Source organism: Bombus fervidus, chromosome 4 (genome assembly GCF_041682495.2).
Source record: "Bombus fervidus isolate BK054 chromosome 4, iyBomFerv1, whole genome shotgun sequence".
NCBI lineage: Eukaryota > Metazoa > Arthropoda > Insecta > Hymenoptera > Apidae > Bombus > Bombus fervidus.
Genome location: NC_091520.1, coordinates 19134826 through 19194901, shown reverse-complemented (window position 1 = coordinate 19194901; position 60076 = coordinate 19134826). Strand labels below are relative to the sequence as shown.

At 40.2% G+C, this 60076-nt stretch overlaps 2 protein-coding genes and 1 long non-coding RNA gene across 7 annotated transcripts; 2 read left to right on the top strand and 1 right to left on the bottom strand.

The window, feature by feature from the left end:
- The first annotated feature begins 264 nt into the window (after nt 1-264).
- Dyl (transmembrane protein dusky-like) lies at nt 265-42417 on the top strand. Of its 5 annotated transcripts, none has more exons than XM_072002778.1 (6): nt 265-396; nt 23058-23139; nt 38078-38859; nt 39073-39390; nt 39541-39862; nt 40516-42417. In XM_072002778.1, the coding sequence occupies exons 2-6, from the start codon at nt 23071-23073 to the stop codon at nt 40921-40923; spliced, it is 1899 nt and encodes a 632-aa protein (XP_071858879.1). In that variant the 5' UTR covers nt 265-396; nt 23058-23070; the 3' UTR covers nt 40924-42417. The 5 variants fall into 5 exon arrangements, with proteins under 5 accessions (XP_071858879.1, XP_071858877.1, XP_071858874.1 ...); XM_072002776.1 differs by lacking the exon at nt 265-396 and adding an exon at nt 5705-5900; XM_072002773.1 differs by lacking the exon at nt 265-396 and adding an exon at nt 7700-7934.
- LOC139986406 (uncharacterized) lies at nt 20707-21220 on the top strand. Its single transcript, XR_011799637.1, has 2 exons — nt 20707-20923; nt 20995-21220. It is a non-coding gene; the product is annotated as an uncharacterized lncRNA (long non-coding RNA).
- A 1231-nt stretch (nt 42418-43648) lies between the features above and the next one.
- On the bottom strand, nt 43649-56736 carry LOC139986601 (uncharacterized). The gene is made up of 15 exons (XM_072002041.1): nt 55508-56736; nt 54775-54961; nt 54371-54519; nt 52865-52942; nt 51783-52785; nt 51338-51529; nt 49873-50008; nt 48456-48601; nt 46607-46733; nt 46409-46520; nt 45458-45519; nt 45239-45379; nt 44841-44969; nt 44319-44402; nt 43649-44228 (listed from the first exon to the last, which is right to left on the bottom strand). The coding sequence occupies exons 1-15, from the start codon at nt 55682-55684 to the stop codon at nt 44051-44053; spliced, it is 2901 nt and encodes a 966-aa protein (XP_071858142.1). The 5' UTR covers nt 55685-56736; the 3' UTR covers nt 43649-44050.
- Nucleotides 56737-60076: the final 3340 nt, after the last annotated feature.

Here is a 60076-nt window from a genome sequence, read left to right as displayed (position 1 = left end):
ATCGTAGGAACGGACGATCGCGATAGCGTGTTACATTCGATAAAATACTTTGTTCGTATTTGAATGGTTAGAAACGTTTACTTGGAATTATCCCGAGAAAATTCGTTTCACCAACAAACAAGATAATACGTTATTCGAACGATCGTTTTTCAAATATATTATTGGAATAACGTCGACGTAAGATGCGAAACTCGATGCTCGATGGGTTAATCATATAGGTAGTTGACTGTTATACGTAAACGGGTAAGCATATCGGTATAGTTGGAGGAATATCAGCGAGATGGAAAACAGCCTGGAACGTTCGCCGTTCGAAGAACGAAGAGGCGCGAAAGAAGGACGAGAAGACTGAAATAGACGACGGTGATGCAAAGGAGAAATGGCATAGGGAGAGTGAGAGTAACTTGTCCCATTGAATCGATATTAATCTCCCTCCGTATTAGGTAGCGGAACTAACGGCATCGGTATGCAAGACAGTGTGGCCAACAAAAGTGAAAAACGAGAGTAAGCGAATCCCGGTTGCCGCTGTCGTCGTCGGGAACAATTTCAAAATTGCAGCAGCGCGAGAAAGCAAGTAGCCGGAGGTCCGCCGGTGACTCATTGTCACGGGATTCGTTAACTCGCCAGGTGGGAGGCTGGTTGGAACAGAAAATTCACGCGTAGGTGGTGAAAGTGAGTGGTTCGGTGACTTAACGAGACCGTTCTCGCCCGATGCCCGATGACCGATGCGTTGGTCGCTAGAACGCGGAGAATACGAGCGATTTTTGAAACGACGTTATGTATATACGTAAGAACGTCCGCTATCTTTTACAACGAATATTTATTAGATTCGGACGCGTTATCTTTCGATTAATTTTATTACCCAGTTAGAGAACGAATTATCGCGCGAGTTAAAAGTTTTGCAAGTTACGAGTCGTACTTTCGTGGAATCAAGCGCGAGTTCTATATCCGCGTACGATCGAACGATACGATTTTTACATCTCCGCTTAGTTCACTTCGTGTTCGAACTTTAACTTTTCGATCGAAATTCATATTGTATTCATTTGTATTTTGCAACTTGATACTCCGTGTATCGTACAACTTGTGACTTGTTCGATAAATTTATGTCACAATAATCGAGTTACAAGTACGCGCTGTACGATCTATTTCGTCAGCTGCGTGGCAATTTTATCGAGCGAACTTGAGCGCGTTCGACGCAATTGCGAAAGAAAGCATTCTTATTCCCGTAGAAAGTGCATTCTTCTTCTTCCTCTTCTTCTTCTTCTTCTTCGACAGACCGCCGGTGATCAACTAAACGGCGGAGCTATTTTTTTTTCTTCGTCGCGCAATGACGGTGACGAACGATCCTGCTCTCGCCCGGAGAAATCTTCGATCTATCATTCGCCTCCTTTTCTTTGATTTCCTATTCTTCGATGTTTGCGACTCTCGTATTGGGAAAGGTCGATTCTTGGTGCTTTTACGAGTTACAGTCGTAACGTATAGCGTTATGACGAGACGTAAAGTGAAACGCTTCGATCCTTATCTTTCTTCCGATGATACACGCTGTTACTACTACAACGGTGATGAAGAATATAGTTTCATGGTCGAAAGTGTAACGACTTTCAATTTTACGTGGTAATTGGCGAGCAAGTTACAATAGGCGAGAATTTATGAAATATTATACTAATAAGTAGCGATGGGCTTAAAGTATTGTACGTCGCAAGTATTCGCGCGTCATTTCCAGCTGGGTTCGGCGATAAGTTTCTTTACTTTTCGCTAGTACGTAATACGCTTGTATTTCGAAGAATATTATAATTTACACGAGGGAAAATTAAGGAAGACGGATGTGTGTATATATAGAGATAGATAGATAGATAATAGATTAATTCTTTTATTTGTAATTTACTTTTTTTTTTTTTAGAAGAAAAAACAGTACTTCAACGGTAGAAATAATGGAAATTTAATCTTATCAAAGGATCGATAAAAAATCGCCGCTTCTCTTAGGTATCGTTCATAGATAGTTGGAAGAGAAAATAGGTTAAAATAAATGTAGGAATTCCAGCTATCGTGTATAATTCTGTATAATTTTCCTGCGATAAACGTTTAACGAAACACTCGCAAGAAGTTTGATTCGTTCGAACGTCTAAGTAGTTGGAAATCGTAGGATGATGTACGATGAATTTTAATACAACATGGTTGGAAAGAGCGGAACTCGTTAAATCGAAAGATACGAATCTTTTAAAAATATATAACTGGTAAACGTAAGAAGTTTAGCGACAAACTAATGGCATAACGTTACGACGATCGATACGTTTGAAACTTTGGAGAAAGTTTCAAAGATGTAGTACGTGTAAAATTACGTTAAAAGGAAATTGGTATTTTTTATATAAAGGTATTAATTACCCGTTTCAACTTTTAATAAATGATACGAACGTCTATTTAATTTCTGTTTCTTTAATCGCGTCCGTAAAGATATAAATTTGCGTAAAACCGGCAATTTATTGGCTTCAAAGTATTGGAACTCTACGAAGCGAAGCTCGAACGTTGAATTTGATTCGGACTTATAATTGCCTGTCGAAGTTGGTCCCATCGCTACTAATTAGCGGTATAAGTTCTATATCGAGACCGAAAACAATCGAAATACCAGACAATGGAAGAAAGCGTTTCGGCAAGCGTGATAAAAAATTTATTAGCTATCGAGGCATGTGTGATGACGCGTGTGATTTGTTTAGCAATCGGCTAATTGTTCCAGCTTCTTTCCTCTCTGTTTCCTATACGACGACGCACGTTTGTGCGCGTTACGCGTGAATTACGAATATCGTTACACAAAGGTAACAGATTTCGCGGCCTCTCGTTCGTAGAACGAACGAAACGGGTTCTCTGATCCATCGCGTGCGATACTTTAGCTAGATTTCCACGTCGCTTTATCGGCCCGCGATTCGCGCACGACGAACTGTTAAATATCGCGTTCAACGCTTTATTTTATATCTTTCCATGGTATGTTTGAAATCCGTTTCGGTCGAAACGACTACTTGATCCTTTGCGACAAGTACGAAGAGCAGAGATAATGATCAATTTGTATTCTTTAAATACACTTTCGTGACTCTACGATAACGTCGACCGTGTTTTCTTTCTCCATATCGTTTAATGCGAATGCGAAATACGTTGTTTCAAATATTTTCTATAAATCTACGATCTTTGGTAGTTTTCACGTGATCAGAAACGTTAAACACGAGATTGGTAGCTTCGACATAAAACTCGCGATATTTGGCACGTCGGACGACGAATTTGTTCTGTTGTTACTTTCTCGATCGTTCTCAAATTGCACGATGTTGTGCGTGTGTGCGCGTGTGCGTGTGTGCGTGTGTAGAAGATGATCGCGAACGCAGAAAACGTCAAACTACTTTCTACCGTTCGCGATGCCCGGATACCGTTAAACGCCAATACTAATATAACGAAAATCGAGGGGCCCCTTTCGAAAGTTCTTTCAGTCGAAAACGAATATCGGTAAACAAAGTTAAGACACGCCATTCGAAATATATTTGTTTACTTTGCCAACTTGTTACATCGTTTGTTACGAGCGTGCAGATCGCGAATGTTTCGTTTCAATAGAGAGATATCAACAAATGGAATAGGTAAGACGAGAAATAAATATTTTTACATAATTAAGTTTAATGTTCAAATAAAATTTCTGACGAAATATTTGTTTATTAGAATTAATTGTAAGTTAATACCACCGATTCGTTTAACGCGTATTTATCTTTCTCGTGCGATAAATAACCGAGTAAAAGCCTTTCGTAACGCACCAGTCGCACAAATACGTTCAACAATCTGTGCCGATACTGTCGTCGGCTCGTGCTAATTGCAAATTTATTTCCAAATGCGCGAATCCTTTCTTCGTTCGGAGTAAGAAACTTTAATTTTTGTCGTCGTCGTACGTTTAATCGGAGGGAAAGTTTCAGGATCGACGTCACGACGACAAAATTAAAACCAGTCGAAGCGATAAAGATAAACAAAGGTGTCGACAGCATACTTGTTAGTCCAATTCCGACAAGAAATTAGTTCGTCGGTCATCGAACGAATTTCCATCTTTCACGTTCCTAGCCGTGACCGTTAATTTCCATAGCAGAACTTTATCGTGACAATTTTACCATTTACGATCCTGTAAATTAATTGGACTGGCAAAAGCAAGCGAGTGGCTGAGTATTTTTAAAGCCACAACGTATAAATTTTTTGAGGACGCGTACGAAGATTCTTCCTCCCTTGAAATAGTCACAATTCGAGTTCACTAACCGTACATCAAAGCTTTGTGTTTCGATAATTTATGCGTACATTTGCAACATTTCCTCGTAATTTGTACGTCAGTTTGCGGACCAATCGTCCATTTATTGGCACGCTAAACGTGTTAAAAGCGCAGCTTCTTCAGGCATTCTTCGAGGAATACGGCGCCGCTGGCGCTGATACGTCCAGGTTAAAACCGTTCTTTCAACGATTAGCATATAGGCACACTGACACACTAAGGTCGTGTATCTACGTGCTTTCCTTTTTTCTTTTTCCTTTTTCTTTTTTTCTTTTTTTTTTTCTTACGATACTTTTGGTACCAGACAAAGTCCGAAGTAAAGAATTTTGGAGCACGCAGCGCGAGCAGTTTGGCAGAGTGGAATGACAAACAGGTAACCGATCGTGAGCGAGCGGTTGGATTTGCCATAAAACTACACTGGCTCGTAAAAATATTCGAACGTTTGGCATAGGAAACCTCTTAAGAGGAATCATTGTATTTGCAGCGTCTTAAAATTCTATCGCACTTTAAATTAAAAGTATCCACGTTGTTTATCATCTACCTCGAATATACGATTATTATCAGCCTGAACGTTTTCCGCGAACGAGTTGACCATCTTTTGCGTTATTATGCTACAGTTGGGCATAGCATCTCGTGTTTGCGTTTCCATCTACTAATCAACTATTTTACGAGCAATTTGTTACAATCGTTATAATTTGTAACAGACGATATTTACGATACAGTTATATTTTTTTTCTTTACTTTCGAATTTACGTAGTTGACCAGCATGGGTGCCGAGCAATTTACACGCTACTCTATAGTTTATATATATATATATACACTAAAGAATATGTACACATATTATATCATGTATATCCGTTAACAGGTAATAATAATAACCTTAACGCTCATAGTCGGTATTTCTGAATAATATAAATTTCTATTGAAATTACAGGGACACGTTGGTAGAATTCGGTCACTGAAGGTGCTTAAGTTTGAAGTATGCTCTTAAGAACGTACACCGGAGAAGTATCTACAGTGGTAATGGAATATTATGGAGATGATTTAAACGGGTAAGAGAGCAAGTTCGAGAAAGGTTCGTCAATTGCGACGAACGGGTACGACTTTCACTCCATTTGAACGAGCACTGCGCGCCATGCTGTATTATTTATTAAGGCAAAAAGTTTTGCGCTTAATGATATTTTTCGCAGATGTAAATGAATTTGTAACGTACTCGATGTTTAACGGGACGGAGAGTTTGCTTGCGTTATTAATCCGTAATTGAGAATGCAAATTAATTTCCCACTTTGATCACAGGTGAGAACACGTTATATACGCGAAATGGGTATTTGAGGAACAAGGATAACAGGAAATTATAATAGAAAACTTTGTCAACAGAATTTATTACGATTGCGTCGAACTATATAAATGCAGCGATAAACGTAGCGATGTACGGAAAGTATTCTGTAGCCTCGCCTCGTCGCTTTCATTCACCAAACGGTGCGTTACTTACGATATACGTTACGAAGAGACTAAAAATTCCGGAACGGATAACGAAATTCAGACGGCGAAAGACAAAAGGGACGCGTTCGCCACCTCGATAAATCTACCCTACGTCTCGTATAGTGGTCCCGTCGGTGCAACGGTAAGTCTTAAAAGGATTCGATCGTCGTTGTCCAATAAAGATTTATTAGCGAATTATGAATTTATTCTCTCTCTTTCTCTCTTTTCCCCGACACTTTTATATCGCTCTTTCAACAATTTTTTATCCTTTCTTCTTATCGGTTTTTTTCACCGGACTTTAGTTATCGTCGCGTGCGCTTCGAGCATCAAGAATCAAGAACGAAGAGTCGATGGAACAGACGAGTGTTTCATTTTCTTTTGTTGCTCGTTTTAATAAAGAATTAAATAAATGTAATCGTTTGGACGCGGTAACGAAGACGACGTACGCGACGAGGTCGTCAGGATGAACGAGAAGAAGGAAAAGCGATTCGGTGACCCAAAATTGACAAAGATATCGGCACGGTGCGGTAGTTTGATCGAGGCGCACGCCCACGAACCATTGTCTTCGTAATGGGGGGACGCGACGTTCGATCGTGCACGATCGAACCAGCGATCAGAGTAATCGAGCACATCCAGGTGTGCCCCCGTTGCGCGTCGTCTTACATCGCGACCAACTCTTTCCTCTACGTGAGCGTTCCGAGGATCGTGGATTCCCAGTCGAGATCACGAGGACGCGCAATTAACTAGTTGATAAACCACGCGCGCATTTTTTCCTTTGCGAGCGTGCATCGTAATTAGCGGACGGTCGGTCAGCCTCGGTCACTATGCGCCGGGAGAAAGTTGGCTCAAGGTGAACCGTAAGAATGAAATAACGCGGCGCTCGTGGCGTTTCTGGTAGCGGGCTGACCGCTCTATTCTTTCTTCTCTTTTTATCGTTTTTCCAGAGCGGGCGAATCCTCGACGGGAAGAGGGTGACCGACGTTTAATTGGATAAAAATCGTGAAAATTGTCGCGGGTGGGCCGCGACCGATCGGGCCGTTACAATTAGCTAAATTACGATTCGAACGTAACCGAGTTTACGATACGCTCGATTATCGAGAGAACGCTTTACACCAACGTGCCGAGTCTAAAATAGTAACTTGACCGTGAAAGTGAGCGTGGCAAACTATCCTTATTCAAAAACTGTTTGACCGGTTGCGACCGAAGGCACTATCGATGGTAGCAGATTCTATATTGGAAGAAAGATACGGCGTATCAACGGTATAAGATGGTAGCTGATCTGAAAGATGTCTGTTCGTCCGTACGTTAATTAGTCGCAGTAACTGATTACGCGCAGCACTATCTTGAAATTATTTCGAACGAACGCCTTACGTAATTAAACATCGGTAACAGTTCTACCGGATAATTGCGTCTTATATTTGATAAAATTGTCGTTTTCTAAGTCTATGACCGTTTTTCAACGCGATTTTCTCGACGTCCGTGTTATTGATTACAACGTTGGCGTACTACTTTTCACGACGTTTCCTTAAAGCGATACACGACTCCCTATGTAGGTTAATCCGTTTTTGCATAACATTATCGTCAACTTCTTAAATTCTCGTTAGATCGTCATTGATTTCTAACTATTAGCAATTACTCGCGATAGCCTGTACATAATCTAGGTAAAAGGATCCGCGAATTCGTGGCTGCGACGAATAGCACGGCGCGATGAAATTATTATAAAGGCTGATTACGGTAAATTGTCGTAGAGTATAATGTTTCGTAAAAACGTTGTATAATCATTTAATTCGTAATTACCAGAGAAATTTCGAGCGATTGTAAAAATACAAAGAGAAATAAAAATTAACGGACATATTAAAATAACGATTTTTAACAGGAAAAATGGAACGATAGTTCGAGCTTAGCCGTGAGTTTGAATTGGTGGCCGCAGCAACTTACAAACGCGAATCAACCTATGGATCGGAAATGATTTCGGCGATAGGTACCCTGAGATTTTTAGGGTGCGGTGAGGACAAGCTCCTCCTCTCTCGATGTGGTTTCGGCAGTGGAAAGTATGCCAGAATTAAATCTTGCGTTCGACTTAATACGAAATGAACGATCGACGGTGCCGTTTGGAAATCGACTGCGAATCGACGCTCGGAACGCTGCTCGAATTCCTACAATTCGGTGGTTCGAAGTGAGAAATCGGTCAAACGCACGGTTGGATTCGATCGGATTCGATCGGATTCGATCGGATTCGATCGGATTGTTTCACGTACGAGGCACGCGTTGTCTTGGAATTTTCAAGTTCTCCCTCGAAATACCCGGTATACCGAATCGTTTCTAAACGCTCTGTTCATCAGGATATACGCTCTTAACCGAACGAATCGGATATCGAAGGCGAATTTCTCTTCTTCAATATGGATGGCCTTTATTCTCGCCCGTGACCGTTCCTTGTTCGAGAGAAATTTTCTGCTCACAAACTTTGCGAGGAAAGTAAAAGAAAATCCGAAACCGATGCTTTCTAAGAAAGTAGATGTACGTACGTTTGTCGCAAGCTGCTTCGCAACAGCCCGAGTTCGAATTTCGTCTCCTCGTCTTTCGGCGATCCGGCGCGATTACAGCCAACCCGGCGTTACTTACTAGACGCGTCGAGTTTCGTGTCACGCAAATTTCTACAAGCGCGGAAATACACGGTTTACCATAAAAACGTTTCGAGGATATATATCGTTGCAGAAAATATTTTGAAAGTAACGATACGAACTATTACGATTACGCGATAAAATTGAAGTTTGAATTTATACGAGTCGTAAGCGAACGTAATTGCAACGGAGATTTAACAAGTTTTTGTACATGATGTAATTCGCGCACAGTCCGTTTTCCCGCGCGTTTTTCCTTCCTCGTTCGAGCCAAACGACGAGAATGCGCTTAAATACAGATAATAAGGTAGATAAAATGACTCACTCGTGTCTGAAATAGCGTTATTTGGCGCTAGTTGTCCCGCATTATTTCCTTCGATATTTTTTTTTTTTACTTGGCTGCGTGATTTCTTGTTTCGACGTTGTTTATTCGTGGAAATAAACGCAAGATCGTAATATCGCGTCGGAATTAAAATATTACCGATAGCGTTTTTTTTTTTTTCTATTGAAAAGTTAATCTATATTTTCAGTACCATCGAGCAAGTTTAAACTCGCATAGTGGTAAAAATATTCCGATCGATCGTTCCGATCAGTTCCGGAAAAACGAAAGAAAGCGAAAGAAAGCGAAATAAACGAAATAAACGAATTACGGATTGTCTGTTGGCAATTGTCGAAACTCGTTTCGCACGAAGCGCGAACCATCGAGACCGTGTTTTAAACGCGGCAAGAGTTTCGACTTTTTCCTTTTCATCGACAGGTTGAATGCGTCAAAAAATCGACCTGTCGATTCTGCGCGCTGCTATATCCCTCGTACAATGTCATAGCTTGCCGTTGACCCGCTTGAAATCGAGTCATTGTTTTCTCTCTGCACCACGTCGGTATCTTTTCCGTCGGGGTTGCGTACGCGTACAGTGGCTCGCGAAACGACGACTTCCAGAAACTTTTCAAGATCCTTGGCGATCGTAGTATAACGAATAGTCGACTGTTTAAATATTTGGACGATCCTTTCGAAGTATATGTACCTTGTACATGCTTCCGTATAAATTTGCGAATTTGTCTCAAACTTTAGCGATACAACGAGACTTTAAAAGTTCGAACCAAAGAACTTTATTCTACGTTTTTCGCTTATCTTTTCACACAGAACCGTGCTGCTGCCAGCTGTACCACGATAGCTGGGCTGCTCTTGTATTCGTTAGCACCGTAACGAAACTCGTCTATCGCGATTACATCGGCAAAGTCTGAAACGGACGCGTGTTGATCGCGACGCACCTTCGCGCCGATATAACGACAGATTAAATTTAATAATTAAATAATTTATTTAACAGGTTTCTGACGGCAAGTCAAAGAACGTATTGCCAAAGAATAGAGACTTTGTCCGAAGGATTCGGCCACGGAATGGGGAACGGTAAACGGAATCGACAAGACGGACAGGGGCGTACGGATAAAGTTTTCGCTTTTTCTGGTTACGCGTAGCCCAGTTACGGTTATAAATAATTAGACAAAAATATCGATTAATTTCTTTTTGGAAAATTGTAAAAACTGTTCTCGCAAGAGAATTCTACATCTTGCAAGTTCGTCCGTGTTACGCTGCTCGATAACTCGTTCTGTCCCGATCTCAATCGTTTGTATCACGCGTTAACTTTTCAAATTCTATTTGATCGCGTCACGATTGTATTCGTTCTATTTGCAATTTTCTAATCAAATTACGTTCCGTCGAAAATGGGCAAATATCCGCGCGTACTTTCGAGCAGTAGCGTGGATGCGCGGACGACGAGGCAAGATCCGCGTGAAAGCCGAACGCGAGACTCTCGTGAATGGCTGGTGACGTCAACGCTCGTGGAAAAATTGCGCAATTTCACCGTTCCAGCCGGCGCGAAATTCGTTCGCTCGGCTTTCTTGCGGAATCGGAACCGCGACGGAGGCGGGACCCGGAGGAAGAAAAAACGCCGCGCCGGAGAGTCCGGGGAAATTAACGGGGTCGGTATTCGGAATGCGCGTTAATTAGGATCTAATTTGCGCTCGCGATCCACAAATTGTTGTAATTTCCCCGGAGAAGACGCGCCTACTTACGCGGGAATAATATCTCGAAATTTATCGTTTGCTTTCCGATACGCTTCCGCTATTGTTGCCGTCGTAACTTTCGGCGTTATTTGCCGGTTAAACGTTTTTCGAATACCTTTCGAATACGCGCTGCGTTATCGTACAAAAGTATCTCGGACATTCGCTCGTTCTTCGCAGAATCTCGCTTATCTTGATTACGAAATTACGGATCGAAGTATCTGCATCGAGTTTGTTCTTTACGACGGATATACGCGCGTACGTTCGACCCGTAAGATGATATATCCGCTAACGCTATTAACGGATCGCAACAATTGTCGTTGACAATATCGATATCCTCGCTATGAAACACTCGGCAGGTTCGTCTCTTACGGAACCGATCTTCGAAGTATCGTATCTAGGTCGATCATAATCCGGATTTCGATTTGGAGTAGGTCTGTACGCATGAAACGCGTTAGAATATTAAATGTCGATTTAGGAACGACGCGCATGATGATGTCTCTTACGTAAATGGGTTATACGAATGTTTCCGCGTAGCTCCGCTTCTGTTATAAACGCGTGTTAGCACTTTCCCCTCTAACGACGTCTGCTTATATCCTTCGACGTTCGGCGTGATTCTTTAATACACGTTACATTTATTCGTTTTATCAGATTTAAACAAAATTTACAATTTACAACTCGTTCTCCGTTAGGTTATAATATCTGTGTTTTTTCCAAAGAGGATGCAGCTTTCTTTCGCCAAAAAGAAATCAAAGGTTTACTTTCTCACGTTATTTTACTAAACTAAGGTTTACTTTGCTAGAAAGTAGTAAGCTCTGGAAGATAAATTTTACGGTACGAGCGATATTATATAGCCGAACGAAAGTGCAAAATATCTACGGTGCACGATACGATAACGGTTACCTTGTAAGTGGAAAGAACTTATTAGAAATTAATATAAACGATTTGTTTGCTACGTAGATAGCTTTCCTGTAATATCAACGTACCATCTCTCGCGATCATTTACACGTTTACTCGTTTTCATTATCATCGAAACTCGAATTAGCGAGCGAAAGTCGATACGCGTCTTTGGATTTCTTGCACGATCTTGGATGATCCACGAGAGTATGCAAAACTACGTATACGTCTATAGGTTTGTAGTATCTCGTCTAAAATCAGACAGCGACCGTGAATGTTGTTGGTTGGGAACTTTCGCTGCTATCTTGACCGTGCTCCACTTCCGGTATTCGAGCGGAGAAGGGAAGAGAGACGGAGAACGGCCTCCTATCGTTTAAGACAGATACGTATCATGGAAAACTACTTTCTACGATTGGCGATAAAAATATATAAAAACACGTGTGTCGCCTTTGACGATATTTCATTGACGTTCGTCTATCGTAATAACGCAGTTTGTTCCGATTTTGTATTCGTCGCGTACGATCATATATATGACACGATATATGATACGATAATTCGATAATTCGATCGTACGCGACGAAGAAAGATTTAAACCGGAGTAAGAATTTTTACGTATCTTAAGATGCTGTTGCGGTAAAACGTAACGAGGAATACGTGTAAATTCCGTGTATAATAAAAAGTAGGTCGAACCGCGTGAAACTTAGATAACCAATTTTATAGGTATCAAGAGAGAGAGAGAGAGAGAGAGAGAGAGAGAGAGAGAGAGAGAGAGAGAAGGGTAAAACGTAGGACAACGATTTCTTCTAAATTTCATCCAAGGGAAAAACTATATTTGAGAATTCGTGGAAAACTTTCGCTGATATCCGGTAGCTGGTGTGGACTTCCGGTATTCGCGGTAGGCAGAGCGAGACCGCGCGTCATTCTCCGTCGAATGTCGTGTGATTCAACCTCGCTCCGTTTACGTCTCATTGTAGCTCTCTCGGCCGATGATTAAGAAAAAAGAAAGTCGAGCCTACATTCTATAGACGGCGGACAAAGTATTGTCCAGGAGGTTGAAAGCATAAAAAACTATCGCTGGACTTAACGCTGCGAAGAATGGTTTGTGTTTCACGTGGCCGTAGGCAAACGAAATTTTCCAACTATCCACCCTTGCCACTTTTTCCCAGCTTTCCTCCTCAAGAATATAGATAAGAGTATAGAGGAAGGAATTGAAATTTTTGCCGCAGGTGACGGTCCCGGCAGAGCTGGCGAGGGTTTTTGGTGAAAGCCGACGACCCCGAGAGGGGAGAGTATATAGACTGCGTTTCGTTTCTGGTGAGCTCACAACCAACTTACTCGGCAAACTCGTCGGTGTGTTTTGCCCGTCACGTTTGTTAATCGACCTCTCTCCGCTGCCTTTCGTTCATTCGCCCTTCCATTTCGCGAGGATCTCGTAGTCGGGTGCCGTCGCCACCGAACGAGACGAAACCAACGAGAAAATCGACGAGCTGCGACGAGAGAAACGCTCGAGTGCCAAGTGTGTGTGCCAATAGGATTATAATCAGCCGAAACTGCAGCAGGAAAAAGGTTTGTGACAACGTTGTGATCAGTGTTAACCCGATGGACCGATTGATACACTCGTATACACGGTGGTGCGTAATCCGTGATCTTTTAGTTTCCGTTTAGTTTCCGTTTAGTTTCCGTTTAGTTTCCGACCATCTTCGAAGGTGACATCTCGAACGTCTTTTTTCGCACTACACGCGTCAACGATCACCGTTGGAAATCTTTCCAATCGTTTGTGTTTTTCTGTTTTCTATCATTTGGTGACTCGCGCTTTTGCGTTTCATTCGTTTCCACGCCGGTGAAAAAGACGATCCTCTTCGATAGTTTTCGATTCTGTTCCGTCGTTTCGTTGGACGAACGCTCTTCGTTTTCCAAATAATTACCTCGATTACCTCTGTTTTTTAATCCTTAATCGATGCTTAATTTTTATCCGTTACGATAAAACACGCAGTTCTATTCGCGCGAGCGATCGCGCAGTAATAGTTTCTCTCGTATCGTTCGATCGTTTTCTATGAAAATAGCAGGCTCTTTTCTTTTTGCCAACGTTCATCGAACAAAGCTGATCCCTTCTCCTCGTTTCTCGCTTCTTGTCCCCACTCTGTTGGTCTTGCGAACACACGTTGAAAAGGCAAAAGGGTATGTGGGGTAGCGAGTCAGTGTGTCAGCGTTCTCACGTCTCTCTTCGAGGCGTCCTTCCTTCTCCGGGTCTATGTGGAGAATAAGGCCGCGTGTAGGCAGAGAAAGATCTTCGTGCTGGATAACGAAGAGAGAAACGAAGCTGACGCTGGACGATCGCTGGAAAAGGATGGATTCTTCATTCTGAATCTCAGCAGCGCCGTTCAACGTTCGTACTCGATCTAACTGCATAGGAGACGAGATTCGCGATAAATGCCAATGATTTAGAGACGTAATTGAGTCCAGTGGTCGACTTTTCAGCGAAGATGAAAACGTTGCTACGCGACTAAACGTTCGTTTCTATTCGTATCGATTACGCGGAAAACATTGGCCGACAAATTTAATATCGCGACAAATAAAATCTGATTACTTTTTAGTAAAATCAAATTTCCTGAATCGCGGTATTCGCGTACGTATGATTTATAGTCGCGAAACAGAGTTAAAACGTATTAAACAGTTTTAAGCAACGTACAGATCCTTTTACTTGGTTCTCCGATGTTCTTTGTTTTATCGATGTCTCTACGGAAGTTACGATTTCTTGCAAAGCCTGTGTAAACTTTTACGTTATATTCCTTAATTTCATTTGTAAATTTTTCCGTGAAAATCAGTTGGAAGATAGTTGCCGCGAACCAAGGGAATGCCCGCCACCTGTCGTTCAAGTTCGATGCTGTGTAGTCATTTCGCGGCGGTTCGAACGTCGCCGGATAATTTCGTGGGATCAGCAGAAATACCATCGAAAGCCTTTTGTTTCGTCCCTTTAACAAGCGAGACGAATATTCGTGAAAGTTCCTGGGCAACCGGCCGTGTTCACGCGAGATCAATTTTCCGCGGCGCGATGTTGCCTTAATTTCCCGCTTTCTGCCTCGCCCTAGCAGCAAACTACTCCTCGGAGAAAGAAACATCGGAAAACGAGAGAAAAAAAAAAAGCACATACGCGTTTAAAATGTATCTCTTTGGAATCTTTCTCCAGTGTTTCTCCGTTTCAACCTGTTAATCAGATCGTACGATATGTTTATCTCATCCCTCTCTTTTCTCTACCGAAACGACTACCTATCCTTTTACCCTTATTTTCATAAATTAAGAAAACTAAGAATTTTCTCGACGACTGTTCTATTCGCGCATTATATCGATAAAAAGATGTTTCAGTCTGGTAATTTAGAGGTAATTTGGAGGAAAAGGATTTGTTATCCGTCTTTCTCTGATTCGAAACGTTTGATCCAAATTTTTCGCGGCCGTTAATTATAAAATGAACGTTATATAGATAGAACGTTACTACCTACCTACTTGGAAACGCGGTGAATTTCTTTCTCTCTTTAATCGTTTCGATATAGAAGATAGAGATATACTTTGATCGGTTTAACGCGCTGTTTTCACGTGCCTTTTAGCTGTACGCTTTTCCACTTGATATCGACTTTTTCAACGTCGCAATTACATTTGCTCGCTATTCTGCTTATTATTTCCAACGAAGTAAAAAAGCCGTTGAAAAATTCATTTCTAGAGACTACAGAGATGTTTCTTGATTGTTGCTTCGACGATCGAACATAATTTACTTTCATTGATCGTTGGTTCTTGGCGAAAATAGTCGGTTGTCGGAGGATTCGATACGCTCGACTATAAAGTTCAATCTCGGAAGATCTGGACATTTGGCTCATCGGTTGAAACATTTTGACCAATCGCTCGGCGTAAACTTGAATCGAGTCCACTTTCCGGTTTCCTCGAAAATACCATACGTTGTACGATTAACTTTCCATCGATAAGTGGAACGGTGTAACCATTAGCATACTCGGACCATCTTTTTTTACCTTCGCATCCTTTCCTCCATGTCACTTTCACAACGGACGACAGAATTTCGCGCAACACCGTCCTACCATGGTGTGCGTTCCGCGCCGCGTCGTCTGGCATTCGTACGGGGTTTCGTTCGGTGCGTGTGTCACTACAGTGCATCGTAGCTATAACGGTACCTCGTTACGTCATGTGCTCGCACCTGTCACGCCTCGATCGAACAAAGGGTTGCACCACCGGTCTCGCCGCCGTCGCTAATAATAATAAGCAAGCGAGAAAAAAACACGGGCCGAGGAGGAAGCCGCGTTGCTATTCGATATCTGATTTCCGTGACGAGGAAACCGGGACTTCTGCCTTCTCGTTTCCTTCGTGTCAGCGACGTATTCGGAGCAATGCGACGCGCGATGCCCAGGGCGACGCTCCGTCTTCGGACCTTGATCGCTTTAGATTCGCATTGTCGCCTTTATCGATCGCCGTATTTTTCGTTTCATACGTTTCGCAATTTGTACGCGCAATTTTCGCATATCCACGACCGTCTCGTCGCTTTACGAATCTTTATCGAATCGCGACTTTTATGTTAAATCGCGCGCGTTGCGAGTGCGATTAGCCTGAGCGTTATGTTATCATATATATATATATATATAGGTCGATTGCATCTGGCGACGTAGAAACCTTGACGCGACGCTCGACGAATTTCTGATTTACCAACGGTCGCAAGAAAACATTTGCGTAATTCGTAAAGGAAGGAACTACCTTGCTATAGAATTGCCTATACAGAAACATTTTTGTACGAGCGACGCGTTAGAATGCCGATATAGCTCGCTGTCGTAATTCTGATCTCCAAGATCCGCTATCGTTCGACTCGATCGATGATTTTCTATCTACGATCGAATCTTTAGCCGCGTTATCGTCCTCGAGGAAATAATTCGCGATTAACTGGCAGAAACGGAACGGATTCTTCGGTGTTTTTGAAATGTAGGTCGGTTTGCGACGGCCGTTGATGGAAAGAAAAAACGGTACGTTAAGATTTAACGACCAACGATGATAAATTCACGAAGATATCTCTGGGATCTGTTCGCAAGATGCAAGGCGAATCGGTGCACTGACGAAAACGACGAAACGCGTAACGCGGTTTCTCCGACCAACGATTACTCTTGGCCGCGTACTTTGATCCGACTGCACGCGCCTTTTAATACGTTGTCTGTCAATCTGCAACGATTTCAAGGACCAACTGTTTATTCGGATCGTTGATAATGGTTCGCGAGCTCGATCCCATTCGGTGTCATTTTCTCCGGTGTCTACGCGTCGTATTTAGGACGTGAGACACAAACGACACATTCTCGACACGCGTGCGTTCTCTCTCTTCCCCCCACCCCCCTGCCCCTCTTCGTTTCTCCGGATAAAAGATGCGCGAATCACCGGCACACGGTAATCGGAGAAAAGCTACTTGCAAAAAATCTATTCTCGTTGCGGAAGAGAAGTCGATTCATTGTATTCGAAAGGACGATTTCCCCGATTTTTTTGCTGCTAACAGACTCTCGAATAGTTCACACGTTTGTTCAAACAAAACGGCTAACCTTTTTAACCGGATCTTGCAAAAATTGCCGGAAGTTCGTGAAATTCTTATCACGTTCGTTAGTCTCTTTGTTGTAGAAATTGTTGGAAGCGATTATACAGTTTTGCCAACTTGCTTGATTTCGTTATTCGTTTGTTCTTTACGATGCGATTCCGCGAGAATCCGTGAGAATCCGCGTGACGATGATTATCCATCTTTTGCTGAAAAAAAGCGATTAATTCTGAAAACATATGTCCTCGTACGAAGAAAACTCGCTACTTTTAACAAAACGTTTGCTCGTTTAATCGATAAATTCGTAATCGATAATTTTCATTATGTCAGACAGTTTTTCGAACGGTAGCTTGTTCGACATAGTTCTTAAACGATACGAATAATGTTCGGAAGAGACACATCGCGCTCTTGTCGAAACACGAAAGAATGGAATCAAATGGATCACGATAGTCGCTGATCAAATTTTCTAATTACGAAGCTTCTGCTTAAGTCTCGAAGCTGTTACAAGTTGTAATTAAATTCTAATCGTTTCACGACTTATAACGAAATCTTATAATCGAGTGTTTGTCCTATCTTAGGTTGTCAAGTGGTTTGCTAGATCGAAACTTTAATCGGAATCTTCCTACTCGAAAGAAGATGGTTATCTTGCTCGAAATCAGGCATACGTTTAACGGCCGTGACTTTCGTAAATTTAGAGCGGCTCGTTAAAATAATATAACCGTACGCGTAGTAGATACGTCGGGCAAAGTATAGCAGAGATGGTAAACAGAGAGCAGAGATGCTAAGACGAAATGGGTCAAGATTTCGGTACGTGTCTACGTATGTAAATTTAAAATACGCGCAGAGACAGTCCCGCTGCAAGCAGGTGGCCCTGTCTCCGTCACTAACCAGCTAAAGATTTCGGTATCCGGAACGAAATTCTAGGATACCGCCTGCCTAAATTCACGATTTTCGATCAGCTACACCGGCGCCAAGCCGAAAGATTAATTTTTGGGGCCGCTTTCTCCTATTAGTTCACCTTTCTACCGGATCCCGATTCCAGTTTGCATCTGTGTTTGTCTCTCGCGTCTTCGCATAGTTCTCGTTCTTATACCGACATCGATATCGCATATGGAAAGATATCGATGCCGAGTTACGTAATACGAGAATATTTGTACGTTTGCTATAAAGAACTTTAAAAATTCTATCGCATATATATTATATAAAATGCTTTTGAAATTTCATTACCAGTAACGAAACGAAACGAAACGAAACGAAACAGTTAGAGAGGCGGGAAGACGAAATTCTTGACAAAGATACGATCGCGATATCCGATCGAAATAGTGGTCCATGAACTTTATAAAAAGATCCAAGTTTGTGTTTCATACGATTCGAATCGTTGTAACAATTTTGTTACGAATAGGAGGGATACTTTTGCGCGTATAAAGAGAAGCCGTGATTAAAAAGAGCAAAGGAATGCAATCTGACCGAGTAAAATGGAGGAACGTAGGTAAAAATAGAAGCAGAATATCGCGGTATTTGTTTGCATTCTGATACTTTTCTATCCGTAAGTTACTTCCATTTTTCTCATCCGAGGCACGACTAAACAATGTCGCCGACTTATATACTCTTCGAAGACGAATTACGAGCTCATCGAACGTTTCTACAGACAAAATATATGAAATATCAAAATACGTACAATATCAAGGTAAACCGAGGATTTGTCGTGTTACAAAAGCGTCGTATGGTAAAAGGTTATATATCGGCTACGTTGAAATAATCCCTATGAATCTTTTTATAAAAGAAATAATAAACGAATTATACGTACAACGTTCGATGAAAAACTAATAGATATACTTTCTATTCAATTTTGGGATAACGGCGTTACTATCGTGATTGGCTTTTTGATCAATTTTTATGTTCCATTTGAATGCAAATACGTGGAATCGATTTCTTGCAGCGAAATTCGATATCCAATTTTTATAACGGCGTTATCGAATGGTATACGCATCGCATTGTACGTTCGACGGTATTTAAGATATTTTCGTTGAACGTTTATCGTACTTTCGATACATAGTTAAATTTAATCAAAACGAAGAGAATTTATTTTATAAGAAGAGCTTAACAACGTTCTTTGGCAACGAAACTTTTCTGTTACTCGTCTGATACCGTAAGTGGATACCGTCAATTTTATTAAAGCCACCTTCGATGCGATTTATTATTAAAGTATGGCGGTTGCGTTGCATTCACTCGCACTTTCACGTATTATCTATCGTTCAGCGTTATCCCTACGCACAACCACTGCCATAAGCCACTTCCGGATGGTTCGGATTAGTAGCATGCGGGTGAGAAATGTGGGTCAGACCGCTGCTTGCTTTTCTAGTCTGGTTCTTATCGGTCGCGGTGTTACGCAAATTCAGGTTTACGAGGCGATTTCGAGAAGCGAAAAGGAAAGTGTGCCGAGCTTAACTTAAGGGCGATGTTTCGTTGTATCTTTTCGAGGGCTTGCACGTTGACCGTTCGTCTCGCAAAAGTCGGATCGATTCGTCTCGCGTTCCGTGTGCGCTGCCGAGTAACGTACCGCGTTACAAACACAGCCAGTTTATCGACTTGGCGATCTCTCGTATCCGCGAAAGTGGAGCGTTTTATAATATGCACGGCTCCGTGTTACCATCTCCTGTCACGTTGTAGTTAATAGATACACGATAATTATGCAAATTGCCCGCTTCTTGTTGTACGATACTATGACGAATCGAAATGTACCGAAAACTTTGATATGTTTTAGAAACTTATTTACACCTTCGCGTTTAACCGTATTTGGAGCGATACCTTTCGTTTAACAACTATTCGGCGTAAGGAATATTCGTAAATTTTCTTCTTTTTCTTTTTTTTTCCTCAGTAAATTTATCCGACTTAGAATCGACCATACCAGACACATTCATGCTCGATTTCTATGCCTGACGCGCGACGTTTCTAATTCTCGAATTATTAAATACAGAGAGTGTTTCGTTTCGAGTTGCAAACGAAGGTAATCGTAGATAAAAATCTCAATGACGGTAAACGAACGTGAAAAGTTGTCCGAAAGACGCAATGTTCAATGACAAAATCCAATCGTTATAACATTTTTACACTTTGTCGTTATCGCTAATAATTGGATAAGCGCGTGACGTGGAAACGAAAAAATTGAAAGAAGCTAGTATCACTAAACTGTAATAGATGATCGTCGATATCAAAGTTCCAGCAAGGTTAGTTTTAACTCGAAATATTTTTAACCGACTGGATGCTTTTATTTATCGTTCCAAAGATTTATGTCGGCGATTTATCATTCCCTTATTTTATAAATTTTATAAATTTTATTCATGATCGTATAATAAGTTTAAATGAAAAAGTAGCGTCAATTTTGTATAATAAATCACGACTTTGTACATATAGAGATCGTTCGTGATAAAAACGTTAAAACTCGACGTCTTCGTTTTTCATCGAAACTTGTGTCGCACGTTTATATATTTCGGTAGATAGAGAAAAAAATCGTAGAACGTTGAGACTTTGTCTCGTAGAAGGGTAATGCGGTCACCGATTCGGATCTTTCTTTCGCTAGCGATTTATCGAAATCGCACCTGATCGAACGTCCTTGTTTCGATGGTTGAGACATTTTTGTCGTAATTGATCCGTGCCACGATTCGAGTCACGATCGGCGTACGTTTCACCTATGTGACAGATAACCGAAATATTTTTCAGAGATTTTTCTGTCTCGGCGAGTGAACTTTTTTTGTTCACCGGCGAACCGACACCGCGATATCGTCGCGGATAGTGGCTCGTCTGTATCGTTCTATTACGTGTTCTCTGGTAAACGAGTTTCTTCGTAAAATAGCGCTTCGCGAGCGATGTTGCGTTACAAGATTCCAGGCACAATACGTTCGGCGAATGTTAAATTCGTTGAATCGAAACTTAAATAACAGGCGATAGCTCGACGGATGTAATCGAAGCGTATAATATTGGCTAGAAAATGAATCTTTAGAAAGCTCGATGGATAGATGGTAAAAAATGGTAAGCACGAGGAAAATACGTTTATCGATTAACGTTCGATATAATACGTATCGAGAGAAGAGTATTTATAGGACGATCTGACGGATATGGTCGATCGACGACGGAAATAAGTCAAATACGTACTTTCGATACTTTACGGTGTGTATGCGTAGCGAGTAATCCGAGGCACGTTCCACGAAAGGAAGGTGTTTCTATAATTCCGCGAATTTAAGGTTTTCCTCTTGAAGTGAAAATCTATAAGAGGAGAAAGAAGAAGAAAAAGGAAAAGGAAAAGAAAAAGAAAAAGAAAAAAAGAAAAGTTCGCTCTTCCCGTTTCGTCGATTCACTTCGTCGAGCGTGGCGCTTTATTTACGATATCTAGCAGCGGGGTAACTCGAGGCAAAGAGAGCTCGTTAAAAGCGTCGAAACGTTGCCTCCGTTCGGAGAAGAACAACGACCACCGAAATAAACGCGGCTCTCTCCTCCCCATTGCCCGTTTAATGACTCTCGCGCCTCGCTCCGGGAATCTTTCACCTGTGCCCGAGCAACGTTGCACGCTCGAGCCGAAGAGATAAAGGAGAAGGCGGTGGTGGAGAAGGTGGGAAGACGAGAAGAGAGATGGCGAACAAAAGAGGGAAAGAGAAATTGTATATAGGGGGAAATAGAGAGAAAGACGGAGGAGCGACGGTGAAAGAAAGAAAGAGAGAAGGACGCGAAAAGAGGAAAAAGAAGGAATGGAAACGGTGGCAGAGAGCGGCGTTTTGCGGTAGGGTAGGGGAGTAGCAGCGAGCGAGGACGGTGGGCCTGTTTGGGACTTTGCTTACGTAGAAGGCGGAAGAAGCCGGAGGAGGGGTGAGTGTACAGCGCGGACGATCGAGATCGTGAGTAGGTCACTGGGACGTGGCTCGTGGCGGAGACGAGCGTGGCTCGCACCTTCAGTCAGTCCCCGTCGGCCAAGGTAACCACCTCTGGGACCGTGCAGTCGCGTCGGACACAGCCACAAGTTCCTTTTTTCTTTAAACGGGAAAAGGAGGCACGCTCGCGTACTCGGCCCCGATGACGAACGATCGACGAGCGTGAATCATCACTCGGGGTTATCGCTTCGTGTGTACCCCTTGGAAGGCGTGCTCCAACCTGGGGGGTTGATAAAGGGATCACGCGGTACCGCGCCAGCTACTTTCCAAAGGACATCGGTGGATCTCGAACGCGATAGACCATAGACCAGTGTTTCTCTGCGAAGAAACGAAGGATTCGAGAGAGAGAGAGAGAGAGAGGTGCTTCGATCGATTTTTTTCTCTTTCGATTCGTTCTTGTCCTGGCTATTCACCGAGCGAATCGTTTTTCTTCTTGTCCACGGGGGAAAGAACGCGGATATCTGTCCGGTATTTTTCTCTCGTCTTTTCCTCGCGCTCTTCGCCACCCGTCCTACTCTTCCACTCGAAGTTTTTGGTACTTTTTGATCGCACGGACTCGCGATCCTCGTTCCCTTTGATCTCGCCTCCCATTCGAAGTACAAGTTTTCTTGTTTTCTCGCGTTCCGTCTTTGAACTCTTTCCCTTGTCTCCGCGCTACCCATGGAATTTAATTTTTCTCCTATTTTTTCTCCCTCTTCTTTCTCTCCTCCCCCCCCCTCCCCCCTTTAAACTTCATTTCCTCGCCAATTCCGACAGAGATAAAGCAGACTTTAAATCTCGCGGAATTGAATTTCCCGACGATGCAGGGCTGCGACTTTTTCTTTGACCGCGTCATCCCGAACGAGCTTTTAATTAAGAAGCTCGGCTTTCGTAGAGTGCGGTTTAGATGCTCGTTGCGCAACGTCCTTTGTTTAAACTGCGGACAGTAAACGTGCTACTTGTGCACCCGACTGACGATAAATGCCACGAATCTCTTTTATCCGGTATATTTCCGATCCTCTCGCATTCCACTTACACGAACACGGGGTGGCAACAATGTCGTTCGTTAGAAAGAAACAACGAATAATCCAGATGCTCCGAATCGTCATAGAGTGGATCGACGTAAGCGTGTACGAATTGAAATATCGCGTGATCTACGTAAGATCCGAGCGTTCGATCGATCCAACATCGACGATCGATCGGAATCAGCTGTTCAACCGTGGACTCGTTTATATCAGCCTTTGTTTTGCTTTTTATTGCAGAGAGGACACTCGCATGATGGAGAGGACGTGGCGGAGTATACGGAAATCGACTTTAATCTTGTTGCTGCCTTTGCTTTTAGCCGTGAGTACGATTTACGATTTATTCGATTTATTCGTTTTTATTTATTAAGAACGCGTTCGGAGGCTTCTGTACGCGTACCTGTACGCGCAAGTGAAATAAAGGAAATAAGTAAACAGAATTTGGCGACGTGGCCCGTGTCTTTCTCGCTACGATAGCTTAAATTGTCGTCTTTCGCTCTCGTCTTTTAACGAACGTCGTTTAATCAAATCATACTCCGAGGCGACAACCGTCCTCGACATTATCATCATCGATTTCGTGTCTTAACGATCGACTGCTCGTTCGTAAGCGCAGGTTACATCGTTACACGAACGATCGATTCGTGCGTTATTACGATCGGTATTGCTACTTGCCAACCTTTAATTTACCGTCGAACGAACGAGATCGGCATCGCGGTTAACGACTGTTCCCCTCGTTTAGAACGGACGCGACGTCGCGGTGTCGCAACGACGATGCCGAGCGTCGGTCACGCTGCGCGATTCCGCTGTACATGCTCTTTAATCGTGCAATGCGCACGGGCGTACGATTCCGCTTAGATATCGCAACGGTGACGCTGTGCGATTTATTCGTAGTCGATCCCGCTTCGACATCGTCGCTAAACGCGCGATATCGCGCGTCATTTTCCAAATCGCAAAACGATCCTTTTCAAGCGTCGACGTCGTGTCGGAAAGAAGCGCGATGAATTCTCTCGAAATTTAGGATGTATCGCGCGATACATAGCACGCGATTGCGCGTTTCCTTCGTCGAACTCGCGGTTAACCCTCCGACCGACAGCTATTTCATATTTCTCCGTACAGAGTCGCGAAAAAAATGTATATCTCGTACAGGTTTGTCGTAAGGTAAACGGTCTCGGTGATCTACTCGTAAAGATCGCGCTATAATAACTTGGCTGAAACGCGATTTCGGTTTCGCCGCGAGTGCAGGATTAAAGATTCAGATCGGGCCGTTAACGATTTCCATCACGGTTAAAAAACGCGTTAAAAAACGCGTTAAAAAACGCGCAATGTCCTTCGGATAGAACGAAAAAAAAAAGCGATCGTGTTTGATCGATGCCTAAACGCTCGCTGGTTGGACCGCTATTCGCGGGACGCGCATGCTGGCCGAGAAACAACGCGACGTTGACGCTTAAGGGGAATCAAGGTTGCCGCGGGCTCTTCTCGCGCTATGTATCGTCGTCGTTCGGTGCTGATCGTTTCGAGGTAAAAGCCTGAATGGAAGCGGTTACCACTTTGAACAGTCTGGAACGGTTGAGTACGAGCGTGCCACGCGCGACTTAAATATCTTGACGCTGAAACTGCCCCCATCTTTCATCTTTACTATACATCTTAATATGTACGTAGTGGAATTAGGGTTAAAGCGATATAACGGAAATAAATAAATATACGCGATTATAACTGCGGATATTTACGTAAATTCATATTTGTATGGAATCTAGGCGGACAATGAAATCGTCTTTCCCATAAATGCATAAAAATCGGTCTGTACTTTTATCTTTTAAAGTAAATATCAAATACGTTTGTACGGTTTTAATAATTGCGAAGACAAAAGATCAGATACTAGTTATATTTACTGGCTTGGCGGTTCTACAGCTTATACGGGCTAAACTCGATCCAACTGGAATTGATTTTGATCGACGGGTGATACGAAACGGGCTTATTGAAAATATTCTTTACAGAATCTTCGATATCGAGAGAACGAAAGGTCGTACGAAATATTAATTATTTCAAATTAATCGATATTTTCTTCGACAACGATTGTCAACGATTCTTCGATTAAACGATTCTTAACATTTATTTGGCAAGCGTTCTAGGACTTTTGCGTAAGTAAATGAAGTTTTAGGCGCGTAATAACGCGCGGCATTTGCCGCGATCGAACGGTGTCTCGCGTGTTGAGCTATTTACAGGAATTACAGGTGCGCGATTTTAAACAAATGGAACCGAAGCGATAAATTCGTTTGAAACGCTTTCTGTCCGGTTAGGCCAAACTCATTGAATTCAAAAGTCAATCTGGTTAGCCGTGTCGTATGTATGGAGATTTGGAGGAAAGTTGGACGAGTTTTATCGGTTTTATCGTTTAATCCGAACGCCAATCGATATTTCACGGTTGCGCCTATCTTTTTAGTTGTTGCGTGAAAAACCGCGAAGGGTGGAATAAAAGGGTACGCGTGGTCTACACATCGTGTTTGCATATTGCGCTACTCTAAGCGGATTATAACCTACGAATGTTGGCTCTGCGCGTAGATACGTGTCATTTTTCCACGTTCCTATAATTATGTTCGGATAAATGCGATCAATTTGTCCAAGTGTATGTAATACTTTGCCGAATAAACATTTAAATTTGCGTTAATCGGACAAAATGTATTCGTCGGTCGATGCGAATGAACGAGAGCTTCCAACCATGATGTCGAATCTCATCGATACAAATGTTTTTAACGAAAACGGATAAAAGATATTCCGAGTAAGCAATTAGCGAGACTTATCGTCATTAATTTCGTTCCATTCGTTCGATGGATATTTCATTTCGCTTTGTTATTTGCTTGTTAAAAATGTAGCCGCTGGCAGGACGAGTAGTAGGATTAAAGGGAAGCTTTTGTTAGGAATAAATTGCATTCTACGTAATTAATAAATTTATTTTTGTAACAGTTGCAAATTGATTTGATACTAGTTTGCGCGGTAACGTTTAACGGAAGCATAACATTATATGAAACCGGTGTCGCGTTGGTTACGTTTGTTTCGTTCTATTTTAATATAAAGTTTCCGACTCGAAGCTACGATTTTTATCGGTCGTTTCTGTCTGTCGTTAAGCGCCATGCGACATATCGTAGGAGGAGAGTCGAACGAATAATAAACGACTATCGCGTGTAAAGTAACATAAATAATTGGCGGAACGGAAGATCAAAAAGCAGCTCGATATATCACGATCGAGTAAGTTGATAAGCACTTTGAAAGCGCCAAGCTCGAAACGTTTATTACAGAAAACGTTACTCGATCGACGATGGAATCGTACAGACCTTTTAATACGAATCGCAACAGTACGTAAAAAAAAGTATTACGAAACTGGTAAAAATATAAGAAAAAGATTTATCTTTGCACGGATTACAAATGTAAACTTCCGATGTGAAATACTCGGTACGCGGTAAACGAGACTTCTGTGCGAATTCTAGGCCTTTGGTTATTTCCATAAAAAAATACGAATTTGCATAAAGACGCGACGATCTAGTCGCAGGTAACGATAGTAAAGCATTGCGTTCGTTGAAGAGAAATAAAATTCAAATAAAATGACAACGAGGCTATCTCTGTTAGCTCGTCTCGCGTAATTTTCACAAATTGATCCGATGAAATTTTACGAGCAAATGTTAAAAGTTCCGAAGATTATGTAATTCGAAAGAAGAACGAGCGACGCTCGGAAACGCGAGAGGAAGGAAGGAACGAATGAAAACGGCTAGGTGCAGCGGTTAGCTGTTTGCAGGTACGTACACGACGTACCTGCGGACACCACTACGGTGTAGTCAATGTTAACTATACGGTCGAGCAGCCGAAGCGAAGATAGTAGGTCGTCGCGCCGGACGCGATGCCCTCTTTCGACTATACTCTCTAGACGATGCTCCTTCTTCCTCGCTCGCTCTTCGCCGTGTTCCCTCGATCTCTGTTTTACCTCCCCCCTTTGCCCCTTTCCCTCTTTCCCTCTTTTCCTCTTTCCCTCTTTCCCTCTTTCCCTCTTTCCCTCTTTCTCTATCAAGAAGTACGATTCGCGAAACGATACGTAGCAGGTCAGACTCTAGTCGAGTTCCAGCCGAGGATCGACTTCTTTTCCATTGGCAGCTTTCTTTCCTGAGAAATGTCTCGCTCTGTCTTCGTGTCGTCTCGTTTTCGACTCGTCTTGTCTCATCTCGTCTCGTCTTCTATTCGTCTCGTCTCGTCTCGTCTCGTCTCGTCTCGCTTCGGCTCTTGTACGCCTTTTAACGCAAAACTATCGCGGGCGTCTTGTTCGATTGCCTCGCAACGCTAGCTTCTTTCCTATCGTCGAAAAAATTCGAACGGAGACGTTGTTGACGTCTTTTGTCAAGTATTTGGAAAGATCGTCGTTTGCATTAAACGTGAAGTCAAGTTTACAACGTATGTGTCGCTCGCACGCAAAAATAGTTACTCGATTTTTAAGATTTTTCTAAATATTGATGACAATAGGAGGTACGTTCGCGGCACGCGAATTTCTTCCGATACATGCTAAAGTTCAGGGATGATGTTTCATCGTATTTACGTTGTTGAAAGTTTGCTTTGATAGACGCAAGCCGTGCTGCCTATTCTGGGCAAGTTGATTCGAGCTTCTTTATTAAAACGCTTCGATAACACCGATGCAAGATCACCCGTTAAGAACGTGCCAGATTGTACGAATCTGTTCAGCTTCGACGTTTCCGTTCCTTTCATTACGCGGATGAGGCGATGGAATTAATTGCTTTGCTAAGAGATATATTTGCGAATTAACTCTTGCTCGCTTCTCTTCGCATTTTATAATTAAACGCCACGTAATTCGTAGTGCGATCGTAGTCGAACGGTTATACGAAGGTTGCATATTACGGTTGGAAGATTCAAAAAAAAACTACGTGAATTATTGTTCGCAAAACGCACGCGCGTATTATAACGTTACACGTTTCGTCCAAAGTGAAAAATTCGCGTTGCATCCATCGTGTTCAGGTATATTTTAGAGCCAACGTTAAACCACCTGCATCCTTACCCGTAAAATATCATCGAACGGTAGGTCGCGTCCTTTAAATTACTCGATGAAGTTGGCGCAATGAAACAAGCTTAAAATCTGATTCGCGACGGCGAGCTGCGCGAGACGCGTCGCGGACGAAATTACATTAGACCGAAATATGTTGCAGAATTAATGTAAACAGCAAACAGTCGGCGTACAATGAAAAAGGCGCGCATGGGCCGCATTTTCATTTAACCAGCCAGATACGGCAGTCTCGTAGAGAAAAAATGTCTTTTCACGATGGTTTATGGAAAAATTACGAAAAGCCAATTCGCGGGCCAGCGTGCTCCGAAGATCGCTCGATGTTGGTTCTTCGGTAGGAGCGAAGGTTGTACGGCTGATGACCGGTCGCGACCAACGCACGAAACTAACCTATCTCGCTAATAATTCGTCGTAGAAACGGGGGATCCCGGCTTCTGGAAATTAGCGGCTGCGGTTCGCCAAACTGGCATTTATCTTAGCTTCTAACGCGTTTAATTGCATTCCTTGCCGGTAGCTCGTGCCGTCCCAAGCACAGAAATGAAACCGAAGGCACGCACGTGCGTTTATAAATAAAAAATATCGCTCTAGTTTTTATCGCTCTAAAATGGAATAAAAAATCTCCGTGCTCGCTATCAACGATTATGATCTGACATATATTATATATAGCATGTATATGTATATCGTGAAACAAGTGGACATACGCTTAAGAAGTGAAAAAAAGAAAAGAAAAAATGTTTACGTAAACGCGTGTCCGGTGTAGCGATGTTTTTGAGCTTTATAATTACTTTAGCGACGTATTAATCGTTCGTCCGTCTTTATAGAAATCGATCAAAGTGTATTTTGCGTGGATCGAACTAACTTTTGTAGTACGACTAACGAGGTAAAGATGCACAACGCATATACATCGGATGCGATGTTTTATTAAATTTGTAAACGTAACATTGAAATCGTTTAATGCGTTGGTGTGGAAAGTATGGAGAGTATTTAGTTAGTGCCGTGTCGTCTCTGTCACAGAGAAAATATTTCAAATACGAAAGATAGAACCTATATCAAAGTGTTTTGGTTCCGGAGATCTGCAGATCGTTTAGTGGCAAAATAAAAATGTTGATAAAAAATAAGCGCACGGAATAACAGAGAAATGGGTAAAAACTGGTCAAAGTAATTACTTCAATTTCCACTAGTAACGTTACAAAGTTAATAGGTAACGAATTTGTTTTTTCTTGTAGAGCAGATTGTTAATTGTTATTCGATGCTGTTTTACGTTGAATGGTTCGATTATACAAAGCAAATCGATCGCTACTATGGACAAATTGGAAATTTACAAAATTATACTTCTAATTGACAAGTCTGAAAATTAGTAATACGAATAGAGGCAGGAAAATGTACGTTGATATAGGAGGTACGACTACATTGAAAGTGTTTTATGGTCGTGTAGTCGAAGAAGAGTGAAATCATTTAGTGCAACTTTCACAGCCGTTAGCGAACCGCTATTGATAAAGGCTGATGAATAGGGAAAAGAACACTGACATTCTTCTTCTTTGTGGTCGTTTGAAACGTGTAATCTTGTGGGTGACCGCGAGCCGCGATACACCGTACCTGTTTCACGAACCTGCACCTCCTTGGCTGCTGGCGTGATCGAGCATCGTCTGCGTGATTCTTCATCGCTTTAAACGTCTTAACAGCGATGCCTAGCGTTCGCCTTTTATTACTATTTTATCTGTTAAAGGCAAATAATTTTATGTTAATGAAAAATAAAATTGTCGAATTGGAATATTTTTTTAATTTTACTTTCTTCTTCCAGAAACAATATCGCTAAGAATTATATGGTAAAATTAAAAAAAAAGAAAAAAGAGAAGGAGTAAGAGTAAGAGTAAAAGTAACAAAACGAAAATATTTGTCTTTCGTTTTATCGTCGATCGTCCAATTGATGAATCAACGATAGCTAATCGATAGCAGAAGTACCAATAATATATCGCAACGAACGTAGTGTTCCAATTATACATATAGATGTATATAACGTATGTAAAGTAACGCAATTAAAATAAATAGGTATAAATATATGATTATCAAAATCTTGTCAAGAGTACTTGCACGTTTGAATTTAATTAGTAATTTCGATATTGCCGAAGAAGAGTAGGAAATTGTTTATAACTTATTTTCAACGATAAAAATTTCCCTTTGTTTCGGAAAATGTCTCGAACGTGTTTCAAAATATCGTATATTATATAAGGGACAAATATGTTTTATAAAACGTGTACACTTGATTCCAACTTTCGTTTCGCGTTACGAAACGGTAGATGGCAACAGTTATTTCCTGACATCGAGTAACCAGGGTATTAAGCCTACAAATGACGCAAAGTTTGATTCAATTTCGTTCGCGAACAACGCATTTTAGCAACAAGCAAAGTCTTTAGATGTAAATCGAAGAAAACGAGAGAAGAGTATTAAGAATATCGAAGAAATACGAGTGTTAAACGGAAAACCGAAATTTGAAAACGTGAACCCGGTAGATCCCAGGGAGTCGAGTACAGAGAGCAGATACCAGGCGAGAAATCAGGACTTTTAAATGTAAACCGACGAGACGAAAAGCTACAGCTGGAACCAGCGGTATACTCGTTGTCGGTGATAAGTTCGTCACGTTCGTGAAACAATTCGTAGGAAAGAAGGAACGCCGCAGCCAGCGAAGGACGGAACAGGCGTTTATGCGCTTAATGCACCGTCGCGTCGCGCCGTTTCGCATAGCAGTACCGGCGTGCAGTGTTCTTCTTTAATTAAAATCCCACCCCGCGAGTTCAGACTTCAACAAAAGAGCGTACACTCGCCACGGTTCTCAACCTGATTCTCACGGTTAGGGCTACGCGCCGTCGTTTTAATCGTCCGCTCGTAATTGGATCGCCTCGGTTTTCCCGACAGTCTCCATTTTTGACTAAAGAACAAACGATTCCCTGGTTAAGATGTCCGAGTTCTTATTACGCTACTTCTAACCGACCAACATTTTCTCGTTATCTAAAATTACAACTGCGAAAGAGCAAAAGAATTTTACTCGTTAGCAGACTGGCCGCGTTTTTATATCTTTCTCTGTCAACGTGCGTTCTCTGTATCCTTGCGACTTTAAATTTCCCATAAACGCACGAACATTCGCTGTCCATTCGTTGCTTTTGTAGTTTCTTGTAATTTTTATCGAGTAGGAATTTCCGCGTACACGCGCGAGTAACGTATATCCGTGACTATGTGTATGTTACGATTACGCCTGTGGCAATTGGAATCACTTTCTTTTTGACGATTAATTTTACATTCAAATAGACGCATTCGGTAGCATTTCTTCGAATTCCTGCGATTATCCAATTTCCACTATAAATAGTAAAATACTAATATACACCGATACAACGACGATAAGACGAACTTGGAAGCAAACGCTTCGCATAAACGATTGTATCATTTTTTAAATATTAACGCGTAATTTTTATACCGATCGTTCGAGAGGACGGGACTAGCGTGACAACGAGAGAAACGGGCGATCAAATATAGCGTTATAAATTTGATATCTTGAATATCATCGTATATGTATAACAGAATCGCTGACGCGTGTTTTCTATAAATACAAAGCGATAATTATTTTCTAAATCGTTCATGCCGAATTCTTTATCATCGTGTAACGCCGCTAAAAAGGCTAAAACACAAAGATTATACTCGGAAACGGCTATTTTTAATCGCACTCGTAGCTTTCTCCAACCAATAACAAGTATAAGTAATCGACGAAATACGCGATTCGCCAAAATCCGCATTTGCTTGCGAAACAAGTTCGTCTTAAGGAGAACGCGGCTTCGTTCAACGAGGAAAACACCGTTCGCACGAAAATGACGCGTGATCAGCCTGTCGTCAGTCAGCGAATTTTCTCCCGATATTCTAATTTTCGGAAAACGAGCTTACGATAGTCGTGTTATCGAAACGCTCGCGACATGTTGGTACCGTGGCATCGCTCGAGCCGACCGACCCGGCCTACATTTTCGCCGCCATATACAACGAAAGAGACGGTCGATGTTACGAGACGTCGTGGTTTCTCTTGGTAAAATCGGCTATCTTATTTTCGACGGTGTATGTTGAAAGTACGTGGACCCGCAGAATCGGTGGAAACGCGTTGCTTTCTAAACGAGCGAAACTCGGCCACTTGGATGCGATTATTGCGCGTTTCGTGTTTTCCACGTCACCGAAGTTCGATAGAGCAGCGCTCTAACGAGATACAATTATCGCGATCGTATCGGTAAAGTTAGAAACGAAATTGGAACATGCATAATCAAACGTATGGTGGAAAATCGTCGTACGGCGAAATCATTCCGTTACCATCGCCGAACGAATAACGCGAAGCAATTTTATCGGATTGTTTGGCAACACGACAGTTTCTTGGCTCTATCCTGTTTCGAGGCACGTCTCGTTGCGGCGTGATTCGACGGACATCGTAGTAAAGTGAACGTTCTAATTAAAGGCAGGACGCTGGGCCGGAATCGAAGCAATTAACTAGCGCTAGTTTTGTCCTCGGTGTCGGGTGAAAGTGTGCGCCGTCCGATACGAACGACGGGCTTCCCGCTGGATGACAATGGAAAAGTGAAATCAGTCTGGATCTTCGTATGGCTACCGTGCTTCCTTCGGGCACGGAGGTGGCTCTCGCGCCTGGCTTCTTCCATTAGCGAAACGTATCGAACGTGCGGGGGAGTAACGAAAGTAACTCGCCGTGCAGACGCTCCATAAAGAAATTCAATGCTGAACGCTATACGATACAGACCTTCCGATCGCTGCACCATTCGCTTTGCACTCTTACTTTCCGTTTTCTACTTCTTTCTCTTCGTGTTCCACCGTTCCACCGTCTTCGTCTCAACTTGGTATATAAATTTCTAATAAAATCAAATGCTACTCTTTTACCTGCGATTTGATACGTATCGGATTATTCGGATACTACAAAAATGCTACAAAAGATGCTACAAAAATTACTTATTACGCATTTCTATAAAAATATTCGATGGGAAAGATAGGTCTTCCAGCTTCGAATCTTTCAGGCCGTCCGAAACGTTTCAAAGTAGATGCCCGTGTTACTCGATAGATGTCCAATCGAACGTTTCAAAACTGTCGATCGCAGCGATATTCAAAGATATCTTTGATCGTTTAAAACGTTTCATAGATTTATCGTCTATTTTTGGCAGACGCGTCTTTGAATCTAACTTAGTACCTATCTTGATCCACGAGAGATTAATTAAAATTAAAAGAGGAAAATTAAAAAATCAACAAAAATGGACCGGTATCGTTTTTCCTGTCCGTTCTTATCCTATCCTTGCGTGAACTCCGTTTATCGAAATGAAATCTTAACGAGATCACGATTACACCTCTACCGATTGAATTTCTTTATTTCACTATCATTTGAACTATTATTATTTGAATCGTAAGTTTGCGGAGAGAACGACGAACACCGTCCATCTGGCAAATGAGAGGATTCGGATAAACGCGTTTACAAATAACAAATTATCGCCGACGAGGACTGCGACGTAGATGGAATAGAGAAATTACGAAGGAAGTTGCCGTTTCTCAACCATGCTAGTTGAGATTAAATTTGCGTAAAGATTACCGCGTGGAAATAAAATCGCCGCTTGCTGGACAATTTTCTCGGCCGTTTTCGAAATCTGCGAAAGAGTAGAATGCGCGCTCGGTCACGGCTCGGTCTTGTCCACAATGAACGCCGCGTCGCTAGGCGATTTCGTTTCACGCATCGACCGGTTCCGCGATACTTTTCTATTCAGAAAGTCCTTAGACCAGATCGGGTGCAGGTGCAAGTAGAACAAGAAAGCGGGCAGGTATGCGTCGACCTGGCTATCGGTCAGGCACGAACTGTGCGTTTCCTGTTGATCGCGAAACGTCCTTTTTTATCGTTTCATTGCGATTAGAAAGGTATTAATCGATATTTCGATATTCGTTATCGTTCGACTATCGTTGTTTCTACTATTTGTAGTTCATTTGTAGGCGTCGACCGTGTTTTTCATGGTACGTCCAGCTTTGTTCCCAAATTTTGCCAACGTATCGGTTCTCTTTTTCGGGCCAGACCTACAACCGAATTTCCGAATGAAACGTTCGCCAATATCTCTGTATAAAGTTTAGTAGTTAAAAATATTTCCATTCTTTTATTCTGATTTCTATGAAATCGCGCGTAATTTCTATCCTACTCCGAATTTCTTCCTTTCACTTTCTTCCGTATGGAACGTTCTTTGCTCCGATTTCGAATCTTTCTTCGTTCGGACGATCCTGTTACCATACGTTTGAACGAACGTGATCGTCCGATGATATCGAGTCGAACGAATCGATTATTAATTTTTTTATTTCCTTTTGAGAATTAAAAAGCTCGCGTATATTAGAGCGTTGTTCCGATGCCAGATGACTACGTTATAGTTAATCGGCGATTTTTCAAATTATATTTTTTAATTACCGCACGTGGCAGAATATAAGGTGACACGACGAAGTTACGAAGTCAGAGATGTAACTACGAACGAAAGGCATCCTATAGAAGATGCAAAAACTTTCTCTCTGTTTTAATATAATCGCGAGTAGGAGTTGAGAAAATGATTCAGTTAATCGAACACTTTCAGGAATCTTGCAATAGTATAGGTTTCTTCGAATTAATTTACGATATATGCGTGAGAAAATCGTTGACTTTATTCGTTTATACATTAGTCAATATCGATTTTAATACGGTATCTTTTATTTTTTCTTCGTTAATTCGCGTAGAAAATTTATATTCCGTATATTCTTCTAATCTTTATCCGGATGCTCAGAATTGATTGAACGTAACGAAGCAGAAATAAAATATGACGCGAGATCTAGGTAACATCTCTGTAACGTTTTTTATCCGACACCTGTAAATGATTACGAGCATTTATCACCTTTTTTTCTTTCTATCCCAGTGAAATGAATTAAATTAGTTTCGTTAATCTCGTTGGTCTCGCTCGATACGAAGCGATTGGACGGAGTGCTACTTGAGAAAACGATAATTTATGGTTTTATCGTGTATAAGAGAGCACCACGGTGAGACGACGAACGGAAAGCGGTTGGTAGAGAAAGACGCTTCAGTTTCGTAACTCTATTGTAACAGGAACTCGAGTAATTTCAGGAACCTGACTACAGTTGTACAGTTACTTTTCGCCTTGTCTATACGTGATCCTTGTTCGTGATCTTTCTTCTTTCTTCTTTTTTTTTTTTTCTTTCTTTTTTCGATAACTGCGACGTTCCGCATCGTAAAGTGGTTTTATAAAATGGTTTCGCTCGCGACGACGGATTAAATACAAATTGTTTGATTACAGCAAATTAAATCTTCGACATTGCGAAAAGCGGAGAGTGGAAAGTGGACAAAAGAGAAAAATGGCATCGATCGAATCGATAAAAAGCAAAGCAATCTATAAATGAGACACAGAGTCGGTAAATACATGGTACTTTCATTTGTAAAGAACAAAAGAGATCGTCAATGCGAAAATCAATTAAACACGATACAATAGGTATACGGATAACGAGTATCAACGCTCTTACAGCATAGTTATTTTATCGTTTTATGGTTACGGGTGAAAATACGATAGGGCTCGCCCTTTGTTTTTCATAGAAAAGTTTTAGTTTCGGTTCAGATCGGTACGCTACATCAGCGGTACACAGACTGTACAAACTAATTAATTAGGTCTAACGCGATTAAACGAATATTATTCGTTTCTAATAACACGGAATCCATCGGGTTATTCCCAGTCAACTGTTTTATGTTTAAACTGTTTCAATTTTAAACTCTTTTCCGTTGTATTCGCTTCCGTCGTATATGCTGATAATTTTGTTGAAACTTAGCTCGTTGAACAAATGTAAATTATTCGGAGTAAGCCTATTTATTCGGTACATGATTCGGTCGCGTGCGTATGTCAATTGAGTTAACCTGGAATGCGAAATCTGTGGGCGTTGGTCAGAACTCTCGACATCCTCGATATGCGTACGCGATCGATTTGAACCGAAGAATGTCTGTTGTATAACAGTACCCTTGTTTTCGGTCGCTTTTAACCGACTCGCTTAGTCGTATTAATACAAATTCTGACCCATGTAATAGCTGCCAGCATGTGTCGGATGCGACTCGTGACTCGCATTCGTTAAACCGCAATTGTTTCTTCAAATGCAACGAGAGGCACGAAGCGCGGATTAAATTTGAAAAATCCGTGTCTTTTGCACAACAATTTTTATCGACTAATAATACGATCGAACTGAATAATTAACAGATACGACAAAAACTGTAACAACTTTTTTTAACGAGAAAAAAGAAAACTTGGCAATTTTCCAAACTTTTGACTTTCGCAACTTTGCAATTTTACAATTTTTCTATATTATCGGATGGAACGGCTTATTTTACTGTCGAATCGCTTAAATCGATAAAAGCCGAAGCAACGTGCAAACGAAGACGGTAAATACTTACTTGTTACGCTATACTTTTAATCTGTCTAAAAACTTTAGTCGGAAATGTTTACTTATCTCGTTTCCAAACGATTTTTAATTCGTTATGTTACGCGAGAAAATTTGTTAACACCGATAACTCGCAACTTCCGGCTTACTAAATTTCACTAATAATACGTTAATTTAATTGGAAAAAAGCACTCGATTCATTAGTTATGTTTTTTTTTTTTTTTAATGAGAAAATAGCGTACAAGTGTCGCAATTTTCTATCGTTAAGAAACGTAAAGATCGAACATGCGGTAATTTCGATTTTAAAAGTTTAATTACACAAATCTTCGTGTTTTAATTTCTCGTTGATTTATCGTTTGTTAATATCGGTGTATTTATCGAGAGAACGTAACAAATATCTGAAGATTAAGAGAAAAAGAAACAGTATTTTTTATCTATATTTATTTTATCCTTCGACAACGACAACGACGTTCTTATTTTTCCGCCATTTCTCAAGTACCAATGAAACTATCGCGGTACGAGGGAAATTAAAATGTCTTTTCGTTTCCGATATCTTTGACATCGATCGCGGAGGGAACTTGGACCGTCGAGCTGCGCTTGATGATCTTCAAGGTCGGATCGGTCTGACAATTCACAGCACAATTCCATGGAATCTCGAGCACCGTAACCCGCATTCGATTGGCATTCCGTGAAAGGTTGCAACGGCGAATAACGTTCGTGGAATTCCTAATGCAACTCGCTTCTTCCTCGCTTTACTCCGGTAAAACGAGCCGGAGGTGCTCGAATCGAGCTCATTGTCATTCGCTGTAATTCGAAAAGGACCGGCGCTTCGACGCCGTTCGTAGACGTGGTGAAATGGAAAGAAAAAAGAAACAAGAAAGGAAGAAATAAACGAAGGAAGAAGAGTAGAAGATAGAGGCGGGATAAGCGGCAACGACAAAGTGTTCTTCATTTTCCGGTACCGTGTTGCGAGTCCATATTTCTGGTTAACTCGCCGTTATGACATACCGCTGAGTTTCGAAACGCAGCCGGTTAAATTGTCTTTCCACATACGTGCAGAGCCTTGGAAAGGGCAGTTGGCCCGTCCGTCATAAAACGCGTCGTTCGTTTGAGTCGTCCGTTAAGAGTAGTTTAAGAAATACCTCTTACTTTTTCCTGCTTTCGTCGTAGCTTCTGTACGTGTTCTCGAATCTCGATTACGAACATTTTCCCATTTAACCCTACTGCCACCCTTCGATCGTTATATTTCGATCTCGTTCTAATTTTAGCGACATTTCTAACGATTTTGAATAAATTCGAACGAAGCTGAAACGAGAAATCGCTTGAGATATTTTCCAAAACGACCGAAAGAACGTTGTAGAGTTAATATTCGTCGTACGGCGACAATTAGATTACGAACGTTTACGGAAACTCGTATTTTCGATACGATTCGAAATATAATTTGCAAAATGGATCTTGCATGCTTAATGTTTCGTCGATTAAACGATCAACGATCTAGTAAAATAATTGTTCGTTTTTCTTCCGTTATCTTCTTGTTGTAACTCGATTATGATATTCGAAATAATATTCCATCAAATTCTGCATGAAATTCAGTGAATATCAAGACGATTCTAAAATATTAGCGTTATGAACGTTGTTATTTCGACGTTTTTCGCTATTATTTAACTGGTAATCGGAAGGACAAGTTGCAAGTTTCGATGTAAAACGCGCTCGAAAAGCTAAAGAAATGTTCATTCCTATTTTTCAGAGGGTAAATTGCGAAGCTCCGCTGGTGGACAGTAGCGCACTGCCTTTAGAACACAGATCGGTTTACGGGCCACCGGCGCAATATGGTCCTCCCGCGACGCACGGCGCCGAAGAAAACTGGCCGTTGGCGTCTCCGGACACACCGCAAATAAAACATTTGCAGGTGCAATGCGAGAAGACGCACATGCGAGTAAACATCGAGTTCGACAGACCGTTTTACGGAATGATCTTCAGCAAGGGTTTCTACTCGGACCCGCATTGCGTTCACTTGAAACCGGGCACAGGTCATCTGAGCGCGACCTTCGAGATCTTCTTGAATTCCTGCGGAATGAGTTCTTCCGCTAATCATAACGCGGCGGCTTACGGAGCTCCGACACCTTCCGGTAGTTACGTGGAGAACACTATAATCGTTCAGTACGATCCGTACGTGCAGGAAGTGTGGGATCAAGCGAGGAAGCTGCGCTGCACTTGGTACGATTTCTATGAAAAGGCAGTAACCTTCAGACCCTTCCAAGTGGATATGTTACACGCCGTTACCGCCAACTTCCTCGGCGACAATCTGCAATGCTGGATGCAGATTCAGGTTGGCAAAGGACCATGGGCCAGCGAAGTCTCCGGCATAGTGAAGATAGGGCAAACCATGACCATGGTCTTGGCTATCAAAGACGACGAGAATAAGTTCGACATGTTGGTGAGGAACTGCGTTGCCCACGATGGCAAGAGAGCACCTATTCAGCTGGTAGATCAGTATGGTTGCGTTGTTAGGCCGAAGATCATGTCAAGGTGAATAATAACATTCCTTCGTTCTATCGTAAATTGTAATTTCTTTCTTCTTTATTCGCGATCGAGCGATTAAGCGGTTTTTCGTTACAATTTTATTAGTAATTTTCCCTTCTTCCATTCTGTACACGTTGTTTTATAATCTTAATACTTTTGATATTGTCGACTCTGTCATAGACTACGAAACAAGGTGTAACGATTCTTCGTTGCTTGCAGGTTCCAGAAGATAAAGAACTTCGGCCCGAGCGCCTCTGTCGTCAGCTTCGCTTACTTCCAGGCTTTCAAGTTCCCCGATAGCATGAACGTTCATTTTCAATGCGTGATACAAGTTTGTCGTTACAATTGTCCGGAGCCAAAATGTGGACATCCTGGGCTCGAGTACGGTGCCCCTGCCACGGCTCTCACTCAGGAATACGGTGCACCGGTTCATCAGAACCTTGCTGCCGAATATGGAGCGCCTCCGGTACCCGAATACGGTGTACCACCCGCGTTTGCCGATCCTCGGCATCCCAGTGGACCGGCTGGAGCTTACAGGTAGATGATAATCGAATATAATTAACATAATAAATTAACGTTGCAACGACGTATAGTTATTAATTCGGCCGTATTTGATACGTTGCACGTTATAAGCGATTCTGTCGTTTTATACGAAAACGTTTGAAACGAATATTACTTTCGAAACAGTGAGCAGAACGCGGATGTAGTACCAGCACCGCAAGCACAAACCTCGTCTTCCTCGCCGAGTTCGACGCCGGGAGATGCGACGGCCAGTAGCTCGCCGCAGAGCCCGCAAGATAACATTCACCTTCCTCCGCCACCTCTTCCTGGTCATCCAGCCGGGGCCTATCAGACCGTGAAGAGAAAGGGAACCGCCGGTTCCGAGGAGCTCGAGGGTAACCTGGCCACCCTCGGAGGTCGACCGAGGTCGGTCGAAGGTTTTCCAGCCGAGCTTAGAGGCGCCAGAAGGCGAAGATCCGCCGACGAACATTTGCATGACGATGATTCCGTGAGTGTTCACTTTCTACGGGCCGGTTTATCTATAAAAAGATTAATCAACGTACAAAGTGCTCGTAACATGTAAAGATACGCGTATAAAATACAGTATCCAAAGTTCAGTACGCGTTACAACATTTACAGGATAAAATAAATTTTCGGTTAGCTGCTGATTCTTCCAGGTTCTAGTTATTTTCAGAAAAAATATCTATTTGTACAAACACGCAGTCATCGCTATAGAATTACAATTAGAAGGGAGTTTGAAATCTAGAATACGATTTTTTGCAAAGAGAACTTTTACTTTCGAAAAAGATGACTTTGATCGAGAGATCAATATCGTACCGTACAATTTAGGTAAATCGGATAATAAATCAGATTTTGCCAGGAAACTTGGTTATTCCATTATGAATTTCTGTTATGTACGAGTCACGGATTAGAAAGAATAGTTGGTCGTCTAGGAACATCTTTGCTTCCACTTACTGTATTTCATTAGCGTTCTATCGTTTGTTGTTAGCGCAGGCTTTCACGATCAACGACAGTCGATCTTTTCTACAAATACGTCGATGTTCGTTGTTCCAATCTACAAGTATTTTTGATTATTTGTTTGATCGTTGTCCAAGAAATTAAAATGCTTACGATACTCATTCGATCGTTTCGATTTTCCAGAGTATCTACCGCACTGTCACCTTAGTCTCGAGCCACGTGTACAAGCGAGCAGCCCAGGAGATGACGGACGTGAACACCTCGAGGACGATTCAGGTGGTCGCGCCAGGCGACGTGAACTTCGCTTTGGGCACAACGAATTCCAGCAACGATACCACGGTTGTTATCCAAAACGCCAGCGCCTCGGCCGATCCCGAGACCATCTGCATGAGTCTGCCTGGTTTCGTCGGTGGTCTCGTGATGCTTCTTCTCGTAGTAGTAGTCGCATCCCTCGTTGCCGCCTTTCTTTTCGTCAGGGTGCGCGCCGTTGACCGGAAAAATATCGTGGCCGGAAGCGGCTTCGTCCACGCGGCGTACGCGGCGGATAACTGCAGCGTGCCGAACCCAGAATTCGTCAAGGTGGCCAACTGAGATCGCGACGGCGAAAGAAATTCGGTGAAGAACGAGAGAAAACGATTTCTCGAGGATGGCCGATCTCGAGGACGGACACCGTGCTGCAAAATATTATTTAATTTCTATGGCCGAGTTACCTCGAACATTCTCTCCGTTCTCCTCTGTCGTTCGTTCGATTTTCTCTTCCGGAATTCAGCTTCTTTTCCACAGGCCTCTTTCCTTAGTCGAATCTTATCGTTGGTCGATCGAACGTGTGTTTTTCTCTTCGATCGAGTTCGCTTGAACGAAGGAACGGACGGAATGTTCGGGTACCGTGTAAATAAGCGCGCTAGAAACGCGACTCCGCGGCAGAGAGAACAAGAGAAAAGGAGGATGAATCAAAGAATCGCAAGAACGACACGCATGGAACGCGTTTCGCCTGTCGCGATCGTGCCTGTTAATCCTTTCATCGTCTCGAAGCACCGCGTACCATCGGGTTGTTCGAACTTTTACGTTTACATCGGTACGTTTGCAACGTAACCGCTTGCAACGATCCGTGCAATTGTAACGTACCGTGCGAACTACCTTACGCGAAAAGATCGATCGTACGAAGATGGCTGTATCGATGTATCTACGATACGCGTTTACGCGACTAACGGCGAAACGTTGTCCGATGCGGGTCGTTCTAGGCCGGACTCCGTGGCACGTCATGATCGCGGCAAGACTAAGAAAAAGTAGCTTAATCACGGTGTTAAGGCGGTAAGAATAAGTCGCGGCGTGCTACGAGGGTAAGGTTCGTCGATGATCGCCGGAGCAGTCTCGGAGGGCATTGTAAATAAGTCGGAAGTAGTCAGACGGCCCTACGCGATGCGACGCGCGGATTTCTTTTTCAATTCCGCGTCCTCGATCGCAAACTCTGTGTACGCTCGATTATTTATACGTTTGTATAATTCGAAAGATATTCCTTCTTCCAACTTCGCTGTACCTCGTATCTCGCGAGCCACGGGTTCTGCGTGTTTGATGTTTCGCGCGACCGAAAGCCGATGTCTCTATCGGAACTCGTGACGATTCCTTCGTACGTCTTCTTATTTATATCGTTTTTCTTTTTACGCTATCTCTAACTCTCTCTTCTTCTTTCGATCGATCTAACCCTAATTTATTTGTCGAAATTACCCGCGGACATACCTCTCTTCATCTTCCTCATTCTCTCATCCCTTCTTCCTCGCCCTTTTGTCCCCCTTGTTCGCTTAGTATTTAAGATTTTCGAGAAAAGAATATTCCCTGGATACGGGAATATGTTTCAAGTATGTGTCTTAAGCACACGCCCGCGCTTACAAAAACACACGTACGTTCGAATGTATATGTAACCTACGATGCAGACGGAGTTGCACATGTACGCGCATACGCGCAAGTATATACGTGCGTGAATTACATCGTATACATTGTTACACTGGCGCGAGCAACGTATACACTGAGACAAGATTTGATTATTTCATAATTATTTTAATTACATATTCATTTTTATTTATATAATCCTGCGTTCCTCTTCTTCGTCCTTTCGGCATTGGCTGCCATTCCTTAACCTATTAAGGACCAAGAATCGAAATAATACGTTAAACTAACGCAAACGCAGCGGTATCGATGGATGCAAATAACGTAACACGTACCGTACATATCATCGTGTCACGGTACAACGAAAGTATTGGAATAACAGACGCCTTTCGCAACTTTGATGCACGAGTCAAAGACAAAGGACTACTACGGATATTTCAATTTTCTTTAATTTCATAAAATTGTGAGGTTTCGGTTTGAAAGAAGATCGAAGAAGATACGATTACGGAAAATATATCGCTTAACTTTCCTTTCGTAATCGGACGACGTTGAAAAGGACGAAACTCGATAATGCAAAATCGATGGCGAAAGGATCGTAAATATAGAGCGATACGTTAACTCAGCATCGGTCCTTAATGGATTAATTATTTCTCAATCGTGGAAAATACGTGAAAATGATTCGAGGATCGTTCTCAAGTTGTTTCTACTTCTCGGTGTTCTTCGTTTCTTTAATCGTTTTACATTTTTAGAAAACTCCACTTTATCAAGATTCGGAAAGTATTCACGAGCAGCTTCTATAACTGCTTTCTCTCGGATTTCTTTTCAGCATGAAATTTTTTCGACCGTGGGAATGAATGCAAGTCGGAGACAGCTAATTCTGGCGAATAAAATAGATGTCGTAATAAATCGTATTTTAATTCGTTGATTTTTGCCATAAAAGCGCCGCGCCACGTTTGTACAGGACTGTGTCGGCTTAGTGAAAGTTTTTCGGTACATCCTTGATGTTTTCTTGTACACTGTCTCGATGCGTTATAGTTGCTCGTACGACTTAATTTATTCATTTATGGAAAATTTCCAGATGCAAATATTTGCAGAGTGCATATTATATGCAAAAATATGCAAATTATTCAAAGGAAACTACATATCATAATATTCGGTAGGTGAAACAAATATCTTGTTTCTATTTCTTAATTGCGTTCACGAAAATATGAATTTGAATAAACAACTACGGTCGACGCGCTACACTCGTATAACGAATGAAAATCTTTAATAATAAGTAATAATAATAATTATTCAGAGTTGCTGTAAGAAAGAGTTCGTAGAGGAAAATGAACAATAATAATTAATAAACAATATGAAATTGAAAATATCATTCAGCTTGATCAAGGAAGAATCGTATGATTTGGGTTGCTATTATTAACGAAGTAAGCAGTAATTGGCAAATAATTATTATTTCCGATATATTCTTATTAAAAGAAACAGAGAAACGAAAGACCGCCTTTAAAATTATGTATTTTCAACAAATTTTCAAGCATCGGAGATTAACGCACGCGGAAGCGAAAAAATGAATGTACGAGAATTATCATGTAAAATTCAGATATAGAATGCATTTAAACCGCGTTGAAACTGTGTTTGTATAAAATTCGGGCGAAAATTGCATAATTATGCGAATTTATTAATTGGTAATTATAGCTGTATATATGCATCGCAAAATTTACTCCTTATTAGATATGTAAATCGTTAAATTATTAAAAATACGGGGAGGATTTATTGATTTTCAATAAAAAGGATAATCTTAATAAATTCGTTATGCTAAAGAAAGAATAAATTGAAATTATCGTGGACGACATCTAGTTCCTGACATTTTCCAGACACGCAACAACGGTCTGTACTTGGCCATCATAAGTTCACGATATCTAGCTGATCTTCTGACTTTCTGGATCTTTTCGGCTATGTCATCCATGCAGCTGTCCAATTTCAAACGAGACGGTAACAATTCCTCGAATTTGCATCTGTTACAAACAAAACGATAAGTACATCTTTTATTCATTTATATCGTAGAATCGATATAAACTCGATAAAATTATGCAACGATTACTCACTTTAGCATACCATGTTTTAGGCTCGTGTCCACGAAGTAAGATTCTACTTCCTCGTTTAAATTTAAAATCGTGCCCAACTGTATTCTACAATTGGTAAAACGTATTACGTAATAAATTGTCAACTGGTACCTCTTGCAAAATAATTGATTAACTATTATTAGCGAATTAAGAAGTTATAAATTGCAGGCTATAGATTCTTTGTACAATTTGACAAATTTTATGTTAAATGGAACAACGAAGTGACTTGTAATTTATACAGTTTTATTTGTTTTTACACCAAACCCGTTAGTGTTGTGCAAAAGAATTTACTAATACTACTAATAACTTGTAATTTATGACTTAAAAAATTTCACTAAAACCATCGGATAGCTTTCGTTCCAATAGTCGCATCGACCGTACGATACAAAATAAATTGAAATAATCTTACACGTATTGTAACTCGATGATATTCGTTTTAACGTCATATCGTAACGTCAAATGTAGAGCAAAGTAGACAATTGGCTTCGTTTGTTTCCATATTACCTTATACTCTTCTTGTCAGCGAGGAATCGAAGTATAATATTTGTCCGATTGAAAATTTTTAAGCCGACGTAGTCGCTCACGTTTAAGTGGATCGGCCTGAAGTGGTAGGTATCATCGGGACGAATTTGTCTAAGATGCGAAAGATTCGAATAAGTTTTGACGGTGATCAAGTGGTGATTAAGCGAGAAGGAAATGTAGCGTGAATTCATATGGGAAAATCGTTGCTGCATTAGACATTAATGTTTGTTCATCTAGTTAATGCTCGCTGGAAGGAGAAAAGTTGGAAGCTCGCCGACGTCACAGATAGTTTTAATTGAAAAACACGGTTATGAATGTTTCGCGTACCGAAGCGAACCCGTTGTAATTAGCAAACCCTCGGTGAAGCGCGATTATTCTACTTTTTTTCCTCGACGTACCCGGACTCGACCTCTTCTTCTTCGTCGTCGTCGTGCTCTGGAACAACAGGTTTCAGCTCCTCGACCTTCTTCTCCTTATTTCGCGGACTCGCAGGCGACGTCGATGCTTTGACACTTGCGGAACTGAACGCATTTTACGTCGAACACAAATGCTAATGAAATCGTTTACCAACATTGTCGAACTTTCTCCAACATTCTTACCTTTTTAATATTCTCCTATCTGCTAGATTTAAAAGCTTCTCTATGTGCATTGCTGATTTCTCCTGGACATACAGATACTGACTTATGAATTAGTTACTTAATTCTTCGTAATCATCGTAGTAAAATATAATAGATTTGGATCAGAAGGTGATACGTAATTGTAAAAAATTGGAATTTTTGGTCGTCGATTAACTTTTTTCGTTAACTCTCAAGCTCTCTATTTCCATGTTCGTTCATTTTTTCGTTATATTATTGTCAGATCGAAGAAATTCTTTTAAGCCGATCAAGAGTCTTTTGACGTTAACACGTGCAGAAACATTTAAATAATAAATGCATTCAATGGTATATAGAGTTAGCCGCATCGATATTCGAATACGGTACTATGTTGCTATTTATCGCTTTGTATAATAATATAAGAGGGGATGATTTTTAAATATCGTGTTGCCTGTTCCATGAAAATACGAATATTCTACATTTATCGTAGCTTAAAATTACGTAAACAGTTTCTTTCTAACAATGATGTTTATTCGTACAATAGATTTTTACGTAACAAGTAAAGTTACGCAAAACATGAGAAACGTCCGAATATCGGTGTGGCGTAATAGTAAGACGATCTTTTGTTAAACATCAAACATGTTGTACGATTACACGTTGTTGTTAGTAAGAAATTGTTTACGTATTTTCAAGCTGCGATACGCGCCTCGTATTATCGTAGACAGAATAAGCAACGCGATATTTAAATCAACCCCTCTTATATAAATAGAGAGATAGTGTCATGTCCGGTTATTAATGCGAGTAACTGTACATTTACTTTCATCTTTAGGCGCTGTCGCTAGAAATTGACTAAAACGTGGAAATGCTTGTGAACGGTATTGCGCATCGTTTTTACGACGTTTCCATAATCAATCTCTTTCAAACTAATCGAATAAATGTAGGAAGATCGACACCCACCAGGTACACAATTTTGGTTATCGATTTCTTTTCGCGGATGTCCCACTTCCACGTCAGCGGTACTCCCGTCGGATTATCCCTCCAAATTCCTCCGATCTGGTTGTACGACAGCCTGCAGAAACAATTGGAAACTTGAACGGAAAGTGTCTAGAGCGACAGTAATTAAAAATTCCAGCGAAATTCTTTTCCAATACGGACCTGGTCGCACCGTCCTCGTTGAAGACAGCACCGTTGCCTACGGTGTCGAATACGGCGACAATTTGCGAACCCCTCTTTACTCCCATGCAATCTTTGCCTCCTGGGCTGAATACAGTATACATATCGTCTTGAAATCGATTTCGATCATTTTTACGTTTGTTTCTCGCTATTTCGCCGGGAAAGGTCTTTATTACGTTACTAGGGTTGCCGAAAGTAGCGTTCTTTTATGATCGCTAGATTACGTATTATTATGCATTTATGCGAAATTTGAAGGTGTAAAAATGGAGAAAATACATATAACAGTATTCTAATTTTATTCTATCAACGAGTGATCTTACCTACGATGGTCTATCGCGACCATTATTATTACAACATTTTTCATTTTACTTTACCTCGCCATTTCCAGAGCTTTGCCCTAGTTTTCCTTAATAGTGCCAAATATCGTGATAACGAAATTAAGAATAAAGAATAATTTCATTCAAAGAACATCGATGAAAATAAGTTTCACTTTTCGGCAACCCTGGTATAATCGATCGTCCAGTTGGAGGTGAATTTTTTCCATCTGTTTGATCCGTTCGAAATATTTCAAACATTCTACGACTGATAATTTAAAATTAGCAGAGTTTTAATGCCAGAATATTCTAGATATTAATTTCCAAAATATTATTACTTCCTTCAATTATACTGGTAAAGTTGATAGAGGATCTAATAACAAGTACAGGTTGCACGTAATATTACTCTATCAATATCCATTTACTCAGATCAATGTGAATTATTTATACTAATAAATCGTTGTATAAACATATTTGATTTAAATTATACACGTATAATCTCCTTCGTGACATTCACAAATTTCATAATTAAATTTAATACGTTCTATTGACATGTATTTAACTCTAACCTTTAAATTATGAACATTCCAATATACGAATGGTAATTTCATATCTCATTGTGCCAAGTAAATACATACCTGCTATGTTAAATGTTTTACGTATTAACTAATCTTTCAGTTACAATTTATGAAAGACTAATAAGATTGCGTTAATAATAAAATTATCAAGGGTCAAAAAATATCAAACTGCCTTTATATCAGTAGGAACCGATAATTACCCAAAGTAAGATTATAATTTTTTGCAATATGTGCATATATTGGTAGATTCGTATTTTTTACAAAACAAAATTAGATTTTCAAGCGTTGAAATTTCATTAGCGTTAAAACGAAACACGACTGTCTTCATTGCATTGATCAAATTCGAAACCAATCTGAAAATGTATATAAAAGACGCAAGATAGTCTCTGTCTGTAATCATAGATCATTAGATTAAAAAATTAGTCTACGGTATAAATAACGATCTTAAACGTATAACGGGTATTAAAGATAGTTTAACGATTTCTGCGAAATATATACTCGCACTATCTTATAGTTGCTATATAAATTTTCACGCTTGTCTCAAACTTTATCGATACGATCGTGACAGCCGAGTTTTGTGACAGTGCTAATGAAATTGCAAAATATTTCCTATAACGTATAATAGATTCGTAAAAAGTTTTCACAAGTGATTGAGAATACCTTCGGTCGGCAACTGTAGTAGCATGTAGTATTGAAAATGACTTTGCGAAATCAATTAATTAATAATGGAAATTAAGGCCGAACGGCAATTACGTGTATCGGTGAAATTCGGTTATTCAGGACCACGTGACAACATATTTCAAGATCATTGAAATCCACGAGGTCTGTCATATGCTTTTTATGTAACTAGCAATAATTGCCTCGCCCTACTAATTTACAACTTTCAACGAGATTATCGATTCCAATCAAAACGCGTTGATACTTTACTTCGATAATTACATTTTCGATTTTGCGGTCTCTGGAGTTTAATAGCCATCGCTCCATTCGGATAAAACACCTCTGCCGATCCATCGGTGTGAAAATTGACAAAAATACGAGCTTCGTCGTCGTAATACGTTCTTCCATCGAGTCTGTGCTTTCTGAACCTGACGAACAAGAGAGGACGTATTATAAAAGCAAATGCGTAAACGTGCAAAGATAGAAAAATCATTGTCCGATGTAACGTAAGTCAAAATATCTTTTCCTCGTTATACGATATATTAAGATTTTCTTTGTGCCTATAATTCGCGATAGTCGAATTTCCATATTCCGAAGCTCCTCTCATACTCGTTTCATTCCCTTTCCTGATTCTCTTGACTAACTTTTTAACTAAACAGATTATATTAGCAAGTTTAAACTAGAGATTGTGCTTTTTCAACCTAACGAACGAGAGAACATATAAAAGGATTAATGATTAATTATAATAAATTACGGAAGTTGGTTTGTAGCAACAAGTTAGTACGCGGCACCGTCTTCAATGCCATCTTGTTAGCTTTGCGCTTCAAACTAATAGTTAACTCGTTAGCAACTAATTCCGAAGTTTGTTTACAGTTGATGCGAATACGATGTGAATCAACGAATTTTTAGTCTGTTCGCTTTCGCGTTTTCTCTTGGTCTCGCGTTTTCTCTTCGATTAAGCGTTCGATCGCTAATATCGAATAATATTTAAATAAACGCATTGAGAATTACTTTAAAGAAATTAAAGCCAGAACTTTCTGCCTTTCTACAAGGATACGATCATCGTACAGGTTATAGCGCGAGTCGCATCTTCTATTCCTTTTTTTAACGATACATGCTACGTTACTCTTCGTCCTCGCGAAATATTACTCGGTAATGGCTCGAAGCGTTGAGAAATCGTTGAGCGCTCATATGACTACCTACCAGGATACCTCACAAGTATAGCGTTAGATCGTCGATTCATCGATGCATAAAATTTAACGAGCTATTTCACGTGATCGAATTCCACGGATGACGAGTTTGGTTAATCAAATTCAGAATTTCTGAATATATCAAGAATTTGCTATCCTCTATATTCGGTAATTTATTGATCGACGCTGCCAATAATAGTTGAAATGAAAATTGATTAAAATAAAAAATTGGTTTTCAGTTTGAAAAAATTACTTTGTTACATGACAATCACCGGCTTCAATATCTTTAAACAAGGAATGTCTTCTAAATAAATACATATGTATACGCATTTACTTAAGCCACGAAAGAGAGTTGTAAATTCGACTTCGTTACAGCTTTTCCGAGAAATTATAATAAAAATCTGCTTATTAAAAGGAACGCTGAAAGTGCGTACTTTAGCTTGGTTAAAGCTAAAGTTTTCCTTACGTTACGATTACGTTGATTACGTCGTATTGATTCGTTTACGTACCAGTCGAGACCAGGTTTCGAAGGCTTTGCTCGATACTGGATAATTTTCCTCATGGTTTTGGCAACCGGCAGCACTGTCCAACCGAGCTTCACGAAGTGCTGGTTTGATAATTGGTACTCGATCGGGCTTCGATCGTCTGTAACGTAGAAATTTCACGAGGATGCCGAACTCGCCGCGCTGTATACACGCAAACCACATTATTTGGATGCGATACGATAATGATGACGAAACGCTCGCAGGCCCTAAATGTTCCCGATTAATGACGATTTGGTATCGGACTTCGGTCAATCTCCATCGAGTCAGGAATCTCGATAATAACGTCGAATTAGATACCATCGATGATCGAATCGAGATCTCGTGATTTAAGTTGAAAGAAAGTAGCTTTTAAATCTTGTATTTTTTTTCTTTTTATCATACTTATCGATTATAGAAAGTTAATGCTAGTAGTACGAATGAAAGTCGATATGTTTAACCTTTAAAATGGGAAAATTATATTTTTACATAAAGAAACAAGGTCTGAGGTAAACTAGCTCCGATACTGTGTAGACTAAATGTGTAATTTACTGATTAAGGCGGATATGACTAGAAAATATTTAGCGCAGCAACTCGATTTTGTTATTTTATCTGGGTTTGATTCTAGACGTCGAGAAAACGAAGAAAACTCCTCTACAGAAATGTTCTTTGAGTTGAACAAATTTTATTTTACCATAGAAATACGTTATTAGCCGGCTTCTCTCTGTTTCATTTACGCTTGGTGTTTCTTACGCTGAGAAAATGAGCACAGCGAAGATTAAACTTAAATAACTTAATTAATTAAATTGATCGCTGAAACTAAAGAAATAATTCCCGGACGCGCTCGCCCCCCACCCACGACTTGAAGATGAAACTATACTTGAAAAATAAATCTCAAATAACATATTTACACGTAAAATTTATCCATCGTCTTGATGCGTAGCATCGCAAGGATTATATTCTCATATTCTCATGGCCAGGCAATTCACTCGTCTTGTTCGTCATGGAAAATATCCGAAGCCTAATCAAATCATCCGTGTACTCGATCAAATCACGATCGATGATGTATTATACACGTATGTATAGAGATCGAACTGGAGTGGAACTAGAAGCTTTCCGAAACTAAAACGTTATATCTCGAGTCTGCTGTTACGTCCGACGATACCTATCTCGTCCCGATCGGCCGTCGGTGCCGTTCGGAATAATATCCATCTGATACTTACGAGCGTGGGTGTATTTTATATATCTATCGTGCATACTTCCATATTTTATATCCATAAATGTCGCGTGTTTTTTGCACATTTAACGTGCCCAAATATTACAAATCAAACTATTACACGTAACGATTGCAAATCAGACATGTAAAAAATGAATTTTTTTTAAAAGAAACAAGAAACGAATTGCTGACCGATTTCGGAATCTCGAATCGTTTGGAAACAATAATACACCTTACCGATTTGGATATCGCTGAATATCGCCCTTTTTTTGCGGTAACGAGATCCATTCGTCTTGCTAGAATTATCCTCGGTTCTATCCGAACCAGACCGTCTATGTTCCTTCTTACTCGATTTGCTTGTCTCTTTCTTATTCTGACTCCCTGAATCGAGCGTTGATTTATCTTCGGCGCTGCTTACACCATGCTTAACTTCGCATGCAAATTTTATTTTATTAATTGCACCATTACGCCTGTTACTCTATACGTTGTACGGGAAACTTCTTTCAGACAGATAACAAGTTCCTGAGTAGAATTTGCGTCGAACTACACTCTCCAAGTCTTAATTCTTTGGCTACTTTTTTATATAGTATTTACGTAGATTATGTAGATTATGAGAGATCACCGACGATTCGAAATTTTGATACTCCTTCTCGTAATATACGTATACAGCAGGTATACCTACCGTCCCTATGTTTCTTCGTTAAGATAGACTCAGTTTCGTTCCTTTCGTTGCTCGAGCGTCCATCCTGCGTTCCACCAGACTTCGAAACTTTGTCTTCTTTGTCGAAGGTATAAGATACCATTTTCTTTCCACTGTCAAACCCATCTGCCTTCTTCTTCTTTCGTCTATCAGCCTCTTTACGCTCGCTTGTATCCGTCATTTCGTCCAGCTCGATGTCCTCCTCCGTTCGTGGTTTCTTCCTGTTTCGTCGGCCGGTTGTTTTCTCTTCGATATCCGTGTCGGTCGTCATCTCAACCATTTTCTTCCTTTCCTTAGGTGATTTCTCCGTTATCACTGGTACACCTTTATCCCGTTCTCTCGATCGATGAACTCCAGTTCCTTCGGATTCCGTTTCCGAGAATTCCGTGTATTCCAATCGCTTCTGGCTCAAATACTTCGCGTCCCTTTTAATTTTCTTCATTTTTCCAGCAGCTGCTCGTTCCTCGTTCGTGTCACGTAAACCACGCGATCCACGGATCTTGTCGAGCTTACTTTTATACGGAACATCGTCACGTTCCTCCCGTCCATCTGGCGTGATAGGATACTCGCCGGTTCTGTCGATATCGCGGTTCCTCTTTATTTTTCCTCTCATCTTTCCCTCCAACGTACCAGCTGCTGTCTTTGTTAAATCTCTGCCCTCGACTCTGTCAAATTTATCCCATTTCCGACTCGAATCCTCGTATCTTTCTATCTTTGTTTTCTTCGAGAACACTTCAGCTTCCGCGCGACGTGTCTCACTTATCGCACCGGCAGATCGATGTTTTATCGTTCGATCGGGACTTTCTAGTTTTTCCTTCGCGCTCGTACGCTCGTCGAATTTCGCGCTACTGTCATCATAATCTGTGACATCTACAGCCCTAGATATTTCCACGGAAGCATATGTTCTTGAATCGTCATCGAATCGTTCGTTCCTCGAAGATTTCGATTTTGGCCTCCAATCGATCGCTTCATCTTTACTGGCGTCCTGTCAACCACAGAAGTTTTATGGATCTATCTTTTATATTGTTAAGATTTTGATCAAGTATTGTTTTCGTGTAACTAACTGACGTAATCGACTGACGTAGAATCCACTCTATACGGATGTCGTGAAATTTTTTAGCTTCGTTGCAGCAAAATGTTCCCTGGTGAAAGGAAATCGACGTTTTGGTAAAATCAGGACAATTCTAACTCGATACGTGTAAGAATCGAACGATCTTCTATAGGTTCTATATAGACTGTGAATTTTTATGCAATTATGAGAAACTTAACGATACAGAAATGCACGTGATATGCAAAAATATATAAAATATCCAAAGTATAGTACTGTTCGTAATATTAACATGCCTAGGTTCTATTCTTATCTGTGATATTCGTATTTTTGAAAATATGAATTTCTATAAAAATCCGCAGTATCATATTTACCTGGCTTCCTGTAGAGAGTCCTAATATCTTTATGATACGTATCGACCGAGATGCGACGCGATGGAAGCAAAACACTGTACCTTATTGTAGATCGTAGTACAACTAACATAGATAGAATACGAGTTTTATAACTCTCTACGAATACATAAATAAGTTGTCTCTGCATTAAAAATTTTAAAAATTTATATCTTACAAATAAATATTCATATTTTATAAATAATTATAGATAACAATAACGCGATGTTTGTCAAACTATTATTTAAGAAAATGAATGAATAGAATATATTTAAAATGTTATTTCGAAGAATAAAACGAAGAAATTGGAATACTCGAGTAAAGTTTCGAGTTGATTATTTTTTTTGTTTATTTCAATGAGATAAAAGAAACTTTGAGGCAAACTGAGACAACCTGTGTTATAAATAACTTATTAAGTTAGAGAAAATTGTAAGTTTAAAATACGAAAATTTCATTAAAAAGTTCAAGATGTTTTAAACTTAACAAGGTTTAAAGGAGTTTACGAAAGTCTAGTAAAGATCACAAACTTTTCTCTAAAGATTTCTCGAGCAGGTTCTTTCACTGACTTCGATTAAGTTTAAGAATTTTATGACAAGCAATATGTAACGTTATCCGGGCAAAGTAAAAACTATACGTATATTCTTCCACCGTAAATCGTTAGCGTTATAATGATTTTTAAATATAATAATGGAACATATTCCGATTGAAAAATTGATGTGAAGCGATAAACAACTACTTAAAAATGAGAATTATTGAAAAATCATAAAAATAGTTATCCGATATAATTTTTGTTTATATACACTATGCTAATATACGTATAAATAAACATTTTGTTGCTGTATCTTTCCTTATTTAGTGGATTTTCTCTATTCACTGATAAATCTACTTAATTCTATTTAGGTTTCATGGTTCGTTAAAACTATTCGAGTCCTTAAACGTTATACGTGTATCTGATAAAACGTGTAATTAATAAAAGGCCCTAACAATAATTAAAAATTATATACAATTTTATTTATTATTAGAAAAAAATTTCTATTAACGTTATTATCGATTCCGTTTTTGTTTTCGTTATTAGAGGCTAGCTGTGATTAACGATCGATATTTCGTTATTAAATATTGAAATTATTACATACCCACTGTCGAGTGGTTTCGTTTACCACACGATCGCAAAATCTACAGATCCTGAGACAGGGTCGCAACCCAGACCTCTTTTCGCTCCAGTCACGAATAAAGTTGTTCACAAGATTTAGTATCAGCTTGGTCTGCGTATTGCCGAACGGTTCTACAACGACGTCATAAAAATCTCGTAAAACTCGAGAACTCGCATAATTAATACCAACTTCATTAGTAAACCTCGTAATCCCGTTAACTGTTCGAAAGGTTTTCTCGCGAGTTCGCAATTACTTTTTCTCCGTTTACGGGAACTTATAATTTAATGTATCGTTAGTTTCACCTTTTTCGTTACTTTCCGCCCAATTTATTCGATTTATTTGTAAAAATACGATTCTTAATAATACGCTACTGAATAAAAAATTACCTTCTAAATCCTGACCACAACAAATCAGCTTTCTCATTATTTCTTTTAAGAGAAGCGACAACGTTTGAAACTTTTCTGACATTGCGCAAGGTGCTAATCTTTCCAAAATACATAAGACATCTTTTATTCGACATGTAATGTTCTCGATGGCGCAGCACCTTTCTAAACACGTCACAATTATATCCACCTATTTATAATAAAACAAGTACACAGAAATAGTATATATATATATAGAAAATAAATTCTTACTTTAAATAATTATTATAATTAGACGGCTGATATTTATGCATAATATGAAATAGTCTTCTATCTTATGTAGCTATGATAATTATAAGGAATAGAATGATTTCGGTTCGAGTTATTCGCAATTTTGTAATTAAAATATAATATATAATATAAGTACGTGTCCTGATATTTTATCACGGTAGTCCAACAAATATCATTGTCTCGATAAATAAGAAAATGATACAAAATATTAACAGCCGTAGGAAACGATACGATAAAATTGATAGTCCTACATGTTTCAATCAACGATTACGAGGAAAGAAATGTTTTATCGTTATACTACATACGTGTGGTTCTTCGGTCTTCGATCGTGTTTTTAAATAGCAAGTATACTTGCGCTTTGTTCGGGCGTTTCGCGAAAGGTTCGCTTGTTCGGAAACCCGAAGAACTACAAATATGTTATCTAATAAATATCGCGCTTCTTTAAAATCTAAATTTGAATCATTACTTTGCGAACAATTTCATCTGGCAGAATTTCCATATCTTGACAACGAACGCAAGGGAACGTATTACGAAACAACGCAGATCGTTGAGATCCCTTTTTTACGTTTCCACAGACTATTGCTGTCATTGCCGTGGCCACAATATCCAGGGCTCCGTGTAAAGGAACCGCATCGTAATTCATGCCGCGACATTTCTCCTCGTGGATCCTGATTTTTTCAAATACAGTTATTCCTTGAGTTATTTTCTGTGTACGCACGAGCTGTTTGGCATTATATGAAATTATTGCTAATTAAGCGATCGTCGAACGAACCTGTACAAGTCCATAAAATTTTTTAATAAACGATGAGCTCTCGTGAAAATCGCCAGCGCAGGCGTTAAACACTCCGAGTCTTCGGTCAACCGAGTTTTCCGATAGTAGCAGAACTTTTTGCAAGGCATTGCCACGATGAATTTCTAGATCTTCGTGCAGACTGTTCAATAAACTTCTATATTAACTTCTGCAATTATTAAATTGAATAATAATTTCGTTCTCCTTTATGTTAGGTTATCCAATAAATTCATGCCACGGTACGATCGTATTTTCCGGGATATGTTTTACGCGAATATGGAATGAATAATTCGATACGAACAAATTTAATCTAACGAAGGCATTTGGCAGTAAAAGATAGATTGGTATAAAAAGTGAACAGCGTGAGAATTTTTATTTTTACATAGAAATATTACGAACGAAGTTTAAAGCATCCAACCTGATCGAACTATCTTGTAATTATTTCAGAGTTTTTGAAAATTTAAAATAGTAGAGTATTAGACTCGTCCGTAAACAAGCCGATTCGTCTATGAAACGTGAAAAGTATATGTATTTGCTTACGGAAGATTAGATCGTAATAGATAAATTCTATGCACGTAAATAATAACGCTTGGTAATCAATCATTTTAAAAGAACGCGAACAAACACATTACTCGACCCGATACGAAGAATTTATCTTCTCACCTTCTACTTTCAACAGAGAAAGACATACCTAAATATATAATCGCTTAATAAATCAAATTAATTTCAGATGCAATGATCGCTACCAACATATAAAGTCGCGTTCTTGGATAATTTCGATAATTTCGTAGCACGCGTCAAATCACTTTCGAGAATCAATCCATTTGTTTCTGCTGAAACCGACATCAATCGCCGCGGTAAATCATCGGTCCTCTTGACGCTTTTCATCGCACGGCTGTCGTGTAACAACTGACATTCGTCATATCGTACGGATATACGCGTAGTTGGTAGATACATCGATATTTTATACTGTTTCATAGCGATGTTCGCGACGCGTTGTCGTCGAGACCGTTTCTTTTATTTGCATGCGCGTAGTTCGCGATAAAAGATATACCAACGAGCTGCTGATAATACGAAGCCTTTATATTCGTTTCGAATGGAATAATAAATTTCGCGAGTACCGTTTTCTGGACGAGTAAACGGAAGTTGTTACATCGACGAAGCGACGATCTTGCAAATTTGGTAGCATTGCGGTAGCACTATATTATATGTTCGTACTTTATATCTACATACTTTCTTATTCGATCGATTTTACGTTGCTATTTCGATTTTGTCAATAGTAGTAACATTATTTATACAAAGGGTAGTATTATTTTCAACTATCTGTAATGTTTCTTCCATAAAATAATTTTACGTTTTCTTTCACTATACATATACAAAAGTTAGATGTATTGAATTTTAAAAATTTAATGCATATTTGACATTTGACTTGCAATTCTTTAAATAAACTTAAACATTTCATGATTATATCGACCACATTTAAAGACAATGGCGCGATATTACATTTATCATTAAAAACGTAATATTTGCACTTGTGTTAATAAGCCTTGATATTTGTATGGATTGTCCTGAGCACTTGTTATATCTTTAAGACGATTATTCCGTCGATTTAATAGCAAATTTTTTATAAAGTATACGCTTGCTATCTATCCTCGGATTAGTCTCAAATTTTGCCAAGATAATCGTGGCATTTGTTACAGTTACAGTGCTAATGAAATTCGAAAATGTTCTCTATATCACACACAATACATATATTCATAAAGATTTTTCATAGTACTATCTACTTTGGATCTATTTCTAGATCGCTCTATATATTATGTACCCGTAATCTTATTTTCATTACAGTTATAATAACTATTCAGTTCCCATTCGATTAATTTTATTCTTATTTGTTTCGACGTTTTTAGGTTCGTGCAGGAAAACAGAATAATTTGTTTTGTCTGTATTCTAGACAAAAATATGTCGTTGTATCTTAGCAACTTGTTTATTTTCGCCGGTTTACCATTTGATATTTTCGTATTGTTGCAGTGTCATATTTTCGCATTTCCATATTTTTACGTGGTTATATGTTTATAGTAGCGTCGCGTAAAATACAGTAGCCAGATGTATTAAAAAATACCAAGTCGGCGCAATATTCTTGCTGCACCCCCCATTGTCGTTGTCTACTCAGGACAACTTCCGAGACGAATAACAAATCGCGTCGCTAAGTGGAAAACTCCGGGTGTTATTTTCTCTCTCTCTTCTTTTTTTTTTTTTTTTTTTTTTATCACTCACACTGATTGCAAGAAAACGCGTGGGGCGGCCGACCGCGCTTGTATTTATAAAAGTTTTTACGGTGCCGGATATAATTTATCTGCCACCAAACAGGGTGCCACACTTTTATGTACCAACTCGGTTCCACCTAACTGCAATATTCATTTGGATGCGGGAAAAACTGGGATGTGGCAAGTGAAACGGAGAGTGGGAGGAAGGCAGGGAGGAGAGATTCTGGCGAAATCGCTGTTTTAGCTAAACTTTCACGAATGAAAAAACTGTAAATGGACAAATATACCATTTGTGACGAGAAGTATCGTGGAAAATTGTCAGGATTATTTCGTGCTTAAATTTTCTCGCTTTAAATATTATGATACAGGATTAGGAGTTTGTGCTACTTTTGCATAAATTTAAGGAATTTATTTAATAACTTTAAACTTATTTATAGCTTCGTATTTTCCGCACCTATCTCTTTTGCATCGAACCACGCTCGTCCGTACTCACGTTCGTTTCTTTCCCCTATTCTTCGTCTCTGTAGATCCTTACAAAGCAGAATTGGTCGTAAGATGGTAGAAAGTTAGCCACGATTTACGATAGTCTTGGAGAACACGGCAGTGGTCGTGTAGTAGGTACTCTATATGTGAGCTGTATTAATATAACATCGCGACACGAAATATTAATATCGTCGTGGAAGTGCAGCAGTTCGGTATGCGTCATATGAGGTGCTTTCTACCCTCCGTGCAATAATCGTAAGAGGTAACGAAGCGAGTCTACGCGGCAGCATGCGAGGGTGGAACAATTTCCGACGGTAGGAATTTAAATATTCCACACTTGGTCGGTTTTCTAAGTCAAATGGTACTAGTGAGAAGAAGGGAATATTATTATCCAGAATCCGAAATTTCGCCGGGAGACACTCGATTTCCGTTTTTTCATCGCTGCCACTGCTTTCGAAACAGCGAGTTTCAGAGAGAAAGCTTCAGCGAGTTAAGACAAGTTAAAAATACTCTGTTCGGTAAAGGATAAGCAATGCTATGGAAATTAAGGTGGTAAAATCAGTGGTACGCTACCGATGCTATGCAGATAAGAAATAGTATTACGTTTTATCTATTGTTTTTGAACTGTTATTTGAGTTACGAAGGATTTTTTGATAATTTCGTCACGAAACAAATACATACGTATTATATACTAAAAGAATTATAAATTTTGAATTTTATCTTCGAATACGTTGAATTTTTTACATTGAAATTAAGAAAAAGGAAAGTCTGTGTTTAGTGCATGCGTAGGGTGTATGCCTGAAATTTTTGAACGAAAATTTCTTATATACGTCATCATAATCTACATCTGAGACGATGTTCTTAAAGTTTTTCGTATCGTCAAACGTCTGAAAAATATATACATTGTCTTATGGGAGATGTCTTCTGAAAATTTAGCCAAATTATTAAATTAGGAAACAAAATATAAAATCGTATGTACGCGACGCAAATATCGATATTACGTATTATGTATTATGAATTGCAATGGCATGTGTCTTATCCAAAATAGTATTGTCGAATTGAAACGTTCACAATGGGTCATTCAGATATCTGAAACGTTCTGCTTTTTATGTTACAATTGTTCGATTTTTCGAAATCAGTTTGAGTTCAATTAAGTACTTCTAGCCAAATCGCATCTGTTCGAAAAGTCCTTAAGTTTCATATTCTAAGGGGGCGTTGCTAAATACATACATACTACAGTATGAGTACTCTTTTTTCAGCCTGCACCCTTCTATTCACTTCAAACTAATGGCTATTAGAACTGTATTGATACTTTGAAGATATTTATAGCTACAAATAGATCGTGAATTTTCAAACAAATGCATATTTTTATAAATATTTTTGTAGGAAATCAGCAATAAAGTGAGATTTGGAAAGAAATTAATTTTATTTTAGTTTTCAGATAACTTTAATCGTTAAATCCAATATTTTTTGTCGAGCTCTCGGAAAGATTTCCTAA

Coding starts and splice junctions, on each gene's coding strand:
- Dyl (XM_072002773.1), top strand. CDS start 7,849: ATGAACGATCGACGGTGCCGTTTGGAAATCGACTGCGAATCGACGCTC. Junction 7,935..23,057: donor CTACAATTCGGTGGTTCGAA/GTGAGAAATCGG, acceptor TTTTTATTGCAG/AGAGGACACTCGCATGATGG. Junction 39,863..40,515: donor ATTTGCATGACGATGATTCC/GTGAGTGTTCAC, acceptor TCGATTTTCCAG/AGTATCTACCGCACTGTCAC.
- LOC139986601 (XM_072002041.1), bottom strand. CDS start 55,684: ATGAATTACGATGCGGTTCCTTTACACGGAGCCCTGGATATTGTGGCC. Junction 52,786..52,864: donor TACGTCAGTCGATTACGTCA/GTTAGTTACACG, acceptor TGTGGTTGACAG/GACGCCAGTAAAGATGAAGC. Junction 46,521..46,606: donor AACGAGGACGGTGCGACCAG/GTCCGTATTGGA, acceptor TTGTTTCTGCAG/GCTGTCGTACAACCAGATCG.